This window comes from Panicum hallii, chromosome 8 (assembly GCF_002211085.1).
Source record: "Panicum hallii strain FIL2 chromosome 8, PHallii_v3.1, whole genome shotgun sequence".
NCBI classification, from domain to species: Eukaryota; Viridiplantae; Streptophyta; class Magnoliopsida; order Poales; family Poaceae; genus Panicum; species Panicum hallii.
The window spans coordinates 42,418,475-42,489,662 of NC_038049.1; the positions used below are offsets into that span (position 1 = coordinate 42,418,475).

Below are 71,188 nucleotides of genomic sequence, written 5' to 3' on the forward strand. Positions count from 1 at the left end.
ATGATCCTCTTTCCGTAGTTAATGTAGCAGTGTGGGTTCTAGTTGTAATCCTCGCGATAGTGGCGCTTCACTGCCCACTACCGCGTAGAGTTGTACGGTGATGTACCATCTGATGTAATAAAAGTGTTATCAGCCTCCTGGGACTGATAAAGCAACACTTTTAAGTCTTCCCTGATGGGAGGACGCTTCAGCTAGTCACCAAGTAGTTTAAGGCTCGTCCACGACCAGTTTCTAGTCGAGACAAGTAGTTGAAGTAATCGTTGGTGATGCAGATTTGTCGAAGTAGTCGTAGCCGGTGGTAGCAGCGCGTCTGCGCTGCGGTGCTAGCTGAAGTCGAGCCGCATCATTAGGATCGGCGGCGATGGCACGTCGCCGTTGTGGCACGAGCTGAATTCAACTCGACCACGAGTAGGAGCCGGGTTGGATCCAGACCCGTCCTTATGGTTTCCGATTAGATCGAAAAATCAAATTCCGCCGAGATCTTCGGTGAGGTCGTCAATATCGCGGCAGGATGCTGGAGCAGATGTTGTCGGCTCCCTGGTTTCAGCGAGGTGGTAGTTGAAGCCACCACCTCGTCGGGGATGCAGACCCAGAAGCCGAAGATGAACGCCGGCAAGGTGGCCGACTCTTCGTTGGAATCCGAGTCGTAGTCGAGAACGGGGAGCCCCCAACGCGCGGTGGCTCACTCGTCTCGAATCTTGAAGAGGCAATCCAAGTTCTCCTCCAAGTCGGGGAGGGACTTGGATCACGAAGCCTCCTCAGATCGGTTTGAATCCGATCCGAATAGTCCTGGTGCAGCACGAGTTGAAGTTGCGTCGAAAACGGATGTCCTTTCGATCTGCCTAGGTAGATCGGAGAGCAGCAACTCGTCGAGATCATCGACGAAGGAGTCGAGGTTGCTGCATCGAGTTGCTGCAGAGGCCTCCAGGTTCTTGGAATTGACTAGGTGGCTGATGAAGCCGCCCAAGCCGTTGGCAACGCTGATCCAGAAGCTGAAGATGAAGGTTGTGCCCTCGGCGAGCACGTTGCTAGTGAAGCTGAGAGATGTCATCCAATTCTCCAGTGGATGCTCAATGAACACCCCTACCTGGCGCGCCAGCTTCCAGTATTTTACCGCCACGCCCACAGAGGAATACCCCGAGGTGGTGAGTTTGTAGGTAGGGTATCGCCGAGATCAGGAACTCGAAGGTGTAAGCAACACAAGGTTTAGATAGGTTCGGACCACCCAGAGCGTAATACCCTACGTCCTGTGTTGTTTGTATTGTCTTTGATGGTGATTATCCTTGAGAGAGTCCCTATCCGCTCTTATATAGTCTGGAGGGATATAGTCTAGAGGATAGGTTTACATAGAAGTCCTAGTTGGGTACAAGTCCAGAACTCCTAACCGAGTACTTCTCGGGTAGTTTCCTACCATGTTCGACTAGTTTCACTACTGTATGAGAAGTCCTACTATACTACGAGTAGTTAAAACAGATGTAGGGCGTGAACCATGTACCATCCCGCATCCCGTATCCTAAAAGAAGTACACCATGCCGACAGTCCCATGTGTCCGGATCTGACCCTGCCCTCGGATGTCCAGCAATTAAGAGACCCAGCGTAGTCTGCAGCGACCCCGCTTAATGGTCACTCTGAGCAATAGCTCATGCGGGATCCATGGGTCACGCCAAATACGGATTTGTGAACCATTGCCCACTCTCCAAATGATGCCTTGTTTCAGCAGCTCAAGACCATGCATAACAGCTTGCCATGTCCCTGAAGCATTGGAACAAAAAGCAGTGTCCACCAAACATCCTCTTGCGTAGTACTTCGCTTTCAATAATCTGGCATATAGGCTCTCAGGGAATTGGATTAGGCGCAAGCCTGTCTAGCCAGCATAGCTTGGTTGAACAGATGAAGATCTTTGAATCCCATCCCGCCACATCATTTCTTCAGTAACATTTCCTCCCAGGCGAACCATGCCATCTTTCTCTTGCCATTTTCAACCCCCCGCCAGAATTCGCGAATGACACTGGTGAGATCATCGCAAAATCCAAGGGGGAGTTCGAAAACGCTCATAATATAAGTCGGCAGAGCCTGGGCCACAGCCTTGATGAGGACTTCTTTTGCAGCAATCGACATGTTCTTTTCAGTGTAGTCCTTCAAGCGTTTGCTCAATCGTTCCTTCAGATATTGAAATCGAGCCCCCTTCATCCTACCGAGAGGTGTTGGTAGGCCCAAATATCGTGCCTCTCCACTCGCAAGATGAGTTTGACCTGATCCTACAGCTCTGCTTGACACTTGTCATTGAACATGATCGAGCATTTTGATGGATTTATCTGCTGCCCTGTACACCGGCCATATGTATCCAGCACATCCTTCACCTCTGCAGCTTGTTCAGCTGTGGCTCTGAAAAATAGCAGTGTATCGTCTGCAAAGAGGAGATGTGATATTCCTGGGGCATTCCTACAAATCTTGAGCTCCTGTAGAGCACCTGAATTTATTTTTCTGCTAATCAAAGTTGACAACCCATTAGCAACAAAAAGGAATAGATATGGCGAAAGAGGATCACCTTGTCGCAGACCACGAGTAGGGGTGAACGGCGTCGACATGACGCCATTGAAACGTACAGCATTGCGAACCGAGGTGACGTATGTCATAATTCGGTCCACCCATGAAGTCTGAAAGCCCAGTTTCAATAACACACGTTGTTCGAAAAACACCACTCTACCCTGTCATACGCCTTGGAAAGATCCAATTTGTACGCGCAGAAGCTACTCCTCTCATCTGCATTAGAGTTGATAACATGGAGACATTCAAAAGCAACGAGAACATTATCAGTTATCATTCTACCAGGAATAAAAGCACTCTGACTTGGAGATATCAGGTCTTGTAAAAGTGGCCTTAGTCTGTTAACAATGCACTTGGACACCACTTTGTAAATAACATTACAGAGACTGATTGGTCTGAAGTCCTTGAGAGTTTCAGGATGAGGCACCTTCGGTATCAAAACAATGCACGTATCATTCACTCCAGGAGGCATGACACCCGTTGAAAAGAACTCTTTTACTGCAGGAATAACATCTTCTTTCAGCAGAGCCCAATTGCGCTGAAAGAATCGACCCAGCAGGCCATCGGGGCCGGGAGCTTTCAGTGGACCTATCTGAAAAAGGGCAGTGCCAATTTCCTCATCACTATAATCTTTGCACAAATTAGAGTTAGTCTGGGCTGAAATAATGGGCTCGATCAACCCAACTATTTCCTGTGGATCTATACCAGTATCTCTTGTGAACAGATGCTCAAAATAATTTGTGACCATTCTTTGCATTTCCTTCTGGTCAGAACACCAGCTGCCATCCTCCCTCTGCAATTTTTTAATATGGTTCTTTCTAGCACGCCATCGAGCCTTGCGGTGAAAATACTTGGTATTTCAATCTCCTTCCTTGAGCCAAGTAATTCTAGATCGCTGCAGCCACATCATTTTAACTAATCTTCATAACTGAAAATTATTGATCCCTCCAAATCAATGTTTTATTATGATATAAATAAAGAAACGGGTTGTTTCACCATCATCATCCACAGGAGTACAACTTTATGAGTGTGGTTGGTCTGTCGCGAATAAACACGTGCTCTCGCGCCCGCATGAATCCACCCGAGACGAGATCAGGTCGCCACGCAAGAGGCGCCAATGCGACGCGACGACAAGGGCATGAAAAACACAGCTCCTCCATGATTGCAAAACCCCAAGCGTACGTACCTTGCAGGGGATCGGAGAAGACAAGATCTCCCAAGGACGACAATGACGGGCACCGCCATTGCTGCTGCCTATTAGTCGAGCTCCTGAGTGTCGAAGTCGCGATGGCGAAGCAAGGACGGGAGGGGGCGGAGGACCACGAGAGCATCATGTACGTGTACGTCCTGGCCAAAATGGTGACAGCATTTCATTTCTTGGACCGTTTCTCCATGGCATGTCGTAGTACGAGAGAGCATATATATAGAGGACGATCATGTCGACGTCGAGCTAGTTGCTCCTATTATGGCTCCATGGCATGTAGTACGAGAGAGCATATAGAGGACGATCATGTCGACGTCGAGCTAGTTGCTCCTATTATGCTACCTGGTAGCCTATGATTAGGAAATGACGAGCATCTTACCGAATTGTTGTTTTCTGCCTTTTTTTCTTTTTGATAAATAAACAAAATTAAAACGCCAACATCATATACGTGCCTAAATTCATCAATCACTCAATCAGTCTTGCATTTCTCGCCTACATATAAGTGAAGCCATCTTCCTCTTTTCCTTGCTGTCTATGTAGCCGATCAATGCAAGGGGAGCAAATGCACATGGCTAGAAGCTCCGGCCACCGCTCTCCATGGAGCGCTGCCGCGACGGCGCTCCTCCTCCTGCTGCCACTGGCACGCGGCTCCCACGAGCACGAGCGGCAGCAGCATGAGCAGGACCGCATCCTGGGGCTGCCGGGGCAGCCCAACGGCGTGGCCTTCGACATGTACGGCGGCTACGTCACCGTCGACGAGCAGGCCGGCCGCGCGCTCTACTACTGGTTCCAGGAGGCCGACCGCGGCACGGCCGACCCGGACGCGGCGCCGCTCCTCCTGTGGCTGAACGGCGGGCCCGGCTGCTCCTCTGTCGGCTCCGGCGCGCTGGAGGAGCTCGGCGCGTTCCGCGTCCACACCGACGGCCAGACGCTCCTGCTCAACGAGTACGCGTGGAACAAAGGTTGGTATACAACAATAATGGCTACGTTAAGACTTAAGACTGAAACACAAGCACATGCATTAAACACAAGCAAATCAAAAGACTATAACTTGAGTCCAAGATTAATCAACATTAAGAACAACTCACAAGTAAATGATGATGTGACGTGGTTGCAGCTGCGAACGTGCTCTTCTTAGAGTCGCCGGCCGGCGTGGGGTTCTCTTACACCAACACCACCTCCGACCTCGTCGTCGGCGACGACAGAACGGGTCGGTGACATAATGTGACCAGCTTACCTATATGATGATATCCTTTTGTCATGGTTTATTATTAACTGTTCTTATTTGATTTGCAGCTCATGACTCGTACACTTTCCTAGTGAAATGGTTCGAGAGATTCCCGCAGTACAAGTACCGCGATTTCTACATCGCAGGAGAGAGCTATGGAGGTCAGCAGCATCTCTTACTCCCTCGGTCCCAAATTATAAGACATGCACGTAATTCAAGATTCAGAATTTGTAGGAGGGAGATTTATTTGTTTATGATTTTTTTGGCGCATTCAATCCCAAATCCCCACATAAATCCTACTTCAAAAGGACATGCAAAATGTTGATTCAATTTCCACTTATCATCGGTCGATGTCTGCAGTTTCATCTAATATCATAGTAATTTGTGAAGTCTTCTAATTTGCATGCAGGTCATTATGTTCCTCAGCTCTCTCAGCTTGTGTACAGGAACAATATCGGCGTAGAGAAGCCTTCTATCAACTTCAAAGGATTCATGGTAGATCCACACACTCATGATCAAAATCATAATAATTCAAACAATGGGGTTTTGTCAGAATTTGAACCGAACGAACGAACACAAGTACACAATAACGCATAAATAAATAAAAATGCACATCTAATTTAATTAATTTAAGGTCGGAAACGGCGTGACCGATGACCGCATCGACACGATCGGCATGTTCGAGTACTGGTGGCACCACGGCCTCATCTCCGACGAGACCCTAGAGAGCGGGCTGAAGGTTTGCCTGGACGGCAGCACCTTGATCAAGCCCTCGCCGGAGTGCCAGAAGATCATGGACAAGGCCACCGAGGAGCAAGGCAACATCGACGTCTACAGCATCTACACGCCGCCGTGCAAGAATGGGACCCCGTACGCGCGCAGCAGGAGCCGCCGCCGCGTAAGTTATTGGCCATTCATCTCCGGCCATACTCCTTGAATTTCACGAGAGAAACAAATTAAACCTGACGACGATGATCTTGATGGTTGGGTCGTTCATATCGATCAGACATTGATGCTGCCTCCATATGACCCGTGCACCGCCTTCTACTCGACCAACTACCTGAACATCCCCGAGGTGCAGAGGGCCATGCATGCCAACGTCACCGGCAGCATCGAGTACCCATGGGCTCTATGCAGGTAAGTTGAGTTTTACTTGACCATCTGTTCATATAGTATTTTTGTTAGAATATATTTAGTAGTTTATATATATACATATGTATATATACACGCACACACCCACATGCTATTCTACACTCTGGGTGTAGCTACACCCAACTAATTACTGAACAAATTTTCAATAATAACCGCTACGCGCAATTACTGTCACCTTTTCACTGAACGTGGTTTAGTAATATGGCAACTCGGTTCAGTAATTTCTGATCAGTTTGTTCAGTAATTTTACTGTTGGGTGTAGAATAAACCCATGCAATCTGTCCTTCATACAATGTTGCTTCATTTTTCACGGTTTTCTTTTTTTACATACCATGGTTTACGCACTGAATTCACTGTCGTGGGGGAACCCATATTGTTTGTCCTGCAGCAATCCCTTATATAATAACTGGACCACAGTAACACCCATTTCCATGCTACCCATCTACAAGGAGCTCATTGGAGCTGGCCTCAAGATCTGGGTCTTCAGGTAATACACACCTGGTGGTGTTCCTTTCTTCAGTGAGTTTCTTGTCGATTTGGCTGCAAATAAAATTCTTTTGCGTTTGCAGTGGCGACACAGACACTGCAGTGCCGCTGAGCTCGACCAGGCGCTCCCTTGCTGCCCTGGGCCTTCCTGTTAAGACCAGCTGGTACCCCTGGTACATGGTTCCAACCGAGGTCAGTGTTCAGGAATCAGGACAGGAGAAAATATCCAGCATCTTATCTCTGAATCCAGCTGAGTTTCTTACAGATACACTTTACTTCCTCCATGGCTATGCATGCTGTGATGATGTCTAGGTTGGTGGCTGGAGCATGGAGTATGAAGGCCTGACCTTCGTCACCGTCCGCGGCGCCGGGCACGAGGTTCCCCTGCACCGTCCGGAGCAGGCGCTCGTCCTGTTCCAGCACTTCCTGCAGGGCGAACCCATGCCGGCCGAGGTGAGTTTCACTTCCCGGATCAACTTGCTCATGGAAATTAACAAACAACTGATCATGCCATCAGCTGCATATACTGGTCTCTGAACAATGTTGATTCTAATTTGCAGGCAAAAAGTGCCGGTGTCATCCTCCTTCCTAGTGAGAAGGCTCAGGGATGATGACGACAGTACCACGACGATCGTTGAATGGTAGAGGACGTCTGCTGTTGTAATATGTATGCGGAGAATAAAAGCAGAAGTGCCTAGTTTCTTGCGAAAGGCTATGAATAATGTATAAACCCTTGGCTTGGCGATGGATAGATTGTTTCTCCTGAAAGCCATTTATGAATAAAGCATGCATATGCTTGGACAGTGTTGAAATCCGTTTCAATCAAATTTGGATGTCAAGGCCAACAAATGGGAGGTTTTCCATTAATTCTCACGAGATGTGCTTAAAAAAATATACATAACATATATTTTCATAAAAATCAGAAACATCCGACCATCAATTACAATAGCCTCTAATCATCATTGGCAATACCACCCATTAGATCTACTCTATTATTTTTTAAAAAAGTTACTCACCTCTACCATTATAAATATATTGTAATGTAACCCCTAAATCTATATCTAAATTACCCGCCATTGCCATTACTAATTGAATATTATTTTAAAGCTTAAAGATGAATCCTGACTATAAGATGTGTAAATAAAGAAGAATCCTAGAAATTAAAGAAATATGGCCCTTAACCTTCTCCTCACATGATCGTGAAAGACATATGGGGCTTAATCTCACGGACAAAGTAGGAGAAGGATCAATCGATCTGATCATGTGAGTCCTTGCTCGATCTTTCTCTCACACACACACTCTCTCCTCTTCTATGAACATACGTGGACGATGCCCGAGAGATTTGAACATTCTCCCCGCCGGCTTAGCAGATCAAACTCTCGCGCCGAAACCCCATGTACTTAGCAGGCACACACGCCTTAACCACTCGGGCAAACCCCATGTACTTAGGAGGGCATTCTCCGCGCCAGCTGCCGGGATGCGGGCACCCAAACCTGACGACGACGCCATGGAGACCCAGGGCTGCGGCTCGTTGAGGACGCCATCAAGTGGTTCTGTCTTCTGTTCCTCGTCTTCCTTTTGAATGTGGTATAGCTGACTAGCTGTATATGGTAAGAAACGGCCGGTCTGTCGTTCAGAGATTCAACAGAGCTCGGCACAATAATACAATAGTACCAATAGTAAGGGGCGTACATTGAGATTACTTCCTCGTAATTACCAAAGCTTTGATCTGTTATTTAACACGTGAAAGGTTATGGTACGACACATCAGCAGTGAACCCAAAACCCAACCATGATCCCATAACACATGGAACGTCGTCTTCAGAGGTTCAGGTTCAGGTTCCATGAGAGTACTCCACATAGGATTCTGTTTTTAGAACAAAACTACAGCTCCGAAGTTTGCTTCAGGTTCTTACACTTTGGAAGGCAGAGACAGATTGGTGTAGTACGATCAGTGATTCCGTTGCATATGGAAGAACTAGTGAGATTTTTCCTTCCATTGCCACCCGGCCGGATTCAGACTTCAGTGCATGCATACCACTTCCTCCTAGTAGTCCTCATCGGCCTCTGCATTGCCGCCGCGTTCTCATCCTGTCCAGTTTTCTCTGGCCGGATTCAGATTTAAGTGAGGGTATTTGTAAAGGGAAAGGTTGATGATCAGCGCAAGAAGATGCCATCTTCCACCCAGGCCTTTACTTCACTTTGGTCTAAGGAAAAGAAAGATTCATCTTGTTAGTGCATATGCTTTAAGCAAATCAGATATGATCTACAGACTATAAATACATAAACACTGCTAAAGTCCATCTCACGGTGAAGAAAATAGCTTCAAAATGGACTTTATTTCTTTTATCCCTGCAGCGACGCCGTCGTGTTTTGCTACAGTGGTAAGGCGGAACCAGGACGACAACGACCCATGCGTGCTCGATCAAATTCTTCTTAGCAGGTCCCACTTTTGTAATTAACCTAGTTGCCATCTGTATTGCTTTGAGAAAAAAAAGATTCCTTTTTAGTTGGTGCAAGGATGAAAGCAAAAGGCATTACGCATAAATAAATCAACAAAGGAAATGGCAGTGCTAGCAGGAAAAGATGAAACTGAAAACCATATGATGCCTACCAAACGAATTTTATTCTCTTGTCCCTAAAGTACTTAAATTTGGAAGCACAATTCCAATGCACCCGGGCAAACTTTTTAGTTGGTTGGCGGCAGCAACTTCCAGTCAAGGGGCCCGTGGAAGTTGCATAGCGTTGCAGAAGCATGATCTGGTGACGGCCCGTGGTGACTCGATCCGTCCAAGGATCTGCTGGCTGCAGCAGCTCTCAATTCCCATCAAGAAGAACCTAGTGAGTCCTATATCTTGTGCCCTCTAGTCCTTTATTATTCATAATGAGCCTTGTGCAACACAGGGAAAACAGTAACTTACTAGCTCCTTACCCTCGCCCCCTGCTCGTCGCACTGTAGCAGGACCTCTGCTTCTGCAAGACCATGTCCGAGCTGCAGGAGGCCATTCTCCCCGCCGGCTGCCGGAGCCGCACGACGGCGAGGTTCATCTGTGTTCATTGATTCCACACGTCGAGGTACGGGCACCCAAACCTGACGACGACGCCATGGAGACCCAGGTCAGCGGCTCGCTGAGGACGCCATCAAGTGGTTCTGTCTTCTGTTCCTTGTCTGCCTTTTGAATGTGGTAATGTTGTACATGGTAAGAAACGGCCGGCCTTCAGGTTTCAGAACAGAGCTCGGCACAATACTAAGGGGTGTACATTGGAAGGCAGAGACAGATTGGTGCAGTACAATCGCTGATTCCGTTGCATATGGAAGCACTAGTGAGGTTTTTCCTGCCATTGCCACCCGGCCGTATTCAGACTTCAGACTTCAGTGCATGCATACCACTACCTCCTAGAATGCCCACACTTGCATGCTCCGCTGGTCTATGTCCTATAGTGTACTGCACCCCACTAAAATGATAAGTGAGGATATTTGTAAAGGGAAAGGTTGATCATAAGGGCAAGAAGATGCCATCTTCCACCATGGCCTGTCTACTTCACTTTGGTCTAAGGAAAAGGAAGAAGATTCGTCTTGTTAGTGCAAATGCTTTAAGCAAATGAGATATGTTCCCTCCTATCCAGTTTCCCTTTATTTGATCCGATCTCATTCCATCTCTCATCTATTATTGCCGTTCATTCCCCTGGCATAGCGTTGTATTATATGGCAGCTGCGAGCACCTGAGTTGGTTGGTGGCAGCAAGTTCGAGTCAAGGCGGCCGTGGAAGTTGCATAGCGTCGCAGAAGCACGATCTGGGGACGACCAGCAGCGACTCCATCTAAGTTCCTGCCTGGCTGTGGCAGCTCTTGATTCCCATCAAGAAGAACCTAGTGAGTCCTATATCTTGTACCCTCTCATCCTTTATTATTCAGACGCGCCTTGTGCAAGTGCAACACGAGGGAAAACAGAAACAATAACCTACTAGCTCCTTGTATTCGCCCAGCGACAAATCCTTGCATGGAGGTGGTGACAGGTGCACTGCCAAGCGTTATCACCAAGCTGGGTGAACTTCTCAATGGCGAGTACAATCTGCAGAAGGGGCTGAAGGGGGAGATCAGGTTTCTCCAATCGGAGCTCGAGAGTATGAAGGGTGCCCTTGAGAAGGTCTCTAGCACACCGGCCGACCGGCTTGACATTCAAGACAAGATCTGGGCTAGGGATTTGAGGGAGCTGTCCTATGATATAGAGGATGGTATTGACACATTCATGGTCCGTGGGCAGGGTAAAGAGCAGGGCAATCTGCATGGCATCAAGAAGTTCATTGATAGAAGTGTTGGTTTGTTTAGAAAGGCCAAGATTCGCCATGGGATGGCCACTGAGATCAGAGACATCAAGACCCGTGTCGAAGAGGTAGCCAAGCGGCATGGAAGGTACAAGATCAGCAGTGATGTTGCTATGCCTGTCATGATCGATCCACGTTTGTTCAGTCAGTACACGGAGGCGAAAGAGCTTGTTGGAATTGATGAGGCAAGAGATGAGCTAATTAAGATTCTAGAAGAAGAGAATGAAGTGTCCATGCAGCAGCATGGAAAGATAGTTTCCATTGTTGGATTTGGGGGACTAGGAAAGACAACTCTTGCAAAAGCAGTTTATGAAAAGATTAGAGCACGATTCGATTGTTGTGCTTTTGTTTCAGTGTCTCAAACTCCTAACTTGAAGAAATTATTCAAGGGCTTGCTCTGTGATCTTGGCAAAAAAAATAATGAAGAAACATTGGATGAGAGTCGGCTCATAAAAGTACTCAGAGAATTCCTTCAAGAGAAAAGGTATGAGATCATTCCTTATGTACACTTGTACATTTGGTATTTTTTTTTTGCCAATGATAATTTATGCCTTCCATTCATAATACTAAAGGCAATGTTTGGGTCTTGTCAGATTGTAAGAAAGAATCTAGATTATACATTATAACTGGGTTGTCCGGGTTCCTAGATTTTAAGATGGTTGGAGGGTTGGTTGTGTCTATTACCTCAAAATTAGGGTGAAGGTAGATAGTGGGATTACAATAATCTGGGTGTTTATTTCTCATAATAATTTTTATCCGATTTCTTTTATCAAAATTAGATCCAGACATGGCCTAAGTCTACATAAGGTTAACTAAATGCTCATGCATGGCCCTCGTTAAATAGCAAAATAGAAACCACTTAATATTTTTCGCATATTTTCAAGTGTAAATAAGCAAAATCTACAATCATTGTTTCTGATTCGAGTTCCTTTTTGTTTTGTCAATGATCCTAAGTGGACTTATTTTGTCTACATACATGCTAATCTAGCTGCTCCCTAGCTATTTTACTCTAGTCACTAAAACGTTAGTTGTTGTCCAGTTAGCTCAATTTGCATACCGTGGTATATGTACATTATGATAACTTTTTCCATCTTAAAACCATTTGTTCTTGCTACTAACTTGGCATATGTATAGGTATTTCATTGTTATTGACGACATATGGGATATCTCAGTCTGGAAAATGATCAGATGTGCTTTGCCTGATAATGATGTTGGATACGCTATCATCACAACTACCCGTATTTTTGATGTTGCTGAACAAGCCGGTGGTGCTTACAAGCTGAAACCCCTTTCTTTGAATAACTCCCGGAAATTACTGTATAGAAGAATATTTGGTAGTAAGAACAAAGATAATAATGAAGACAGAGAAAAATGTCCAGATGAGGAGCTGGCCGAAGTATCTGACAGAATACTAAAGAAATGTGCTGGTGTACCCTTAGCAATCCTTACGGTGGCAAGTCTGCTAGCTTGTAAAACAAGAAATAAAATAGATTGGTATGAGGTGTACAATTCCGTTGGTACTGGTCTGGAAAACAATCTAGATGTGAAGAATATGAGAAAGATTTTATCATTTAGCTATTATGAGCTGCCATGCCATCTAAGGACTTGCTTATTATATTTAAGCATGTTTCCAGAAGATTTTGAAATTGACAAGGATCGTTTGATAAGGATGTGGATAGCTGAAGGTTTTATCAAAAGTGAAAAACAGGGGAAGAGTCTATTTGAAATCGGAGATAGTTATTTCAACGTGCTCATAAATAGAAGTATGGTCCAGGCAATATATGGCACAGACACTGGCATGCCACGTAGTTGTCGCGTACATGATATGGTGCTGGATCTTATCCGTTCCTTGTCAACTGAAGAAAACTTTGTTACTGTACTAAGTGATATGGATAGCACATCTCCATCAGATACGATTCGGAGGTTGTCCCTTCAAAATGTCAAGAACAGTCACATAATGGCTCATGCTAGTAGGAGCTCGCTGCAACATGCAAGGTCAGTTGTTATCTTCCCATCTGAATTTGCTCAAGCGCCGGCTCTTGGGAGTTTTCAGGTTTTACGTGTACTGGATTTATGTGAATGTGATCTTTCACAAGCTAAGAGTCTTAAGTACCTTGAGAATCTATATCAGTTGAGGTACTTGGGACTATGTTGGACAAGTATTTCTCAGCTCCCGGAAGAAATAGGGAACCTGCAGTTTCTACAAACATTGGACGTAAGGGGCAATAATAGAATTTCATGGTTGCCTTCGGGTGTTGTTCAGCTAACTAATTTGATGTTCCTATACATCGACGGGTCTACAAAAGTGCCGAATGGAATTGGAAACCTAACATGCCTTGAACAGCTGTCGAGGTTATGCATTGATGGCTCCACCATAAATATTGTAGAAGAGTTGGGCCAGCTAGCTGCACTAAGGCAGCTGGAGATTGAATTGGACGAGTGGAACGACAAGGTGTTGGAGTGCCTACGCATGCTACAAAAGATCCAGAAACTAGATATCTCGGTCCACCCTGGTCAACGCAGCATCGGTGGATTGGATGCCTGGGTCGCCCCTCGACATATTCGTGATTTGCGTACAGTAAACAGCTATTGGTTTTCTATACTGCCGGCTTGGATGAATCCATCACTTGTTCCGGATCTCACCATCCTATGTATCGCTGTGAGGGAGCTGCATCAGGGCGACCTCGAAATCCTCGGGAGGTTGCCAGCTCTCCGCACACTAAGTTTGGTGGTGGACAACGAGAACCTGGGAATCCTTCATGGATTCGTTGTTGGTGCTGGTTTGTTCCCGTGCCTTGTATTCTGTTCCTTCTCGCGATTTGTATGGCCAGTGGTATTTCAACAAGGAGCTATGCCAAAGCTCAGAGATGCCAGTGGTATTCTTGCCGTTGTTTTACGTGCGGGAGGGAGGAGGAATTGCCAGCAGCGATGTTGGCCTCGACTTGGGCCTGGGAAACCTGCCATCGCTGCAGTGGGTCACGGCTGGCCTCCTGTACTGTGAGGGCGCTAACAAGGAGAAGGCGGAGCAAGCCAAGGCTGCACTGACGCATGCAGCTGAAATGCATCCCAATCATCCCGAGCATGGGATACTCCTTTCCCGGTATTTATTCCTTGCGTTGGTTTTTTCCCACCCTGTGCCATGTTTTCCTACTTTGTTTTTTCTTACAATCTTAATTGAAGACGACGGAACGCTAGCTGCTGTTGTTATCCCTTGCTACCCCCCTTCTCTGTTTCTCCTAAACTTAATTTGCGTTAATTTTTTGCTGGTTTATTTCCTCAGATTCGGATGATGGATCCTGGACTGATATTGACGGTGCTGCTCTTGTTGTTCTTCCCCCGTTCTCCTAAACCATTTTCCCCTCCTTATTTTCCTCTAATCCTAATTTTGTTTCGATTTCTATCTCAGATTCAGATGTTGAATAACGAACCGGATGTCACACCCGGCCCTCCAAAACCGCACACTGCCTAGCCCTTCCGAGGAACGAGCTCGCATACACATAGCATCCTGCTTACACTTTCGTCCTCGCTTCATATAAAAGGTCAACCCGAAGATGCTATGGCTGGAGGATAAATGTTTATAAGTTGGCTCCACCTTTGCTCAACTTGCAAGGTGGTACTAAACATGTGCACGCAGCACTTATGGGCTACATTCAAATTGGGCCAGGTGTCACACCGGAGAAATGATTTGAGTTAACGCCAATGATTAGTTGCTCGCAGATGATAAGTTCCTCTGCTTCGCCACATCTGCAGAAGTTAAATTGCTCGCTCATGGACAATACCAGACAACTCGAACCTGTAAGTAGCGATGTTATCTACTCAGTTTCACATTGAAATGTCACATGTGTGGGTTAGATTTGGTTGGTTAAGCACTACATATTATGATGTCTGCCTTGTGCACTCTTGGAACCTGGAGGTCTTCCTAGCTGGCTAAATCTTACTCCCTTTACTGCAGTAGTAAAGTCATGTTGGTCGCTGACGACATCAACAATGCGGTGCGCAGGCCTCAGGAGCCATGGAGGTCTGGACAGAACAAAACGCAAGGGCATCCTATTGTAGGGTGTGTTCCTGTTGCGTGCAAATTAAAAGCACGATCATTTGCATAGTTTTTACGTTGTGGGTAGCCTGCTGTTTGTTAGTCTAGCAAGGAACAAGAAGTATTTTGTGTAATTTGCAGCTTGTGACCTTGATCGTCATGTGCTGGTGAGACGTCAGAGCAAAGATGCCAGTGTGCATGGTCGCCGTTCTCTTTCCTTGTAATAAATATGGGCCCACTGATGTAGCATTTCATGGCAACTCCGATGCATGCTCTGCTTCGGTGTGCAACGAGAGTGTGAGACCACTATATAGTAGTGATCCCCCATCCTCTGTTTCAGCGTGCTCTGTTCTGTGCGTAACTCTGCTCCGCGAACACGAGTAGCTTCACCTACCGCCTGATGGCAACGCTCATCAGACGCGAGGTGCCTGCATTATCCTTGCCGTCTCGTCACCGCCACGGCCCGTGACTTTTTTTAAAAAAGGTTAAAAAATAAAATTCGAAAAAAGTGCCGGTTGGGAACATTTAAAAAAATGGGTACCTCCCGTCCATCCACCGGGTGGGAGGCTCGAAAACTATTTCCAGGCCCCTCCCGAGGGTCTCTTCGCGAATAGGAAAAGTTTCTTATTCGCGAAGAGGCTCCTGAGGCAGGCATCCCGCCCGGCCACTGGGCGGGAGGTCCCCTGCTTATTTTTTTGTTATTTTTTATTGAAATTTATGTTTTACAAAGTATTTAAAATTCAAACTTTTTTCAATTACAAGGTTTATTCGCCATACTCTTTTGTATACATAAAAAATTTAGTTCAATTTTACGAAAAAGATTACGGTATCTAAAATGCGTATGAAGATCGTTAAGCGATAACGTTTTGCAACATAGAATCCAAATATTACGATAGTACGATACATCAAGCCATTAAAAATAAAATAGTACGATAACAAACAAGTTTAAATATACAAATAAAATTACAACTAAATGATGCCTGATGATGTAGTAGCACTCGATCGGCGACGTCTCCCACGCCTTGATGCAACCGGAGGTCTTCCATCTCTAGCATCACCTGTAGGGCCAGCTTCAGCAGAACTGGGGCCAGCATCATTATTTGGACAACATTTATACGTGTGTCCACTCTGATTACATGCACTGCAGCGCTGTATCCTCGGACGGAGCTCTAAATCATGCATATCATTACGAATACGCCGTGTATGACGGCGCCCTCTCTTAACTCCTGGGTTATCTTTTCAATCCCATGGATTAGCTGCCTCAGTTGCGCCGCCTGTTCGCGGTAGAGTGCATCCAAGCCAGTAAGGTAGATGGATAGGTGGGAAACTGTATCCTCCAGGTCTTCTTCTTCTCGTCCAAGCCCCCTCATCCGGGCAATCCAAGTGCGTCCTCTACCTTCAGTGGGTGGGAAAAATCCCATAGGAGTCCGCTGAAGGTGGTGCCTGTAGAGCACACGCAGCCGTCGCAGGGCTTTACGGGCGGCCTTTCGGTAGGTGTCAGGGAAGCGGAAGCCAGTTGTGGAGATGAACCAAGGGTCCACATCAGGGTAGCGGGTGCTTTTCTCCACAAAAACCATTATATCGCACCGAAGGGTGCCTCCGGAGATGTATTCTCGGTAAGCATACTCTGGTGGCTCCATAACCCCAACGCGTTCCAGGCTGAGTAACAATAACTTAGGAAGGCTGGGCTCTGCGTGGAAGATTCCGCTGACCCATCCGTTATCAGCCATCTGGAACAGGGCAAGAACCAGTGGTAAGTGTTTGTGCAGAAAGATATCTAAGTCAGAACAAGTCCTAGGGCCTGAAAAAGGGTCTCGTTCCTAGGGTCACGTCCTACGGCCAGTCTACGGCTCTGATACCACCTGAAGCGCCCCCCCCCGTCAGGGGAGACTTAAAAGTGTTGCTTTATCAGTCCCAGGAGGCTGATAACACTTTTATTACATCAGATGGTACATCACCGTACAACTCTACGCGGTAATGGGCAGTGAAGCGCCACTATCGCGAGGATTACAACTAAAACCCACACCACTACACTGGCTACGAAAAGAGGATCATCAGAGTCTTGTGCCATGCGGAACTCCAACGGTGGCCTTAACCACAGGCAAGACTGGGTGCAGGACGAAACCCTACTCGTTGTCTTCGGGGACGTAGTCTGGATCTTCCACTGTAAAAGTAAGAATGGGGTGAGTACAAACGTACTCAGCAAGTCCAATCACACCCACGGAGGGGGTATAACAGAATTTAATGCACAGGATAATCCAAGGATAAGGTTATGGTTCATTTGCGGAAAACTCGGTTATATGCAGGGGTTTATTTTAAAAGCATTTTTCAAAACAAGTTTTCCAGTATCAAAGAGCACACGGTGTTGATCCACACGGATCCAAGTTTTAAACTGCTACCGGACTCCCCGTCCGCCGTAGCACACGGCACAACTGCCGGACACTTTCCAAACAACTCACACCAGCCCAAACATTCCCAGAGAGAAACACTAGTTATGTGACCACACCATAACTTGCCCAATACCGTGGGCACGGCTATTCGAATAGGTTTTAACTCTGCAGAGGTGTGCAACTTTACCCACAGGTGGGGTACCACAGCACGATCACCTTAGTGTCGGTGCGGATCCCAACAAAGCCATTACCCACCTTAGCTAGACCTGACTAGCCACCACGGGATCCATCAAGGGGTCATTCAACCTGTCACTGGGGTTTAACCGGGGCATAAGTCACACAGAGCTTATCCCTTTTTCCTTGATCACCCGTTGCTCTCAGCTCTCCTGATGGCTATCAGACTAACTAGTGGGGTTATGCTAAGCCGTTGCCCATACAACGGTCAAGTGGTTTGCACAACAGGAAGCTAGGTGAGATGACACATCAACTCGGTCCTTAAGGGTGACAGGATGGATATCTCCCTTCCTTGCCCTACCACACAGGTACGAGCACACCAACGGCAATTCACACAGAAATGCCATCCATCCCGTCTGACTCGTATTTCAAAACCACATATTATCCCTTCCCACACACACACGTTTTCTTTATAAAATCAGGTGGTCAAAGTATGGTCATCTCAAACAGGGGTGGCTATCCTACCATGTTTTCAGCACGCAAAACCATGCAATTTTATAAAACAGGCCACTGGGTTGTGTTTGTAAAAACTAGGACAAAATATGCATCAAAGGGCGGAATTGAACTTGCCATCATCAAACCCTTGCGGAAGGTCCTGGTCGAAGCACTGTCCCTCGGGTTCGGGGTCGCAGAACTGGTCCTCGTTCGCTTGATCACACCCGGGAACTTCCTCGTTCACTCCGTGTCCTACGACGCAAACAAACAGGCATACAATCAAGCGAAAGAACTAAAAGCTTTTATCGTTGAGCTTGAATCGGAAATAATTTAGTTACGGAGGTAGGGGTAATATTTTTGGGTGGTTTCTTAATGGCATGGCTAGAACTATACTAGAAAGGGCGTGGTAAAATTTCGGGTCGATCGGAGATCATTTCGCACATAAAATGACGAGGTAAAGAGGGGTTCAGGGGTGAAACAGGGGCCCAGGGGCTCATTTGCAAGTTTTCTGAAAAGAGGGGCTTGTTTGTGAATCCTAGAAATATTCAGGGTATGCTAAAGGGTGCCGAGTATAATTGGATTTACATAATGGAGGGGCTTGGTTTGTAATATTAAAAAGGGCAGGGTCTCTTTAGCAAAGAGGGGTAACTAAGGAAGGGGGGTTCTTTTTGGGGAATACAGGAAAGGGGGGGGCTATGGGCAAAATGCCCCCTTCTCCCTCCTCTCCCCGCACAGAACAGAGGAGGGGGGGGGGTAGGGCGCCGGCGGCGGCCCAATCCGGCCGGCCAGGGCCAAGGGCAGCTCGGGGTGAGGGGGATGAGAGAGAGGGGGTCACGGGGAACCAGTTCCCGACCTCACCTCGGGCCGGGGTGGCGCGTGGAGGCGTGGCGACGGAGGCCGGCGGCGGCGGGCGCGGGGGCTCGGTGTGGCGGCGTTGAGGGCTGGGAGGGGAGGGGCCAAGCGTGCGGCGGCGATTGTGGGGAGCTGGGGGTGCCCCTCGGCCCTACTTATAGGCGGCCGAGGTGGTGGAGGCCGGGGCGCGGCAGAGGCCGGGGCGGAGCGCCGTTAATGGTGCTTCGGCCCTTCGTGCGTGTCGCGTGGTGGCGTGCGGCGAGGACGATGTCAATCACGTGGAGGAGGGAAGGACCGGGCGCTGTGCGGCACAGGGCGGCGCGGGCGGCGAGGCCGGCGCGGCGGCCGTGCGGTAGCGCGTGCGTGCCGTGGCCGTGCGCGTGCGCGTGGATCGCGTGCGCGCGGTCCGGCGGTGCACACGTGGGAGCAGTGGTCGGGCCGGGCGCCAGCGGCGGAGAAGCGACGGCGCGCGCGGCGGGGCGACGGGTGGCGCAGCGAGCGGCGCGGCCACGCACAGGGAAACGCGCGCGCGTGCGCGCGCGGCGCGGCAAGGCGCGGGCCAGGGGCGGGTCGCGAGCGGCGGTCAGCATGGCGCGGCGCGCGGTCACGCGGGGCACGCGGGGGCGAGCGCGCGCGCGCGGCGCGGCAGCGCGCGGCCGTGTGGTCGTTCGGGAGCAGAGGGAGGAGGGAGGAACAGGGAAAAGAGGGGAAAGAAAGGAAAAGAAAAAGGGGAAAAAGAAGAGAAAAGGGAAGAAAGGAAAAGAGAAGGAGAAATGGAAAGGAAAAGAAAAAGAAAAGAAAATGGGGAGAAGAGAAGGAATGACGCGTGCCGGCGGGATTCGCGCGCGCGACGCATGCACGCGGCGCGGGGAGAACAGCGAGGGGGAAGGAAAACGCGCCGGCGCCAATCGCGGCGGCGTCCGCGGCCGGTCGGCCACGCGTGCGACGCCCGCACGGGATTCGCGGCGGTGACCGTGGCCGGTCGGCCACGCACGCGACGCTCGCACGTTGCACGAGGAGCGGGGTCGCGGCGGAATCCGGTGTTGGCTCAGGGGTTAGGGTTTCGACGAAAATGCTTTAGCGTGTGATTTCTTTAGCAGATTTTTGGGCTGTCACAAACCTACCCCACTTAAATGAATCTCGTCCTCGAGATTCGGCTGGCTCCTAAACAGATGGGGAAATTCCTTCTTTAAAGCCTCTTCGCGTTCCCATGTCGCTTCTTCTATTCCGTGTCTGCTCCATTGAACCCTGCATATCCGTACTTCGGAGTTTCTTGTCCTTCTAGTGACAGTGTCCAAAATTTTGACCGGTACTTCCTGGTATCGCAGGTCCGGCTGCAGATCTATTGTTTCCACCGGCACATGTTCTCCCTCAGGTACTCTCAAACACCTTCTTAATTGCGAAACATGAAACACTGGGTGTATATCCGATATTTCTTCTGGTAACTCCAGTCGGTATGCCACTGCTCCGACTTTCTTCAGAACCCGATACGGTCCAATGTATCGAGGGGCCAATTTACCTTGTACCTGAAATCTCCGTGTTCCTCGAATGGGGGAGACTTTGAGATAGACAAAATCTCCTGGGTTGAAACTTATTTCCCGCCTCTTCTTGTCTGCGTAGCTCTTTTGTCGGGACTGAGCTGCTTTCAATTTTTCTCGGATCTCCGCTACTTTTTCTTCCGCTTCTTTTATAAGCGCGGGTCCTACTAGTGCACGTTCTCCAACTTCCGACCACATCAGGGGAGTTTTGCACTTTCTTCCATAGAGGGCTTCGAATGGTGACATGCCTAAGCTGGCTTGGTAACTATTGTTGTACGAAAATTCTGTGTAAGGCAGACTCTGCTCCCAGTCCTTTCCGTAGTCAGGACACATGCTCTTAGCATATCCTCCATAATTTGATTTACCCTCTCGGTTTGACCATCCGTCTGTGGGTGGTATGCGGAGCTGAAATCTAATTTGGTGCCCATGGCTTGATGTAAGCTTTTCCAAAACCTAGAGGTGAATTGAGTTCCTCTATCTGATACAATTTTGCTAGGCACTCCATGCAACTTTACTATATTTTCTACATAAAGCTTTGCCAGCTTTTCTCCACCATAAGTGGTTCGTACGGGTATAAAATGAGCTGATTTAGTGAGTCGGTCCACTATTACCCATATGGAATCATGTCCCTTCTGCGTCCTAGGTAGACCCACTACAAAGTCCATTCCTATCTCATCCCATTTCCACACCGGGATAGGCAAGGGTTGCAATAATCCTGCCGACTTTTGATGTTCGGCCTTGATCCTTTGGCAGGTATCACAATGAGCCACAAATCGTGCAATATCCGCCTTCATTCCATTCCACCAATATTTTTTCTTTATGTCCATATACATTTTGGTGGATCCTGGGTGGATGGAGTAGGCTGAGTTATGGGCTTCGTCCATGATTATCTGCCTGAAGTCTCCATTCTGGGGTACACAAATCCTATCCTCGTACCATAACGTTCCCTTATCGTCTACTCTGAAGCCCGGTGCTTTGTTTTCTCCAGTTTGTTTGCAGATCTTTATTAACTCCTGATCCGAGCTTTGGGCTTCTCTAGTCCTATCCTCTAGTGTCGATTGAACGTTTAGCACTTGGCTGGAACCTCGAGGAACCATGTGCACATTTAATCGTGCCATTTCCTCGCGCAGATGGTCATTTTTAGGTCCATAGGATTTTCGACTTAAGGCATCGGCTACTACGTTTGCTTTCCCGGGGTGATATTGAATTTCCAAATTGTAGTCCTTGACCAACTCCAACCATCTTCTTTGCCTTAAGTTTAAATCCGGCTGGGTGAAGATATACTTCAGACTCTTGTGGTCGGTGTAAACCTCACACTTATTTCCAATCAGGTAATGTCTCCAAATCTTAAGGGCATGCACTACGGCTGCAAGTTCCAAATCATGGGTCGGATAGTTCTGCTCATGGGTCCGGAGTTGGCGGGAAGCATATGCTACGACTTTCCCGTCTTGCATCAGAACACACCCTAATCCTTGTCGGGATGCATCACAATAAATGACAAAATCCCGATGAATGTCTGGTAGAGTTAGCACTGGGGCGGTTGTCAACCTCTGCTTCAATTCTTGAAAACTTCTTTCACAAGATTCCATCCAGGCGAACTTCTTTTCCTTCTTAAGAAGTTCCGTCATGGGTCGGGCTATCTTAGAGAATCCCTCAATAAATCTTCGGTAGTACCCGGCTAATCCAAGAAAACTTCTGATTTCACTAACATTAGTCGGTTGCTGCCAGTTGGAAACTGCTTCAACCTTCTCGGGGTCCACTGCTACGCCTTCCGCGGTCAGAATGTGACCAAGGAAAGCTACTCTCTCCAGCCAGAACTCACACTTGCTAAACTTGGCATATAGTCTATGTGTCCTCAGCTTTTCCAATACTACCCGCAGATGTTGCTCATGTTCCTGAATACTCTTGGAGTAGATAAGTATGTCGTCGATAAAGACTACGACAAACTTATCCAGCTCATCCATAAATACTTTATTCATGAGATTCATAAAATAGGCAGGGGCATTGGTTAGTCCGAAGGACATTACGGTGAACTCAAACTGCCCGTAGCGGGTGACAAAAGCCGTCTTAGGGATGTCACTTTCCCTAATCTTGAGCTGGAAATACCCTGACCTTAGGTCGATCTTGGAAAAGTACTTGGCTCCTTTTAGCTGATCGAAATGGTCATCAATCCTGGGGAGGGGGTACTTATTCTTAATAGTAACCTCGTTCAGTGCTCGGTAATCTACGCACAACCTCATACTCCCATCTTTCTTCTTGACAAACAGAACTGGGGCTCCCCATGGCGACGAGCTTGGTCTGATGAAGCCAATTCATTGCAGTTCTTCTAGTTGCTTCTTTAATTCCGTCAACTCCGAGGCCGCCATCCTATAGGGTCTCTTGGCTATAGCGGAGGTTCCGGGGATAAGGTCGATGACGAATTCTATATCCCTGTCTCGTGGCATACCGGGAAGTTCTTCGGGAAAAACATCTGGGTATTCGTTTACTACCGGGACTTCTTCTAAGGACTTGGCTTCCATGTTAAACACCATTGGGCTAGACCCACTTTCCTGAGTATGGCAGGTTACTCGTACTCCTTCGGGGTTTGTTAAGTGTACCACTTTGTCAGCACAGCCTATGAGGCCATTGTGTCGGCTTAACCAGTCCATTTCAAGGATCACGTCTATCCCCTTAGACTTAAGTACTACCAAGTCCGCTAGAAATTCTACCCCACTTAAAATGATCCTTACCCGTAGACAACCTAGTTGGCATTTGATGTCGCCTCCGGGCGTCTGGGTTAATAGGGGCGTTTTCAGTAGTACTGTAGGTATTCGGTGTTGTCCCACAAAATTTGAGGATATGAACGAGTGTGATGCTCCAGAATCAAATAATACTGTTGCCAAAGCTGAGTTGACTAGGTACTCACCGAGTACTACGCCCTGAGCTCCTTGAGCTTCCTGCGCGTCGATGTGATTGACGCGGGCTCGTCCAAATGATTGCTAAGACTGCTTCGTCTGCTGACTGTTGTCATTGTTGCGGATAGGCACTCGGTTGGCGCCGGTCAGGGCTGGTCTGGGTCCATTCACCGAGTTGGAGAAAGCTGACGTGGCCGGCTTATTCTTGGCGTAAGGGCAATTGGCGATGAAATGCCCTGTCTCACGGCAGTTGAAACAGGCCCTAACATTGGTGTTGTCGGAGGCGACTATGCTGGCATTACTCTGTGGGGCCATCATGGTGCTCTGGCTTCTAGGCTGTGTCTCAGGGGCCCGTGGTCCTGTCCCTTGGGACTGAGTTCTATACTGCATCGGGGCCTGTGATCTTGGTGCGGTGTAGCTGAAGTTTTTCGGCTTCTGGAAACGATCCTGCTGGCGGGCCTTACTTTCCAGGAACTTGCGTTTGTTGTCCTTTCTTTCTTCAGCCTTGGCCCTTTCCGTAAGGATGGCCTTGTTCATCAGAGTGTTGAAGTCAGGGTAGATCTGAGGGGTAAGCAGGGTCCAGAGTTCTGGGCTTAGCCCCTTCTTGAACATGTCTTGCTTCTTGTCATCGTCGTTCACTTCCTCCGGTGCATATCGGGCCAACTCAATGAACCGGTGGGTGTACTCTTCCACCGTCATGCTTCCTTGCTGCAGTGCGCGGAATTCATCCGCCTTGCGCTTCATGGTGGCCGAAGGGATGTGATAACGGCGGAATTCTTTCACGAATTCCTCCCAAGTGATGGTAGAGGCGTCTTCGGCTGCGGCACAATAATTTTCCCACCAGGATAATGCTGTTCCGGTGAGTTGGTGGGCTGCCAAAAGGACTTTGTCTCGATCCTGACATTCGAACGGTTCGAGTTTCCTCTGAATTACTCGTAACCAGTCGTCTGCATCCAAAGGGTTGCAGGATCCAGCAAAGGTGGGTGGCTTGGTCCTCAGAAAGGCTGTTAGCTTGTCGTTCATGTTCTGCCCTCGTGGTTGCCGGTTCACAAGGGCGTTGGCCAGTGTTTCCAGTATGAGGGTCTGGTTGTGGATTATTTGTGCCAGGTCTCCGAGGGGTGGGGGTGGTGGTAGTTGCTCTCCTCCTTGATCTTCTCCTCGGTTCTGGCTTACTTCCTGTTCTCCCTGAAGATTTTGTTCGACAGGCTGCGGTTCGGCACCAGTGGTTGCAGGGTTCCGGCTACGGGAGGCCCTTGCGATGCTTCGGGGAGCCATCTGTTGATTGGGTAGAGTGGGGTTACTATTATGTGATGTTTAAGTTGTTTAATTCGTATATAAGGCAGAATCTACCTTCTGCCAGTAGTTATATAAGCAGCACATAACAAACCGGCACACAACATCACAAACAGCAAGCACAACAATTTTATTAGTGCAAGGGGGAGGTACAGCTTGGGGCAAGGCTAGGTCTCGTACTAGTCGTCCGGGATCCGGCACGACTTAAACAAAAGCGGCTGGGGACACATCACTAGGGTGGCGTCGGTTATTTTATTCGCGGGGCAGGCCTTCTTCTGGGGCGGGAAGCGTGAGTGATCCTTGCTCGCCGTCCTCTGGATTTCCATTGGTCAAGGGTTGCGCTGCAGTATCTCCTTCGACGGCGGCCGTGGAACTTTCAGGGTTCTCTGGTGGGGCTTGTGTATTTGCAAAGAGTGGTCCCCATCCTATGATGGGTGTCCCGAGTAAAACATGGTCTTCCCCAATTGCCGGGACTGGTGTTCCACTTCGGGTCCAATCTTGCATGCGCCGGTCTCGGGCTTGCCTGAGGCTCTCTTGGGCGACTGCTTCGCTACTGACTGCGGCTGCGGCTCTTGCCTCGGCGTGGGCAGCTCGGATCTGCTGTAATCTCACTGCGAGCTCCGCTTGCTCGGCTCGATGGGTCTGCTCCCTCAGAAGGTTGGCTTGCTCATCAAAGAGTCGGTCCAGGGCGGTTAGGTAAGTAGCCACTTCGTATAGGGGGCCTTCTTCGTGGCGACGTCGTTCCAGGTTTCTCATACGTGCTTCCCAGACTGGGGTTCTGATGGCCGGCGGAAAGAACTTCGCTGGTGTGGGGGCGAGGTGTTCTTCAAAAATCCGGCACAAATAACGGAGTGCTTTTCTGATGGCCAAGGGGTAGGTGTCCAGGTGTCTGAACCTGGTGGTAGTTACTCGCCATGGCTGGATGTCGGGGTGGCGATTGCTCCTGGCGATGACCAGGATCACCCTGCAGCGGAGGGTACCATGGTGCTCGTACTCTCGGCTGTAGTACCTTGGGCGTTCCGTGACGCCAAGGCCCTCCAGGGTGTCGATCAAAAGGCTGGGGAAGCCAGGTGCAGCTTGGCAATCGCCCTGGGTCCATCCTTCCTCAGCCATCTGAAATAAGGACAGGGTAAACAATCTAACACAGGTACAAAAGGGAGTAGATATCATTTATTATTGCAACTCGGGGATACAGTTTTCATGGGTACGGGGTTATTAGGGTAGGGTTCTAGCTTGGAGTGCTAATCCTATCACGGGGATTCCTCCTCGATCCTGATAGGGCGCTTCTTTATTGGGAGGCTTCGATCTATCTCCTCATCTTCGGTCTGAGTACCCTTATCCCAATGAGTTTCCATGGGTTCTTCTTCTTCTTCTTCCTCTATCCATCCACCTATTCCGTTGCGGTTCTCGTATTCCTGCATCTGGGCTTGGAGGGTGGCCAAGGAATACTCGGCGCTTGCGGCTCTTGTCCGTTATTCCTCCAGCTCCTGGGTTATCTTTTCAATCCCATGGATTAGCTGCCTCAGTTGCGCCGCCTATTCGCGGTAGAGTGCATCCAAGCCAGTAAGGTAGATGGATAGGTGGGAAACTGTATCCTCCAGGTCTTCTTCTTCTCGTCCAAGCCCCCTCATCCGGGCAATCCAAGTGCGTCCTCTACCTTCAGTGGGTGGGAAAAATCCCATAGGAGTCCGCTGAAGGTGGTGCCTGTAGAGCACACGCAGCCGTCGCAGGGCTTTACGGGCGGCCTTTCGGTAGGTGTCAGGGAAGCGGAAGCCAGTTGTGGAGATGAACCAAGGGTCCACATCAGGGTAGCGGGTGCTTTTCTCCACAAAAACCATTATATCGCACCGAAGGGTGCCTCCGGAGATGTATTCTCGGTAAGCATACTCTGGTGGCTCCATAACCCCAACGCGTTCCAGGCTGAGTAACAATAACTTAGGAAGGCTGGGCTCTGCGTGGAAGATTCCGCTGACCCATCCGTTATCAGCCATCTGGAACAGGGCAAGAACCAGTGGTAAGTGTTTGTGCAGAAAGATATCTAAGTCAGAACAAGTCCTAGGGCCTGAAAAAGGGTCTCGTTCCTAGGGTCACGTCCTACGGCCAGTCTACGGCTCTGATACCACCTGAAGCGCCCCCCCCCCCCGTCAGGGGAGACTTAAAAGTGTTGCTTTATCAGTCCCAGGAGGCTGATAACACTTTTATTACATCAGATGGTACATCACCGTACAACTCTACGCGGTAATGGGCAGTGAAGCGCCACTATCGCGAGGATTACAACTAAAACCCACACCACTACACTGGCTACGAAAAGAGGATCATCAGAGTCTTGTGCCATGCGGAACTCCAACGGTGGCCTTAACCACAGGCAAGACTGGGTGCAGGACGAAACCCTACTCGTTGTCTTCGGGGACGTAGTCTGGATCTTCCACTGTAAAAGTAAGAATGGGGTGAGTACAAACGTACTCAGCAAGTCCAATCACACCCACGGAGGGGGTATAACAGAATTTAATGCACAGGATAATCCAAGGATAAGGTTATGGTTCATTTGCGGAAAACTCGGTTATATGCAGGGGTTTATTTTAAAAGCATTTTTCAAAACAAGTTTTCCAGTATCAAAGAGCACACGGTGTTGATCCACACGGATCCAAGTTTTAAACTGCTACCGGACTCCCCGTCCGCCGTAGCACACGGCACAACTGCCGGACACTTTCCAAACAACTCACACCAGCCCAAACATTCCCAGAGAGAAACACTAGTTATGTGACCACACCATAACTTGCCCAATACCGTGGGCACGGCTATTCGAATAGGTTTTAACTCTGCAGAGGTGTGCAACTTTACCCACAGGTGGGGTACCACAGCACGATCACCTTAGTGTCGGTGCGGATCCCAACAAAGCCATTACCCACCTTAGCTAGACCTGACTAGCCACCACGGGATCCATCAAGGGGTCATTCAACCTGTCACTGGGGTTTAACCGGGGCATAAGTCACACAGAGCTTATCCCTTTTTCCTTGATCACCCGTTGCTCTCAGCTCTCCTGATGGCTATCAGACTAACTAGTGGGGTTATGCTAAGCCGTTGCCCATACAACGGTCAAGTGGTTTGCACAACAGGAAGCTAGGTGAGATGACACATCAACTCGGTCCTTAAGGGTGACAGGATGGATATCTCCCTTCCTTGCCCTACCACACAGGTACGAGCACACCAACGGCAATTCACACAGAAATGCCATCCATCCCGTCTGACTCGTATTTCAAAACCACATATTATCCCTTCCCACACACACACGTTTTCTTTATAAAATCAGGTGGTCAAAGTATGGTCATCTCAAACAGGGGTGGCTATCCTACCATGTTTTCAGCACGCAAAACCATGCAATTTTATAAAACAGGCCACTGGGTTGTGTTTGTAAAAACTAGGACAAAATATGCATCAAAGGGCGGAATTGAACTTGCCATCATCAAACCCTTGCGGAAGGTCCTGGTCGAAGCACTGTCCCTCGGGTTCGGGGTCGCAGAACTGGTCCTCGTTCGCTTGATCACACCCGGGAACTTCCTCGTTCACTCCGTGTCCTACGACGCAAACAAACAGGCATACAATCAAGCGAAAGAACTAAAAGCTTTTATCGTTGAGCTTGAATCGGAAATAATTTAGTTACGGAGGTAGGGGTAATATTTTTGGGTGGTTTCTTAATGGCATGGCTAGAACTATACTAGAAAGGGCGTGGTAAAATTTCGGGTCGATCGGAGATCATTTCGCACATAAAATGACGAGGTAAAGAGGGGTTCAGGGGTGAAACAGGGGCCCAGGGGCTCATTTGCAAGTTTTCTGAAAAGAGGGGCTTGTTTGTGAATCCTAGAAATATTCAGGGTATGCTAAAGGGTGCCGAGTATAATTGGATTTACATAATGGAGGGGCTTGGTTTGTAATATTAAAAAGGGCAGGGTCTCTTTAGCAAAGAGGGGTAACTAAGGAAGGGGGGTTCTTTTTGGGGAATACAGGAAAGGGGGGGCTATGGGCAAAATGCCCCCTTCTCCCTCCTCTCCCCGCACAGAACAGAGGAGGGGGGGGGGGTAGGGCGCCGGCGGCGGCCCAATCCGGCCGGCCAGGGCCAAGGGCAGCTCGGGGTGAGGGGGATGAGAGAGAGGGGGTCACGGGGAACCAGTTCCCGACCTCACCTCGGGCCGGGGTGGCGCGTGGAGGCGTGGCGACGGAGGCCGGTGGCGGCGGGCGCGGGGCTCGGTGTGGCGGCGTTGAGGGCTGGGAGGGGAGGGGCCAAGCGTGCGGCGGCGATTGTGGGGAGCTGGGGGTGCCCCTCGGCCCTACTTATAGGCGGCCGAGGTGGTGGAGGCCGGGGCGCGGCAGAGGCCGGGGCGGAGCGCCGTTAATGGTGCTTCGGCCCTTCGTGCGTGTCGCGTGGTGGCGTGCGGCGAGGACGATGTCAATCACGTGGAGGAGGGAAGGACCGGGCGCTGTGCGGCACAGGGCGGCGCGGGCGGCGAGGCCGGCGCGGCGGCCGTGCGGTAGCGCGTGCGTGCCGTGGCCGTGCGCGTGCGCGTGCGCGTGGATCGCGTGCGCGCGGTCCGGCGGTGCACACGTGGGAGCAGTGGTCGGGCCGGGCGCCAGCGGCGGAGAAGCGACGGCGCGCGCGGCGGGGCGACGGGTGGCGCGGCGAGCGGCGCGGCCACGCACGGGGAAACGTGCGCGCGTGCGCGCGCGGCGCGGCAAGGCGCGGGCCAGGGCCGGGTCGCGAGCGGCGGTCAGCACGGCGTGGCGCGCGGTCACGCGGGGCACGCGGGGGCGAGCGCGCGCGCGCGGCGCGGCAGCGCGCGGTCGTGTGGTCGTTCGGGAGCAGAGGGAGGAGGGAGGAACAGGGAAAAGAGGGGAAAGAAAGGAAAAGAAAAAGGGGAAAAAGAAGAGAAAAGGGAAGAAAGGAAAAGAGAAGGAGAAATGGAAAGGAAAAGAAAAAGAAAAGAAAATGGGGAGAAGAGAAGGAATGACGCGTGCCGGCGGGATTCGCGCGCGCGACGCATGCACGCGGCGCGGGGAGAACAGCGAGGGGGAAGGAAAACGCGCCGGCGCCGATCGCGTCGGCGTCCGCGGCCGGTCGGCCACGCGTGCGACGCCCGCACGGGATTCGCGGCGGTGACCGTGGCCGGTCGGCCACGCACGCGACGCTCGCACGTTGCACGAGGAGCGGGATCGCGGCGGAATCCGGTGTTGGCTCAGGGGTTAGGGTTTCGACGAAAATGCTTTAGCGTGTGATTTCTTTAGCAGATTTTTGGGCTGACACATATATCGACAGGATGTCGAATATCCGCACAAGCAGCTATTACATGAGAACAAGGTACGTGCAGCAACTTTGGCCTCATGCATGAGCAACAACAAGTTCCATCAAGTTTGACAATGCACTCTTTTACTAAAGTTTGACGTCTCATGCCACGTCGTGCTCTGTCTTCGGGAGCTATCTCAAACTTGAGCTCCTGTGTACCACATTGCCGTACGTGGTGTAGCTGGGCGCTAGCTGTCTTCTTAGTCATATATTCTGTCATCATTTTCCCAAAATATCAGTCAGGATCTTGCATGAATGCCTAATTTTTAGTAAGCCGATCCCTTAAGTAATCGGTACACCCGCGGACGATGAATTCCACAATTGCAACCAGTGGAAGCCCACGAACACCTCGCAGCATCCAATTGTAAACCTCGGCGGAGTTGGTGGTCATTATGCCGTACCTTGCACCATCGGTATCGTAAAGTAACGCCCACTTCTCCTTCGCTTCATTCTCAATCCATTCAGAAAAGGTTTTCACCGCTGACCCAGACCTTCTGCGAGTACGTGCAGTATCTGTTGGCAAAGGACACAAAACCTCTGCTTCATCCTGTGCAGTTGTGGTTTTTGCTGCGTCCTCGCTTCTTTTCTTCCCGGTCAGTTCATCAAGTTTCTATCACTGCTTGTTAAATTTTTGCTGATTTGTTTCATTGCATAGCCTCTTGAACATATCCATAAGGTGATTGTTCTTGAATTGCCTGAAAAAGTTTGCACCAATGTGTCTCATGCACCACCTACTGCGAACATCACATCACTTGGGCGGCTCTCCGGTCTCCACACACCCCTGCTGCAAATCTAGTATTGCCCTCAGTATGCCGGCGTGACGATCATGAATCAGGCAGACATCTTCCATATCCCGAACAGCTGCAAGCTTGACCCGTTCCAGGAACCAGTACCAACTGTCTGTGTTCTCGCTCTCAACAAAAGCAAAAGCAACAGGAAGCAATTGATTGTTTCCATCCACTCCAATAGCTGTCAGCATTTGCAATCTATACTTTCCTATAAGAAAGGTCCCATCGATGCACAGGAGAGGTCGGCAGTGTTGGAATGCATTAATGCATGGACCCAAGCTGAAAAAGACCCGCTGCAATATGTAGGGCGGACCTTCTCCTGTGTCTAGACTTTTCAGGTCATAATAACTTCCAGGATTTCTGTGACATAGGACGGCCAGCAATCGAGGAATATTATCATATGCAGCTTCGAATGTACCAAACCTCATCTCCAACACATTCTGTTTTGCACTCCACGTCTTGCTGTACGAGATGGTATACTTGTACTTTTTCTAAATATGCCTGATAATAGACTTTGGTTCATATGACATGTTCTCTACTATCATCCCGTACATCTCATTTGCGATGTATTGTGATATAAGGTTGCGATGGGTCTTCTGCACCCCCGGCAAATGACAAGTGTGCTGAGTGATAATTGAGCATTCCCAATAATCTTTCTATTTACCCTCATAGGCATGCACCCTCCACGGACAGCCCTCCTTCACACATACCACATCATACTTACGAGATTTGCACTCGACTGCTTTAAACCCTCGCATAAGAGAGAGAGACCAACACTTTACAGCTTCCTTCACCTCTTCAATTGACTGAAGTCGCTGCTTACCCATTCTTCAGGCACATCATCGTCATCACCAGACGAATCGGTATTCATTGCTTCATCCAATTCACGTTCTTCGTCTTGCAGCTGTTCAACAATAAAGGGTATGTTCTCCCCCTCATCAGCCACGCATTGAGGTGCTGCGGTGCCACCTGCCTCAATGTTTGCTTCCTCAAATTCTTCATCAATATTTTCATCCTCCGGAGCAACTTCAATGTTTATCAAAGGGTTCTGGTGCACACTGACAAGGAGTACCAGTGCCATTGCCAATGACTTGCATTTTGCAGATAAGTTAATCAGTCCTCGTTGCTTGCAAGTGGCATCAGCTCCCAGATCAAAGCGTGAGTGGTACGATTTATGACGCAGTGAACACTTACAGTGTGCGTCTCCTGATTAATCCTTAATCCCCTCATTAACCAGTTGCATAGGGATTCAAATATCCTCTCGTGCGGTCTGGTAATTCCTCTGACCGCACAGTTGAATTCACTTAAATCTACCCCATTCGGTCCATAAATCACATTTCCTTCTCCGTAATATATACTGAAAATACCATTCTCGGAAGACATATCATCCCAAGCGGCACGGACGGTACAAGATCAATAGTGATGTTGCTATGCCTGTCATGATCGACACTCGTTTGTTCACTCTGTACACGGAGGCGAAAGAGCTTGTTGGAGTTGATGAGGCAAGAGATGAGCTAATCAAGGCTCTAGAAGAAGAGAATGAAGTGTCCATGCAGCAGCATGGAAAGATAGTTTCCATTGTTGGATTTGGGGGATTGGGAAAGACAACTCTTGCAAATGCAGTTTATGAAAAGATTAGAGCACAATTCGACTGTTGTGCTTTTGTTTCAGTGTCTCAAACTCCTAACTTGAACAAATTATTCAAGGGCTTGCTCTATGATTTTGGCAAGAACATCAATGAAGAAACATTAGAGGAGAGTTGCCTCATCAAAGTACTCAGAGAATTCGTTCAAGCGAAAAGGTATGAGATCATTATTCTTTCTGTCAATTTGAACATATGAGATTTTTTGGCCAATGATTATTTATGTCGTTCATAATACTATGGCCATGTCTGGATATCCTACAAATTATAAGAATTTGGATAGTGCTCATATATAGATTAAAAGAATCTGGATTATACATTATAATAGCAGGGCTGTTTGGATCTCTAGATTATAAAATGCATGGTTGGAGGGTTAGCTGTGTTTATATTCTCAAAACCTAGGATGGAGGGAGATAGTGGGATTACAGTAATCTGGGTGCTAATGTTTTTATAATCTATCTAATTACCTGGGGTATTTAGCTCTCATAAAGACTTGTTAGCTGATTTGTATAATCACAATTAGATCTAGACATGAGATAAGTGTACATATGACCAACTAAATGTTCATGCATATGGCCCTTATTAAATAATAAAACACAATCGCTTTGTGTCTTTTTCACATAATTATGGAGTGCAAAAATAATATAGCAAAATCTATGATCTTTGTTTCCGATTGGACTTCTTTTATGTCTTGGCAAAGATTCTGACTGGATTTATTTTGTCTACGTACATGACTACATGCTAATCTAGCTGCTCCCTAGCTATTTTAGCTTAATCACTAAAACATTAGCAGTGGTCAAGTGAGCTTAATTTTCATATCGTGGTATATGGACATTATTAAAACATTCTATCAATTTGCACATATATGTGATGTTTTTGCCAGTGATAATTTACGCCTTCCATTCATAATACTAAGGCCATGGTTGGATCTCGTACAAATTATAAGAATCTGGATAGTGGCTATAGAGTAAAATGATCTGGATTATACATTATGAATAGTAGTTGGGCTGTTTGGATCTATAGATCATAAGATAGTTGGAGAGTTAGCTGTGTCTATAACCTCAAAAGTAGGATGGAGAGATATAGTGTGATTACGATACTAAGGGTGTTTGGAATTTCTTATCTGTCCAATTACCTAGGTGTTTAGATCTCATTGTGATTTCTGTCTGATTTCTAAATTCACAATTAGATCATGTATATACATGGCCTAAGTCAACATACTTTCAGCTAAATGTACATGCCCGGCCCTTGTTAAATGACAAAATACAATGACTTTGTCTTTTTCACATCATTGTTAAGTGAAAATGATATGGCAAATATCTACAATCTTTGTTTCTGACTGGACTTATTTTGTCTATATACATGCTAATCTTGCTGCTCCCTAGCTATTTTAGTTTAATCACAAAAATATTTAATGGCCCAGTTAGCTTAATTTGCATATTGTGGTATATGAATATTATTAGAAGTTCTTCCAACCTAAAATTAACCATTGCTAATAACTTGCCATATGTATAGGTATTTTGTTGTTATTGATGACATTTGGGATATCTCAGTATGGAAAATGATCAGATGTGCTTTGCCTGATAATGATGTTGGATACACTATTATTACAACTACCCGTAATTATGACGTTGCTGAGCAAGCTGGTGGTGCTTACAAGCTGAAACCCCTTTCTTTGAATAACTCCCGAAAGTTACTGTATAGAAGAATATTTGGTACTGAAAACAAATACGATAATGAAGGCAGAGAAAAATATCCTGATGAGGAGCTGGCCGAAGTATCTGACAAAATATTAAAAAAATGTGCTGGTGTACCCTTAGCAGTTATTACGATGGCAAGTCTGCTAGCTTGTAAAGCAAGAAATAAAATGGATTGGTAGGAGTTGTACAATTCCGTTGGTACTGGCCTAGAAAACAATCCAAAGTGAAAAACATGGGAAGAGTCTATTTTAAATCGGAGATAGTTATTTCAACGTGCTCATAAATAGAAGTATGGTCCAACCGATACATGACTCAATAACTGGCATGGTAGATGGTTGTCGCGTACATGATATGGTGCTCGATCTCATCCGTTCCTTGTCAAGTGAAGAAAACTTTGTTGCTGTACTAAGTGATATGGATAGCACATCTCCATCAAGTACGGTTCGGAGGTTGTCCCTTCAAAATGGCAAGAACAGTCATGGAGTGGCTCATGCTACTACTAGGAGCTCGTTGCAACATGCAAGGTCAGTTGTTATCTTCCCATCTGCTGCTGCTCAAGCGCCGGCTCTTGGGAGCTGCCGAGTTCTACGTGTACTGGATTTAGAGCATTGCAATCTCTCACAAGCTAATAGTCTCAAGTACCTTGGGAATTTATATCAGTTGAGGTACTTGGGACTACGTCGGACAAATATTTCTCAGCTCCCGGAAGAAATAGGAAACCTGCAATTTCTACAAACATTGGACGTAAGGGGCAATAATAGAATTTCATGGTTGCCTTCGGGTGTTGTTCAGCTAACTAATTTGATGTTCCTAGACATCCTCCTGCACTATTTATTATGTAAAAAGGCACTCTTATTCCCGTTCCAAGTGTCACAACTTTTTATGAAGAACTTTTATCTATCTATTATTTTAATACAATAGTGTTAGAAGAAGCCACCATGTTCGTCGAGAGAGTTTAGAAATTACCACATTAATCGAAAAAAGAGAAGAATATATACCGTCCAATTTTGTAAAGATATAACGGTCTAAACTACCACAAAGAGTCCATATCAAATACAACAGTAAATATATAAATTGATTTGGTGAATGGAAGATATGAGTCCGTGTCACATACAAATCCATGCATTTACACGTATCTAACACACGTTGTAATTCCATATTCATTCACATATGTTTGGCAAGTTAACAAAGGCATCACTAAGGTTGAAAATATACCATCCCGCCGGCGCTAGAGTATCACCGTAACATAAAAAGTTCAGGCAAAATATGATTAATAAATATACTTCAATATAAAAATTTAAAATTCAAAAAGAATCAGTCCATATCCAATACAACAACCAGCAAGAGACTAGCAATTATATAAATTTTATTTCCTAATCTTATTATTTTATACGTTGATGAGGAGATAAGAGGCCTGCAATTATGTAAATATTATTTTCTAATTAGATAACTTTGGATGTTGAGGAGAGATAGGCCTAGATATGACTGGCTCTTAAATCTTTTATCCTTCTCACCCGCTATTACCTTGGTAGGCTTCAATAATACCACCCGAATTGCAAGCAAAGATACAGAAAACAATTAAAAATGGAGGATCGAAGCAACTAGCAAACCCCAAAGCAATGGTGTATCAGTACAAAGCCAAGATCAATAGTTGTGGACAAGGTAGTGGCAGGTTCCTCCGTAACATCGAAATCTAGCCATGGCTGATGCGATTCATATACAGCATGAATTGTTTGCGCAATAGAGCAAGTCAATGATCTACCAAGCGAGCTTGCCACGTACATAATTAGGGTAGAAACAATGGATTGATGATTGGTATAAGAGAGCAAGCTTCAAGTTAAGGTGGAGCACAAATTTGAGAGTGACCAAGAAAAAGAATATTACAACTACCATGTAGACAACTTAACAACAACGTATGGGCTGAACAACAACTACGATGAAAAGAAAAGAGAGAAAAACGACAGCAATAGTGTGGCTATGGTAGAGTCATTTTGAAGCCAAGACGTGATTCTAACGGTATCAGGTGGCCAAGTATCATCCAGACACATTCTGGCACCATTATTGTAGCCGAGGCATGGCAATCACCACTAACGATGACAAAAAGCAGCGAGATGGTGATGTCTCGCTGTTAATAAGCATTGTAATCAGTGGACGCCTGACAGGCCGAGGGTTGAAAAAGTTTAGGAGAGAAGAACAACAATGTAGTCATGGCATCTTGACGATGTAATCTAAATGGTCAATTCAAAATCAATGTTTGGCATTCATGTCCATCCATAGCAAGATGCATGTCATGTTCGACAAGAGGGGAGGACGCAAATTCTTAATGATAGTCCAGCCACCGCCAGCACCCAATTATGTCCAGCCACCGACACCACGAAGAGGTTTGTGGAGCATAATTACAGGTAGCGCCATCGCTGCATTTGTCAGCGAGATCGTAAAGGATTTCATGCATGGTGACGACCACTAGACCTGGGGATCATTTTGTTGCATGTCTTCTTCTCGATCGATTGCATGTCTCTTGGACGCCCTGCTAGTAGCAGGGATGGCAACGGGTACGAAATATCCGCGTACCCGCACATACCAAACCCGGTGGGCGCGGATACGGGTCTGAGTCTGTGCCTGCGGGTACGGGCACGGGTACAACTCTAAACCCAACGGATATTTTCTAACGGGTTTAAAAAATTAATACCCGAATCCACAAAACCCGCCAGACCTGCTGACATGTGGGCCCGAATAACCCCTATATATACGATTTTTAGGGTTTTCTGGTTCCCCATTGCTCCCACTCCCAGACCCAGCCCCAGCCGCCGCCCCCTCCCGCTCCGCGCTCCCCCCACCCCCACGGGATCCGGCCCGAGCCGTCCCCGTCCCCTCCGCCCCCCACCCCGTCCGTCCCCCGCCGCCCACCGGAGGCCCCCGCTCCGTCCCCCGCCGCCGGAGCCCCCTTCCCCTCCGCCCCGCGGGATCCGGCCCCGCGCTCCGCCCCCACCCCCCACCCTCCCCGCCCTGGCCCCGGCTCCGTCCCCCGCCGCCGGAGCGCCCCCCCCCAAAGCCGCGTCGGCCCCCAGCGGAGGCCCCCGCCGCTGCCGCCCGCGCAAGCTCCGCCCCTCCGGCGGCGGATCCGGCCCCACCCCACCTCCGCCCCCCGCGCGGGAACCCCAGCTGCCCCCCCCCCCCCGGCCGCCAAGCTCCGTCCCCCCGCCGAAGCCCCACGCCCCGCCCGCCGCGCCGGCCCCCAGAGGAGGCCCCCGCCGCCGCCGCCCGTGCAAGATCCGCCCCTCCGGCGGCGGATCCGGCCCCGCCCCAGCTCCGCCCCCCGCGCGGGAACTCCCCAGCGAAAAATGCCATCGTCTTCCTCACTAGTGGAGTAATTTGCTGCAAAGGTGAAGTAATTTTTTTCAAAACACAGTACAAACAAACGCAGACGCTTACAGATACGCACGTATGCTCATTCCTATGAATACAAGCATGTAATCCTATCCTTATAAGCACATCCGAGAAGCTCAGTCGTCTGATTTTCGAAATTGACGAAGTACCTTGCTTCTTCCAAGAAGCTATGGAAACGTATAAACCATTGGCTTGATGATGGAGGATAGATTGTTTCTCCTGAAAGCCATACATGAATAACCCATGCTTGGGCTGTGCAGAAACCACTCATATGAAATTCTTTTTAAAATTTGAATCAAAAGTGGTTGAGGCTTTTCCTTATAGCAACGCTAGCCAATGGGCCCCATGCAAATTTAGGAATCAGGAAAGAAAATGCTCCATCCCCGATATTGCAAGCAAGGATGCGATATCTCTATGGATGAATATTTGAACATTAAAAAAGAATATTGCTGTTGCCACCAAAATTTGATAATTTTATTGCCAACGGAGTATATGGAAAGAAGCCAATAAGAACACTTTGTAAGCAAGAACTAAAAAAAGAAATTGGAGTCCGTGTATCTTAACATTTTCTTTTAGTTTAGATTTTCTTTTAGTTTAGATTTTCTTGTTAGGTAAGTTTAGTTCAGTTTATAAATATGTACCCCGACCATTGCAAAAGATATCTCTCGATCAATACAACTTTCGGCGCATCGCCACCCTCTTTTTTGAGATCTCATCACCGGTGGAACTTGGCACCATTGTTTTCGATCTCCGGTGAAGGGGTAAGCCCTAATTTCTGCCGGCCCTGGCAATTATATCATTCGATCTCTTTCTGGATCTGATAGAATCACAGTTATCTTAGTCTTGCTTAGATCTATCAGCTTATATCTATTGAATTTGTTGCTTAGATGCTAGCAAAAGATTTATTTTATTAACAAAAGCATCAGATTAGTTTTTATTAGCCGATAGTTTTTTATTCTTAGCCTTTGATGAGTTTCTATCGAACTTTTATCTCGTCACATTTAGATTCATCGGCTAGTGACTTTTAAGTCTACCATCCGGCTGCCAGCGCTGTCTCAGTTAAGTCCGATCCTATTGGTGGTGACGCTAGATTAATTGTCATCAGCTTGCTAGTTTCGGCGATAGTTCAATTTGTTAATTCTATTTGCCAGCTGATGGTCGCTAAATGTTTAATTATTGCATCAGCCATTGATCATCGGCTCTGTGTACTTTAATTCTATCATATAGTCCATAGATCTTCATATATTTTATTCGTCCAAGTGTTGTATCGGCTCCGGATTGTGATTATATTAAATGGCCGATACGATGTGTTGAATGGTCAAATTGACCGGAACGCCTCGAACCTCAAGAAGCTATGGACATGCACTGGAGTTAAGCAGATCTCTCAGTCTGGTATGTTGCATGCGGGGGGTCATCTTCCGGTCGATTTTTTTCCGGCAACAGTGGCCATTGCCTAAAGCTCCTAAACAAGGTGGTGTTTAGGGAAGGGGATTCATATACAGTCTTACCCTTGCAAAAAAATTCCTTTGAAACTATATAAAGAGGCTGGTTCAAAGTTTCAAACCCAGAACCTACAGGCCACAAGTACAATATCTGAACATAACATCGAAAAAGGGGTGCTGATTTGGAAAAATTTTAAAAAATGGGTACCTCCCGCCCGATCAATGGATGGATTTGCTCCAAGGGGTTAAAAGAGACCGCCTTTATGATTTTGTAGGTCTTTAAGACTTCAGCCATTTTTAATGGTTGTAGTTTGACCTAATATTTTAATTTGTTTTTTGAATTAAACGAATATATTAATTTGTAGCATAAGGATGCATGAGCACAAGACGTTTTTTTTCTTCAGTACTGAAGGTTTGATTTGTTGACTAACTTTTGCTAAAATGAATACTGATATCTTTATGCTTATTACACGATTGGAAAAGGATCAGTCGAGTCTCTCTCTGTATTCTACTATGAATAAAAAGGAAAACATTGCGACGCCTGAGAGACTCGAACTCTCGCGGCGAAACCCCATGTACTTAGCAGGCACATGTTTGAGCGCGCGCACTCCACTCTTCACTGCCGACCCCTGCTCGTCGCACTGTAGCAGGACCTCTGCTTCTGCAAGACCATGTCCGAGCTGCAGGAGGCCACTCTCCCCGCCGGCTGCCGGAGCCGCACGACGGCGAGGTTCATCTGTGTTCATTGATTCCACACGTCGAGGTACGGGTACCCAAACCTGACGACGACGCCATGGAGACCCAGGTCAGCGGCTCGCTGAGGACGCCATCAAGTGGTTCTGTCTTCTGTTCCTTGTCTGACTTTTGAATGTGGTAATGTTGTACATGGTAAGAAACGGCCGGCCTTCAGGTTTCAGAACAGAGCTCGGCACAATACTAAGGGGTGTACATTGGAAGGCAGAGACAGATTGGTGCAGTACAATCGCTGATTCCGTTGCATATGGAAGAACTAGTGAGGTTTTTCCTGCCATTGCCACCCGGCCGGATTCAGACTTCAGACTTCAGTGCATGCATACCACCATGGCCTGTCTACTTCACTTTGGTCTAAGGAAAAGGAAGAAGGCTCGTCTTGTTAGTGCAAATGCTTTAAGCAAATGAGATATGTTCTATAAATACATAGGCATTGCTAAAGTCTATCTCACGGTGAAGAAATTCGCTGCAAATTGCACTTTATTACATTTAATTTCTTTTATCCCTGCAGCGACATCATGTTTTGCTACAGTGGCAAGACGGAAAGCACAGATGACCCATGCGTTGCGTGCTTGATCAAATTCTTCTTAGCAGGTCCCACTCTTGTAGTTAAACAAGCAGCCACCTGTATTGCTTTGAGAAAAGAAGATTCCTTTAGTTGGTGCAAGGACGAAAGCAAAAGGCATTATGCGTAATTAAAACAACAAAGGAAAAGGCAGTGCCAGCAGAAAAAAAAAGATGATAATCAATTATGGGCCAACAAAGGAAAAGGCAGTGCCAACAAAGGAAAAGGCAGTGCCAACAAAGGAAGATGCGTAATTTTGATTTGAGCCCCAATATTTCTTGGGTCTTTTACACACTTCCCTCCTATCCAGTTTCCCTTTATTTGATCCGATCTCATTCCATCTCTCATCTATTATTGCCGTTCATTCCACTGGCATAGCGTTGTATTATATGGCAGCTGCGAGCACCTGAGTTGGTTGGTGGCAGCAAGTTCGAGTCAAGGCGGCCGTGGAAGTTGCATAACGTCGCAGAAGCACGATCTGGGGACGACCAGCAGCGACTCCATCCAAGTTCCTGCCTGGCTGTGGCAGCTCTTGATTCCCATCAAGAAGAACCTAGTGAGTCCTATATCTTGTACCCTCTCATCCTTTATTATTCAGACGCGCCTTGTGCAAGTGCAACACGAGGGAAAACAGAAACAATAACCTACTAGCTCCTTATACTCGCCCAGGGACAAATCCTTGCATGGAGGTGGTGACAGGTGCACTGCCAAGCGTTATCACCAAGCTGGGTGAACTTCTCATTGGCGAGTACAATCTGCAGAAGGGGCTGAAGGGGGAGATCAGGTTTCTCCAATCGGAGCTCGAGAGTATGAAGGGTGCCCTTGAGAAGGTCTCTAGCACACCGGGCGACCGGCTTGACATTCAAGACAAGATCTGGGCTAGGGATTTGAGGGAGCTGTCCTATGATATAGAGGACGGTATTGACACATTCATGGTCCGTGGGCAGGGTAAAGAGCAGGGCAATCTGCATGGCATCAAGAAGTTCATTGATAGAAGTGTTGGTTTGTTTAGAAAGGCCAAGATTCGCCATGGGATGGCCACTGAGATCAGAGACATCAAGACCCGTGTCGAAGAGGTAGCCAAGCGGCATGGAAGGTACAAGATCAACAGTGATGTTGCTATGCCTGTCATGATCGATCCACGTTTATTCAGTCAGTACACGGAGGCGAAAGAGCTTGTTGGAGTTGATGAGGCAAGAGATGAGCTAATCAAGGCTCTAGAAGAAGAGAATGAAGTGTCCATGCAGCAGCATGGAAAGATAGTTTCCATTGTTGGATTTGGAGGACTGGGAAAGACAACTCTTGCAAATGCAGTTTATGAAAAGATTAGAGCACGATTCGATTGGCATTGTTTTACATGCGGGAGGGAGGAGGAATTGCCAGCAGCGATGGTGGCCTCGACTTGGGCCTGGGGAACCTGCCATCGCTGCAGTGGGTCGCGGCTGACCTCCAGTGTGCGGGCGCTAACAAGGCGGAGCAAGCCAAGGCTGCACTGACGCTGGCAGCTAGAATGCATCCCAATCATCCCAACCATGATATAAATATTCAAATATGAAGGTGCGTAGATCCTCTAGGTGGAGCTGCTCCATGATGGAGACGGTGGAGCGGAGTTAAATTTCGTGGAGTGGAGCACTCGTAAATGGACCCTTATTCCTTCTAAATAGGCCTTTGCTTCTGTCCTTTCCCATTTCTTCTAAACTTAATTGCTTCTGTCCACCTTAGCTCCAGTTGTTCTTTCTCCGTTATTCTAACACATCCTCCCCACTTTATTTCCTTCTAATCATCTTTTTTTTAGTTGTGTTTATATCCTCAAAAGTAGGATGGAGAGAGATAGTGGGATTACAATAATCTGGGTGCTAAGGTTTTTATAATCTATCCAATTACCTGGTGTGTTTAGCTCTCATAAAGACTTTTTAGCCAATAATAAAATACAATCGCTTTGTCTTTTTTTACATCATTATGGAGTGCAAAAATAATATAGCAAAATATATGGTCTTTGTTTCTGATTGGACTTCTATTATGTTTTGGCAAAGATTCTGATTGGACTTCTATTATATTTTGCCTATTTGAACTCGGAGAGTTTTACTTCAACGAGCTCATAATCAGAAGTATGATCCAACCGATACATAACTCATCAACTGGCATGGTAAATGGTTGTCGCATACATAATATGGTGCTGGATCTTATCCGTTCCTTGTCAAGTGAAGAAAACTTAACATGCCTTGAGCTGCTGTCACAGTTATACATTGATGACTCCGCCATAAACATTATAGAAGAGTTGGGCGAGCTAACTGGAACTGAGGCGGCTGTGGATTAAATTGGAGGAGTGGAATGACAAGCTGTTAGAGTGCCTGCACAAGCTACAAAAGATTCAGGAACTGTGTATCAATCATGCTCCATCATCCTCACCGCAGCATAGGTGGATTGGATATCTGGGTTGCCCCTCGACGTCTCCGTGACTTGGTTACACAATACAGTTGTTGGTTTTCAACACTGCCAGCTTGGGTGAATCCATCGCTTGTTCCGGATCTCACCTGTCTAACCATCGCCGTGAGGGAGCTGCATCAGGGCGACCTCGAAATCCTCTGGAGGTTGCCAGCTCTCCGCTATGTAAATCTGGAGGTGGACAATAAGAACCTGGGCATCCTTCAGGGATTCGTTATTGGTGCTGGTTCCTTCCCGTGCCTCGTAAGCTGTTGGTTCTCGCGATTTGTATGGCCAGTGGTGTTTTAACAAGAAGCTATGCCAAGGCTCAGAGAGCTTCGGCTCTGGCCGTTGTTTTATGTGCGGGAGGCAAGAGGAATGGCCAGCAGCGATGGTGGTCTCGATTTTGGCCTAGGGAACCTGCTATCACTGCAGGAAGTCAAGATTGAAATCCTACGTGCAGGCGCTATCAAGGAGGCGGCGGAGCAAGCCATGGTCCCGCTGACGCATGTAGCTTCTGCAGTTGATCCTTGCTTCTCTCCTTTCCCATTTCTTCTAAACTTCATTGGCATTGTTTTTTCCGGCCCAGTATTTTCTTCTAATCTCAATTTTGTTTCGATTTCTATCTCAGATTCAGATGAGGAATAGCGAACCGGAGAAAAGATTTGAGTTAATGCAAATGATAAGTTTCTCGTAGATAACAAGTTCCTCTGCTTCGCCACATCTGCAGAGATTAAATTGGTCAACCATGGACAGTACCAAACAACTCGAAAGTAGGATGGAGAGAGATAGTGGGATTACAATAATCTGGGTGCTAAGGTTTTTATAATCTATCCAATTACCTAGTGTGTTAAGCTCTCATAAAGACTTTTTAGCCATTAATAAAATACAATTGCTTTGTCTTTTTTACATCATTATGGAGTGCAAAAATAATATAGCAAAATCTATGATCTTTGTTTCTGATTGGACTTCTATTATGTTTTGGCCAAGATTCTAAGTGGACTTATTTTGTCTACGTACGGGCTAATCTAGCTGCTCCATGGCTATTTTAGCTTTATCTCTAAAACATTAGTAGTGGTCCAGTTAGCTTAATTTTCATATCGTGGTATATGGACATTATTAGAACATTCTATCAATTTGTACATATGAGATTTTTTTTGCCAAGGATAATTTACGTCTTCCTTTCATAATACTAAGGCCATGTTTGGATCTCATACAAATTACAAGAATCTGGATAGTGGCTATAGAGTAAAATAATCTGGATTATACATTATAAATACTTGGGCTGCGTGGATCTATAGATTATAGATTATAAGATAGTTGGAGTGTTAGTTGCGTCTATAACCTCAAAAGTAGGATGGAGAGATATATTGAGGGTGCTCGGAATTTATTATCTATCAATAATAAAGTATGCTCCGCTGGTCTATGTCCTATAGTGTACTGCACCCCACTAAAATGATAAGTGAGGATATTTGTAAAGGGAAAGGTTGATCATAAGGGCAAGAAGATGCCATCTTCCACCATGGCCTGTCTACTTCACTTTGGTCTAAGGAAAAGGAAGAAGATTCGTCTTGTTAATTTCTTTTATCCCTGCAGCGACGTCATGTTTTGCTACAGTGGCAAGACGGAAAGCACAGATGACCCATGCGTTGCGTGCTTGATCAAATTCTTCTTAGCAGGTCCCACTCTTGTAGTTAAGCAAGCAGCCACCTGTATTGCTTTGAGAAAAAGAAGATTCCTTTAGTTGGTGCAAGGACGAAAGCAAAAGGCATTATGCGTAATTAAAACAACAAAGGAAAAGGCAGTGCCAGCAGGAAAAGGCAGTGCCAGCAGAAAACGCACTGAAGTGCTTGACTTTGCAAGCAAAATGTTCATTCCATCTCTCTTCTATTATTGCCGTTCATTCCACTGGTATAGCGTTGTATATGGCAGCTGCGAGCACCTGAGTTGGTGGGTGGCAGCAAGTTCGAGTCAAGGCGGCCGTGGAAGTTGTCCTATATCTTGTACCCTCTCATCCTTTATTATTCACACGCGCCTTGTGTGTGTGTCTCTGTCTGTCTGTCTCTGTCTCTGTCTCTCTCTCTCTCTGGGGACAAGCAGATGAGGCAGAATTCAATGCCCATGTTAGGTTAGGTGTAACGTGCCATCGCGTTACAGTCGCCGTGGACCACGAACACGACGGGGTTCCAGTGTTCCACGGTCCACTGCTGCAGTGCCAGCGAGCAGTGATAAGAGCAAGCAATCCAAAGAATAATTAGACGGGAAAGCAGGTTTGAAGCAAGCCGTATCCAACACACCTTGATCCTGACCTCCTAGTCCTGGACAAGCAGCGGGGCTCTTCCTCCTTGAAAGAGGATGGCTGGGAAAAATAGTAGATTGATTATAGAAGGAGCCCAAGGCTCAGTACATATAGGCAAGGATGTCTCAGGAATAGGAAAGATCTAATCTAGAGAATCCTTGCCAAACATAACCAACACTACCAAAACCAGGGAGGGAGGAAACCGAACTCCTCCTGAGCCCATGGGCCTGTACATCACGCTAACACGCCCCCGCAGTTTGAACGTCGGTGCTTAGCCACGGACATTCAGACTGGACCGAAACTCAGTGAACACCGAAGAAGGCAGCCCCTTCGTGAAGACGTCGGCGAACTGGGATGTCGTGGGAACATGAAGAACCCGCACGACACCCATGGCGACCTTCTCACGGACGAAGTGAAGATCGATCTCGATGTGCTTCGTCCGTTGATGTTGGACCGGGTTGGAGGACATGTAGACTGCGCTGACATTGTCACAGTAGACAATTGTGGCGCGGTGAAGCGGAATGTGGAGCTCGTGGAGGAGCTGGCGTAGCCAAGAAGCCTCAGCAACACCATTGGCGACAGCGCGGTACTCAGCTTCTGCACTGGAGCGAGAGACAGTATTCTGACGCTTGGAGGACCAGGAGACCAAGTTGTCGCCGAGGAATACAGCATAGCCCGAGGTGGACTTGCGCGTGTCGGGACAACCAGCCCAGTCAGCATCAGAGTAAACCACCAAGTCATCCTGAGTCGACGGTCGGAGATGAAGACCCAGGTGAAGAGTACCCCGAATGTACCGAAGAATGCGCTTGAGAGCTGCCAGGTGAGGCTCTCGCGGATCGTGCATGTGGAGACAGACCTGCTGCACGGCGTATGCAATGTCGGGCCGTGTGAAGGTCAGGTACTGCAGGGCACCAGCAAGACTGCGGTAATCTGACGGGTCGGCGACTGGAGCTCCAGAATCGGCTGAGGTCTTGGGACTGGTGTCGACGGGCGTAGTACAAGGTTTGCATTCCGCCATGCCAGCACGATCCAAGATGTCCAACATATATTGCCGCTGAGAGAGAACCATACCAGTAGCAGTGCGCTGAACCTGCATCCCCAAGAAGTGATGAAGTTCTCCCAAATCCTTCATAGCGAATTCCCGCTGGAGAGCCAGGATGACCTTCCGCAGAAGATGTGTCGAAGAGGCAGTGAGAACAATATCGTCGACATAGAGGAGCAGATAGGCCATATCAGAACCACGGTGGTAGACGAACAACGAAGTGTCTGACTTGGCCTCCACAAAGCCGAGGGAGACCAGGTACGTGGCGAAGCGGCTGTACCAAGCACGAGGAGCCTGCTTCAGCCCATAAAGTGACTTGTTCAGGCGACAAACAAAGTCAGGGTGAGCAGGATCCTCGAATCCGGAGGGCTGAGAAGCGAACACCGTCTCTGTCAGGGTGCCGTGGAGAAAGGCATTCTTAACGTCAAGCTGGTGAACTGGCCATTGGCGGGAGAGAGCCAGAGAGAGCACCGTGCGGACTGTGGCAGGCTTGACGACGGGACTGAAGGTTTCGGCAAAGTCAACTCCAGGACGCTGGGTGAAACCACGAAGAACCCAACGAGCCTTGTAGCGTTCCAGGGAACCATCAGCGTGGAACTTGTGCTTGAAGATCCACTTGCCCGTGACAATGTTGGCATGTCGGGGGCGAGGAACCAAGTCCCAAGTCTGGTTCAGGAGAAGCGCTGTATGCTCTTCCTCCATAGCAGCCCGCCAATTGGGATCGGCAAGGGCACTACGGAAGGTCTTCGGAACCGGAGACAGGGGCGCAGCATGATGCGCAGCATGATGCAGGACCGGCACACGGAAGCCGTCCTTGGCCCGAGTCACCATGTGATGCTGGTTGACCGTGGGTGGGACGGCGACAGCACCCCGGGGAAGAGGGCCAGGTGCTGAAGGAGCAGCCGGTGCTGCAGGGGTTGGCGCAGGAGCCGGTCCAGCCGGGGCTGGGGCGGCCGGCTTGGGGCGCCTGGAGTAGACACGCAGAACTGGGGGCTGCGCGCCTGGTGGAGACGGTGCTGCGCGTGGCAGCGCGTGTCCCGCACGTGGGCGTGCGGAGGAGGCCGGCGTGGCCGTGCGTGGCGGGGACAGCAGCGCCCCGGTCAGCGCGGAGGGAGTCGAGGCCATGCGTGGCGCAGCACCCGCACGTGGGAGTGCGGGGAACCCCGGGGGAACTGGGGGCGCAGGAAGAACAGCACCACGAGAGCCTGGAGGTCCTGCAGAAGACATGGTCGGCAGTCCTATAGGAGGGACTGTCGGGTTAGTGAATTCATCTAAAAAGGTGAAGTCCGCAGCCGTGGGCGGCGAGGGCTGCTCGGCGAAAGGGAAGGTGGACTCGTCGAAGACAACGTGACGAGAGATGATGATTCTATTGGTGGTAGGATCAAGACATCGGTATCCCTTATGGTGAGCAGAGTAGCCAAGGAAGATGCAAAGGGTAGAACGAGGTGCAAGTTTGTGTGGAGCGGTGGCCGAGAGATTGGGATAACACTTACAACCAAAGACGCGGAGATGATCGTAGGACGGCGCACGACCAAGCAGGGTAGAGTGCGGGGTCGAGAAATCGAGCGTCTTGGTTGGTAAGATGTTAAGGAGGAGGGTCGCAGTGTGCAACGCCTCGGCCCAATATGGAGGGGGCATGCTCGCCTGAAACAGAAGAGAGCGGATGATATCGTTAGTGGTACGAATAATCCGCTCCGCTTTACCATTCTGTGGGGACGTGTAGGGACATGACATGCGAAACAAGACGCCATGAGTGAGGAAGAAGGTGCGGGCGCTGGAGTTGTCGAACTCCTTGCCGTTGTCACTCTGGACGGCCTTAATGCGGGTGCCGAACTGGGTAGACACATAGGCAAAGAAGTTAGACAGAGTGGTAAAAGTGTCAGATTTCAGGCGTAAAGGGAATGTCCACAAGTAATGTGAGCAATCATCAAGAACAACAAGATAATATTTGTAGCCAGAGACACTAGCAACAGGTGATGTCCATAGGTCACAATGAATAAGATCAAAATTGTTTGACGCCCGAGACGCTGAAGTACCAAAAGGAAGACGAACATGTCGTCCCAGCTGACACGCATGACATATAGAATCCAAACTTTTATTACAAGCCGGAATAGCTGAAGCGAGTTTGGAGAGGGCCTCGCGACCGGGATGGCCGAGGCGACGATGCCACAGGTAAGGTGGCGCAGAGCTGGCGACAAGGGAGTGAGCGACAGGCAGCTGCAAGGGGTAGAGCGGACCGGAGCTATTGCACCTGATGATCACGTTCCGTGAGAGAAGATCCTTCACAGAACAGCCATACGGGTCAAATTCCACAGAGCAATTGTTATCGATAGTAAATTGGCGAACAGAAATAAGATTCTTGATAAGCTGAGGCGAAACAAGAACGTTATTTAAAACAAGGGGGCCAAGGTGCGCCTTGCCGGTGGCAGTGACGGGCAAGAGCGAACCATTACCGACAACAATGGATGTGGGAGAGGGAAACCGAGGGGTGGAGGAGTGAGAAAGAGTACCATCATGAGAGGTCATGTGTGAGGAAGCACCGGTGTCAAGGTACCAGTCGTTGTTCACCGGCGGAGTGAGCGTCATGGTACTGAAAGTAGAGGCCAGCAAGTTCTGGTCCCAAACCGGAGAGCCCACCATGGGCTGGTAGTGGGACGGCGCCAGCTGCTGCGGTTGGAAAGCCTACTGGACGGAGACGCCGGGGGCCGGCAGAGCCTGCTGCATCTGCTGGGCCAGCAGAGCTTGCTGCAACGCCTGCTGGGGGAGCTGCATCTGCTGGGCCAGCAGAGCCTGCTGCAGCGCCTGCTGCTGAGGGCCGGCGCGGCCCTGAGGAAGCTGGGCCAGCGGAGGAGTCCGGGGACCGGGCCACATTTGAATGGACCCGGTCCACGGATTGTAGACGGAGGGCCAGGTCGCGCCGGACCCAGCAGGCGCCCCAGGAGCGGAGGAGGGAGCGCTGGAGCCTGGAGCAGAGTCGCTGCCAGCCCGGCGGTCCTTCTTCTTCTTATTCTTTGGCTTGGGGGCGCCGCCACCGGTTCGAGGAGGGCCACCGCCGGTCGCTGCAGGCTGGCGAGAGGAGCCAGTGGCGACAAGAGCAGTGGAGGGGGCAACAGGGTGCTGCACCATGTTGATCTCCTCGAGAAGGAGCTCGTTGCGGACGGCGGCGAAGGAGGGGAACGGGCGCCCGCGCCGGAGATGGACGCCGATGTCCTTGTAGCGCTTATTGAGCCCACGAAGCACGTTGAGGACCAAGGTGCGGTCAGTGACGTGCTCGTCGAGGTCAGCGAGGTCGTCGGCCATCTTCTTGAAGCGCTTGCAATACTCGGTGATGGAGAGATCACCTTGGGCAAACGCGCGAAATTTGGCGTCGAGGTGGAGAGCGCGGGTCTCCTGGTTGCCGAGGAAGTGATCCTCGATGGCGAGCCAGGCCTCACGGGCGGAGGCGCGGTGGTCGATCACGGCGTCGGCGAGGTCAGCGGAGACCGTGCTGTAGAGCCATGACTTGACGACGGCATCCATCCGAGTCCAGTCAGCAAGGGCCGAGACGGAGTCGCTGTGGACGTGGTCCAGCAGCGAGTATTTGGTGACGGCGAGGAGGAACTGCTCGCGCCAACGGGGGTAGTTGCCGGCGGTGTCGAGGACGGTCGGCACCAGGCTGCGTGCGTTCTGCACAGAGACCGCCTGGGCGTGGAGGTTGAGGACGGCAGCGGCCTCGTGGAGCACCATGGCGTGGGTGACGCTCATGTCGCCGCCCGCGTGAGGCTGTTCGACGGGATCAACCGCGGCGGCGGCGTCGGCCCGGGCCTTGGCCGCCCGAGCAAGGGCAGCGCGGACGCGCTCCGCGGCGGCGTCGCGCTCGTTGGAGGCGTCGGCGGCTTCCTGCTCAGCGGCCTGGGCGACGGCCAGAGCAGTCTCGCGGAGGGCGCGGCGAGCCTCGGCGTCGGTCTGCAAAGGAGCATTGCCGTCTGGGCGAGGCTGATCGGCAGGATCGACGAGGGAGGGGGGAGGAGTCCCAACCATACCGATGCACAGCTAGTGTGCGCAGGGGCAGCGGAAGGGCGAGAGGGAAGTCTCGTGATACCATGAAAGAGGATGGCTGGGAAAAATAGTAGATTGATTATAGAAGGAGCCCAAGGCTCAGTACATATAGGCAAGGATGTCTCAGGAATAGGAAAGATCTAATCTAGAGAATCCTTGCCAAACATAACCAACACTACCAAAACCAGGGAGGGAGGAAACCGAACTCCTCCTGAGCCCATGGGCCTGTACATCACGCTAACACTCCTCTTCCAAGTGAGTCGCCGATCTGCAGGCAGCCTGATCCGGCGAGGAGGCTCTATTGCCGACCAGCATCGACCGGTGAGTCAGTCTCAGCTCGCTAGCTCTTGCTCTTTACAGCTCTGCATGGCACTGCTTATTGCTACCGGCGAGGCTGTGGGCACATGAACACCCAAAAATCTCAATCCTTGCACTCGCTTAGTTAGGGACAAAAAAACCCATGGAAATCGTGACGGGGGCACTGCCAAGCGTCATCGAGAAGCTCGCTGGTCTGGCCGCCGGCGAGTACAATCTGCAGAAGGGGCTGAAGGGGGAGATCAGGTTTCTCCAATCGGAGCTCGAGAGTATGAAGGGTGCCCTTGAGAAGGTCTCTAGCACACCGGGCGACCGGCTTGACATTCAAGACAAGATCTGGGCTAGGGATTTGAGGGAGCTGTCCTATGATATAGAGGACGGTATTGACACATTCATGGTCCGTGGGCAGGGTAAAGAGCAGGCAATCTGCATGGCATCAAGAAGTTCATTGATAGAAGTGTTGGTTTGTATAGAAAGGCCAAGATTCGCCATGGGATGGCCACTGAGATCAGAGACATCAAGACCCGTGTCGAAGAGGTAGCCAAGCGGCATGGAAGGTACAAAATCAACAGTGATGTTGCTATGCCTGTCATGATCGATCCACGTTTATTCAGTCAGTACACGGAGGCGAAAGAGCTTGTTGGAATTGATGAGGCAAGAGATGAGCTAATTAAGATTCTAGAAGAAGAGAATGAAGTGTCCATGCAGCAGCATGGAAAGATAGTTTCCATTGTTGGATTTGGGGGACTGGGAAAGACAACTCTTGCAAAAGCAGTTTATGAAAAGATTAGAGCACGATTCGATTGCTGTGCTTTTGTTTCAGTGTCTCAAACTCCTAACTTGAAGAAATTATTCAAGGGCTTGCTGTGTGATCTTGGCAAAAAAAATAATGAAGAAACATTGGACGAGAGTCGGCTCATAAAAGTACTCAGAGAATTCCTTCAAGAGAAAAGGTATGAGATCATTCCTTATGTAAACTTGTACATTTGGGATTTTTTTTACCAATAATAATTTATGCCTTCCATTCATAATACTAAAGGCCATGTTTGGGTCTTGTCAGATTGTAAGAAACAATCTAGATTATACATTATAACTGGGTTGTCTGGGTCCCTAGATTTTTAAGATGGTTGGAGGGTTGGTTGTGTCTATTACCTCAAAATTAGGGTGAAAGTAGATAGTGAGATTACAATAATCTGGGTGTTTATTTCTCATAATGATTTTTATCCGATTTCTTTTATCAAAATTAGATTCAGACATGGCCTAAGTCTACATAAGGTTAACTAGCAAAATAGAAACCACTTAATATTTTTTGCACATTTTCAAGTGTAAATAAACAAAATCTACGATCATTGCTTCTGATTCGAGTTCCTTTTTGTTTTGTCAATGATCCTGAGTGGACTTATTTTGTCTAGATACATGCTAATCTAGCTGCTCCCTAGCTATTTTACTCTAGTCACTAAAACGTTAGTTGTTGTCCAGTTAGCTCAATTTGCATACTGTGGTATGATGTACATTATGATAACTTTTTCCATCTTAAAACCATTTGTTCTTGCTACTAACTTGGCATATGTATAGGTATTTCATTGTTATTGACGACATATGGGATATCTCAGTCTGGAAAATGATCAGATGTGCTTTGCCTGATAATGATGTTGGATACACTATTATTACAACAACTCGTAATTATGACGTTGCTGAACGAGCTGGTGGTGCTTACAAGCTGAAACCCCTTTCTTTGAATAACTCCCGGAAATTACTGTATAGAAGAATATTTGGTAGTAAGAACAAAGATAATAATGAAGACAGAGAAAAATGTCCTGAAGAGGAGCTGGCCGAAGTATCTGACAGAATACTAAAGAAATGTTCTGGTGTACCCTTAGCAATCATTACGATGGCAAGTCTGCTAGCTTGTAAAGCAAGAAATAAGATAGATTGGTATGAGGTGTACAATTCCGTTGGTACTGGTCTGGAAAACAATCTAGATGTGAAGAATATGAGAAAGATTTTATCATTTAGCTATTATGAGCTGCCATGCCATCTAAGGACTTGCTTATTATATTTAAGCATATTTCCAGAAGATTTTGAAATCGACAAGGATCATTTGATAAGGATGTGGATAGCTGAAGGTTTTATCCAAAGTGAAAAACAGGGGAAGAGTGTATTTGAACTCGGAGAGAGTTATTTCAACGTGCTCATAAATAGAAGTATGATCCAACCAATACATAACTCATCAACTGGCATGGTAAATAGTTGTCGCGTACATGATATGGTGCTGGATCTTATCCGTTCCTTGTCAAGTGAAGAAAACTTTATTGCTGTACTAAGTGATATGGATAGCACATCTCCATCAAGTACGATTCGGAGGTTGTCCCTTCAAAATGGCAACAGTCATGTAGTGGCTCATGCTACTACTAGGAGCTTGTTGCAACATGCAAGGTCAGTTGTTATCTTCCCATCTGCCGTTGCTCAAGTGCCGGCTCTTGGGAGCTGCCGAGTTCTACGTGTACTGGATTTATGTGAATGTGATCTTTCACAAGCTAATAGCCTTAAGTATCTTGGAAATTTATATCAGTTGAGGTACTTGGGACTATGTGAGACAAGTATTTCTCAGCTCCCGGGAGAAATAGGGAACCTGCAGTTTCTGCAAACATTGGACGTAAGGGGCAATACTATTTCATGGTTGCCTTCGGGTGTTGTTCAGCTAACTAATTTGATGTTCCTATACATCGACGGGTCTACAAAAGTGCCGAATGGAATTGGAAACCTAACATGCCTTGAACAGCTGTCACAGTTACGCATTGATGGCTCCACCATAAATATTGTAGAAGAGTTGGGCCAGCTAACTGAACTGAGGCAGCTGGATATTATATTGGACGAGTGGAACGACAAGCTGTTGGAGGGCCTACGCATGCTACAAAAGATCCAGAAACTATATATCTTGGTCCACCCTGGTCAACGCAGCATCGGTGGATTGGATGCCTGGGTCGCCCCTCGACATATTCGTGATTTGTGTACAGTATACAGCGGTTGGTTTTCTACACTGCCGGCTTGGGTGAATCCATCACTTGTTCCGGATCTCACCCGCCTAAAGATTGCCGTGAGGGAGCTACATCAGGTCGATCTTGATATCCTCGGGAGGTTGCCAGCTCTCCGCTCTCTGTTGCTGGAGGTGGACAACAAGAACCTCGGAATCCTTCAGGGATTCGTTGTTGGTGCTGGTTCCTTCCCGTGCCTTGTAAGCTGTTGGTTCTCGCGATTTGTATGGCCAGTGGTATTTCAACAAGGAGCTATGCCAAGGCTCAGAGAGCTTCTCCTCTGGTTGTTGTTTTACGTGCGGGAGGGAGGAGGAATTGCCAGCAGCGATGGTGGCCTCGACTTGGGCCTGGGGAACCTGCCATCGCTGCAGAGGGTCAGGGCTAAGCTGATCCGATGTGAAGGTGCTAACAAGGAGGCGGTGGAGCAAGCCAAGGCTGCACTGACGCTGGCAGCTAGAATGCATCCCAATCATCCCAACCATGATATAAATATTCAAATATGAAGGTGCGTAGATCCTCCAGGTGGAGCTGCTCCATGATGGAGACGGTGGAGCGGAGTTGAATTTCGAGGAGTGGAGCACTCCTAAATATGAAGGAGAAGGCGGAGCAAGCCAAGGCTGCGCTGTCATGTGCAGCTAGAATGCATCCCAATCATCCCATGTATGGTGTATTAATTAAATATGAAGGTGCGGTGGCTTCTATTGTTACTCCTTGCTTCTCTCCTTTCCGGTTTCTTCTAAACTTAACTGCGTTCGTTTTTTCCCGTCCTGTGCCATCCTGGCTCTAGTTGTTCTTTCCCCGTTATTCTAACCCATTTTTCCTGCTTTATTTTCTTCTAATCTTAGTTTCGTTTCTATTTCTGACTTAGATTGAGCTGACGAATAACAAACCGGAGAAAGGATTTGAGTTAACACCAATTGTTAGTTGCTCGCAGATGACAAGTTCCTCTGCTTCGCCACATCAGCAGAGATTAAATTGCTCACCCATGGACAGTACCAAACAACTCAGGACCTGTAAGTAGTGATGTTAGCTACTCGGTTTCCCATGGAAATGTGGCATGTTTGGGGTTAGATTTGGTTGGTTAAGCACGACATATTATGATGTGCGCCTTGTGCACGCTTGGAACCTAGAGGTCTTCCTGGCTGGCTAAATTTTACTCCATTTTCTGCAGTACCGTAATGCCGCTCCCTGTCGCTGACATCAATAATGCGGTGCACGGGAAAGAGTCGGGAGCCTGCAATGCAACGGGAGGCCTTGGACGGAACAAAACGCAAGGGCATTCCGGCGACAGAGTCGGGCCTAGATGTCACGCAAGGGTATCCATCCTATTGTAGGGTGTGTCCCTGTTGAGTGCAGTGATCTACTTCCATGAGGCTCTCGAATCTTCAGGAGCCTAGCTTTTATTACGTTTTATTTAGCCTGCTGTTTGCTCGTACGAATCTTCAGGAGCCTAGCTATGTTTGACGAAGAGGGAGAAGAAGTATCTTTGAGTTATTTGCAGCTTGTGACCTTTATCGTCATGTGAGATGTCTGAGCATAGATGCCAGTGTGCATGGTCGCCATTCTCTGTCTTTCTAACACCACGATGCATGTTCTGTTTCAGTGTGTAACCAGAATATGAGATTACTGGATAGTTGTGACCCCATGCTCTGTTTCCGTGTGCTCTGTTCTGTGCATAACTCTGTTCTGCAGAGCATGGTGCCCACGAGTAGCTTCACCTACCGCTGTCGAACCCACGAACCAGTTGTCGGCAACTTGCATTACCGAAGCTTTGATCTGTTGCTTAACACACATGGAAAGACGAGATCTTGAAGAAAAAAAATTAATGAAACATGAGAGAGAATGTGTATGTTGATCTGCATAGTTCAAATCTGGACAATTAGATATAGATAGACATAATATATATATAAAGCCTGACAAATCAGTATAATTAACCTCCACCACAATCCACATTCAATTCTTTTTCTGAAAATGCTTTTACCAGACAAATTAGTATACCAAAATCCAGGTTCATCCAATCCAGGAACAAAACCAGATAAGCTTGAATATGTTCCCACACTAGAACCTGAGGCGCGCCTTGCGCGCCCTATCATTGAAGACAACTTGTAGTACCTATAAATCGAATATAAGCTGTTAGTTTAAATATTTACGTCACTACATGTTTCAATGGCACCCGAGACAACTAAATTGCTCAAACGCAACATAATGTGAGGCACAGAAATACATGTATATAAAAAAGAAGTCTAGCTTACCATTGCCTCAGGGAATAATTTCTGTCTAAACGGCATTCTTGAGGACCGTTTTCATTTCATGAGTTGATATGATTAGAATTCAAGGTGGTCACAAAAAGACCAGAAAAAGCAAATAACAGCACATTATTAGTTCTGTATTTGCACGAGCAATTACAAAAAATTCAGAGCACATATCAGTCAGTTCTGTATTTGCACGAGCAATTAAAAAAAATTCAGAGCACATATCAGTCAGGCAGCAGAATATTACAGCAGTATTACTGGAAGTCGTATGCCTTACAGTGACTACAAAGTCCAATAGGTATGAAGAAAATGGATTAAAGAAACATCAGAAGGCGATCATAAGTTTCTATTTACATATGCATAAGCGGCAACAACAATATTTGGACTACGTTGCAACCTGTAAGGCTGTTCGGAGCACTGACTGAAAAGCAAGCACCAACACAGTAAATTAGTTTTTTGATACTACCAACAAAAGAGGGCCCATATGGGCGCATATAAGACGTTATGTTCTCAAAATACAAGCACTGTTACAGTAGCAAGTGCGCTGGACAGCGTGTTCGTAGCAGCAGATGAACACGTGTTACTTGCTTTCAGATCAAACACAAAAGGATGGCGGCCTTTCGCTCAATCCCACTCCTAGTAGTAGATTAACACACATCCGTTGCAGTCTATCCATATGAACATAAAAGCATGACACAAAAGTAGGACGATCCCTGCTTCGATTAGGCGTCACCTTTGGCTGGGCTGTACAGAAAAAAGAGGCCATCAGGGATAATTCAATCAATGATAGAGGATAGTAAGGGCAAAGCATAAAACATACTGAAACTAATTTTTTATTACGTTGATTTACTTCTAGCATTTTCAAAAGCCTATTCTTGATGAGTATGTAGAAACGCCTTTCAAATAGGGATATCAAAAAAAAAAACATTACAGCAAGGACTTAGCTAAACTCAGTGAGAATCTCTGAGACAATAAAGCAACAGCTAAAAGGTTATGCATGCCACTTGAAGATTATTAACTGGAAACTTTCATCTAGGACTTAGCTAAACCCAAAGAGAATCTCTCAGAAAATATAGGACCACTAAAAGGTTATGCACATCACAAAACATTTCCATTTATTCAATGTACTCCTTTTATTCTTTTCCATAGTAGTTTCAACAAAACTTTCAAGTAATATAGGAAAAGAGGTCATCACATTACTTAGGCATAGGACAGCCTATCCAAGATCCAGATATAGAAGAACAGCCTAAATTCCAAAGCATAAATAGGCACAATGCACTAATCAGCTAGTTATATTATAAGGGTTAAACGTGGTATAGTAAATGAATAGGTAAAATGACTGAAACGTAAACACATTTAGACAAGGATGACCATATAGTCCCCATTTGTATTCACAGCTGGCAGCATCAGCAACGGAACAGCTAAAATGCCACCGAGCGCTGCACGTTTCCACACTGCACCGCCAGAAATAATCAAACTTTGAACGCAAACCGACAAAAATGCAAGGCACAAGAATCCCCACTTTTCTGCAACGTATTTCTGCAGGAAGCACTGCCACCAGACACAGAAACAAACAGGCCTATAACTTGTAGTGGCAGGCGACATACCACCTCATCTTCATGGTCCTTTAAGTAAACAGAGTAACGTACCAGCCTGTCATTTATTTTTCCATTGTTTTTAAGCCTAAAGAGTATTTATTACCATGGCGTGGGCATGGCAGCACATTCTGCATTCAATGAAATAAATCTTGTGCAATGTAACCCAAGCTGGTTCCTTTGCATTGTGATCCACACCACACACATCAAAACAAATTCCTCACGCCACACAATTATAAGTTAATCTTGACTGCAAGCAAAAGACAGACATTTTAAAGATATCTATATCCTGAGAGAGCCACACAAAATTAGAGGTATGTAGCTGTAAGCTGGCAAACAAATACTGGGCCAAGTCGGAACTGCATCCACATTCTAGTGATTAACTTGTTAATGTATTGGATACCAGGCCAGATTGCATACATTGTACATTTTTTAGCCATATTCACAATGCAATATCAATTAAGCAGAGAGTGGGAGATACCTAGGCCCAGTAGGGGAAGCAGCGGAATCATCCCCACTGTCATTCTTGCCACCATCATCCAAAATAATCTTCCTTGCAGTTTTTCTCTCGAGTGATGCACGGTTTCTAGAACCATTATTCTATCCCTTAGTGATGCACAAAATTACGTGGTATGAACTGAAATAACTAAAGGAATCAAACAATGTTGTGCTGACCTTTTCTTAGTTGTGCTTTGCTGCGCTTCAGGCGTTGAATAAGTTGGTACAATTGGTGACACTGTAACAGGGCCCTCACTTGGAAGGCGGCTGTCCTTGTCCTGCACTGCCTGTAATTTTGTACATGAGATTTTGACAAGAGTAAGTCTTGAAGTAAAACATGTGTTTGCACATCAGGCTGCGAGAACTATTCTACCTTATTCTTATCAGATTTTGTGCTGCTCCGTGGTGCAGTTGGTAGCCCAGTGTCAGGCATCACGGTCTTAGAAGGTGTGGTGCTTGATGCATGAGTAGCCTGTGATCTGGCTGATGGTGAAGGTAAAGTGAAGTCAGAGTCCTTTTCTGGTGTGCACTCTACACTGCTGCCTGCATGGTGTGAGAGCACAGCTGACGATGACTGTGACCCAACCGGCGTTAGTGGAACAGGATTCCCATCGTCAATCTCCGCAACAATGGTATTGACCTGGAAAGAGACATTGCCAGAAGAAATTGTATTCTCTGTGAAGCAAACATTGAACGTGAAAACCTTTTCCAATAGCTAGTGATCTCGTCAGGGATAAATCCAGGCGGATTATTGGCAATGAGAGCATCGACTGTCTTTTTTATGAGACGCTGCGCTATGCGTCCAAACATGACAAACTCAGTGTCACCAGTCTCGTCCCCAGCAATGATGACCAGTTTGTACCTGCAGTGAGAGAATCAATTAGTAAAAGTTGTATACGCCTAATCTGCTTGTGAAGAAGATAACCTCTGGATGAAAAAAATGGATGGTAGTGTAGCAAGTATGACCTGTACCTTGGGCTAGGCGCACCAATGGTGCTACATGTTGGATTAGAGCATTTGTAGGTGTTGCCATGAGGCCTAGTTGTCCTGAAACATTTCTTGCACGACTCATACCACCATGACTTATCAATCTTCATTATCTTTACTGTAACCAACCATTCTACTTTCTGTAAAATATACAAGGAAAGTAAGCAGCCTTATATAGCCAGCTAGGTCTATCGTTTCGAATGTGGTGCCAGAGGAATGACCTTGTTCTTGAAGGGGTGAAGATACTTGATATCAGATACTTTTTTGTGTTCTGCAATAGAAGTTCTGGGCTCACTGTATTTTACCTGTGGAGCGAGTGCAACTGGTCGGTGCACGCTTTTCATGCTGGTAAGAAAAGAGGTTAGTTGTTAGTTAGTACATAGACAAATGCTGCTAGTGAGTATCAATAATGCTTTAGATGGGCACATGACCTGGCAATAAGGTTTTTTGCTTCAGGGACATCAGGATTTATATACCACTTGCATGATGAGCCGCCAGACAATGAGATGGTTCCTAAAACAGCAAGGAACGGTTTTAAGCATAGTGGTACAACACTTGCCACTATACAGTTGTTAGATATACATACCAGCACCAGCATAGCCCCTCACAAGAGTGCCAACAAATATTACAATTTGTGGTGAATGCTGTCCATCTTTATGAAGTTGTTCAGCTGGGAATGAAGTGGCTCGCTCACCCCAAAGCGTGACGTCCAGAGAAGCACCACTGCTCATGTGGAATTGCAGTCACACAATATTATACAAACATAGGTGCAGAATCTACTGCCATGCAAAATAGAATAAAGCATGTAAAACTAACCTTTCATCACATACTGTCACGGTTCTTTTCATGGTATCAACTTGCTGGGATCTTGGCCGTAATGGCAAAGTATCCGAGATCTTTGTGACTGCGCCAAGTACATCTAACATGGAGAATAACAATGCATGAGAAGCTTTTTATTTGTTTTTCACCTGCATACATGTAGAATGTATTGGCCTATGGAATATTACCTGTAAAGTACTCTTTGTTATCCAAACTGATGGGAGCTTCTCTATGGGAGTAAGGGAGTAGGTGAATTCTGGGAAAGCTGGTGGAATCTCAACAACCTCCTCCACTGTAGTCCATCTTGTGAAGCTGATCATAATGTCGTTTTGAACTGGTTTATAAAGTCGGTTCGCCTTTTTAACTTGGAAAAAGGAGAGATTGTAAACTCTTCCTTCCTTTAACAAAGGTTTGAATTTTTCAGGGAGAGGCAGGTAGATTTGTGCATGAATGCTATTTCCCTGTATAGATTAATCAGAGTTAGCATATGTTGTAGAACGAGTCAGTAAGATCAATCAGTACAAGAATAAACAAAATCCTAGAGAAGCAGTTGTGCTGTAAACGCGTTGAGGTAATTCTGGTAAAAAAAATAACTGTCACAAATTAATGTGTCAAGTAATATGGTCAAGCTATAGTCAAAGCAATCAACTGAGAACATGCCTAACAAATATATTCATCTGGCTGGACAATCACAAACCAATGCACAGTATATCCCTAGTTTACTTTTTCGGATGATAACACAACAGCTTCTATCCTTGGAAATATCCCTAGTTTACTTTGGTGTTGTTATATTACTCTGTCCAATGGATGTTGTTACTGGATATATAATGCAAATAAAAATACGCAAGCATCTCTTCATGTAGGCAAGAGTAGGCAGACAAAAATAAACTGTACCTCTTCATCGAGCAACACCAGATCAGTATGCAGCAGCTTTGTTCCATCTTGAAGATCGTTGAACTCCCAAATCCTAGAGGCACGTACGCATAAGCAGTCACTGCAGTCCCCAACCATAAGGGCACCAATCAAAACGTCTCCCATCTGTTGGTATGGAAACAGAGCTGTTAGGTGCAGAAACAGTAGGACAGAAAGAAGCAAATGTGGGATTGCGATTAGTTAAACACACTAACATATTAGGATCAAAATACTTTGCATGCAGCACCAAGCTCAGCAGCAGAAACGGAAGAAATGAGAGCCAACAACAGAGATCACCAAACTCTGATAAAATCATATTTACACGCTAAAATATGTACAGTGCTTTTCTTTTTTTTTTCTATGTAAACAGGTCTAAGCTGATGCCGTATTAGCGGCATCCAGGACTTCTCTGTAAACTACATTTCGAGTCTGCGAACCACATGAGCCATTGTCATTTTCAATCAGGATCCTAAGGCCGCTTCTAGATGTTGATCTTGAAACAGCAACATAAAGTTGGCCATGTGTAAAAACTGGTTTTTTCAGGCAAAGGCCAACCGTTGATAAGGTCTGCCCTTGACTTTTATTGATCGTCATTGCATAGCATATTCGCACAGGGAACTGCCTTCGTTGCAGTGTAAATGGCCACTTTACATCTGTAGTGTTTAGAGCGATCCTCGGTATGAAAACTTCTTCACCAACTCTGCAGCCAGTCAGTATTGTGCAGCATAATACACGCTGTCCAAGTTGCGTCACAAGTAGTCTTGTGCCATTGCAAAGGCCCATAGTTTGATTAAGGTTTCGGAGTAACATAACAATGACCCCTTTTTTCAGCACAAGTTTATGGGTAGGGAAATTATTTGTGTTGATGGAATTTAAGAATTCGGTTGGGTACAAGACATCAAAATCAGGTATATGTTCAGTTGATTTAGATATTGTGTCGCAGCTAAGATACTGAACATCGTCTCCAGGGACCAGTTTGACGATATAATCGTTTATGTCGTCAGCATCTTGGTTGTTAGGACAGACAATAGCACGTGCGGCCAAATATTCAGGATTTTTGTAATTCATAATAAAATCTGGAAACACCTCTGCCACAAGGGCAGCAGTCTTATCACCGTCGGTGTGCACTAACAGATCTTCAGGAATCGTAATCCACGAAGCCTCACGTTCTTCTCCCCTTTGCTCGGCAGCAATAGTCCCATCACCAATAGATAAGATCCACTTGCCAAACGATTCAATTTCAGCACGTTGGGTTGCATCTAGAGAGGGGTTATGAAGTCTCATGTTTGTATGTAGTTTTAGAACAGACACGTGCTGCCATAACTTAGAGCTTGTAATGGATGCATTAACAATCGCAGAACGTGATCCTTTGCGAACAACGGGTAAATTTGGCGAAAATCACCACCAAGAACAACAGGTTTGCCACCGAATGGAACAATAGCATTGGCGGGTTTCTCTTCAGAAAGTATATCTCGCAAGGTTCTATCTAGTGCCTCAAAGCAATGTCGATGTGTCATGGGTGCTTCATCCCATATTATTAGTGCAGATACTTTTATGAGCTCAGCTAACATGGTGCCTCATTTTATACTACATGTTCCAGCCTCGTTTAAGTCAAAAGGTATCTTGAATCTAGAATGTGCGGTGCGGCCTTTAGGTAGTAATAGAGAAGCAACTCCTGATGAAGCGACAGCAAGAACAATTTTCTTTTCAGATCTAAGGTGTGTGATGATAGCATTCCATAAAAAGGTTTTTCCAGTACCGCCATGACCACAAACAAAGAAAAACCCAGGAGAGTTGCACGAAACTCGTGCAATGATTGTATCAAACACATGTTTTTGATCAGGATTTAGTTGGGATACTAACGACACAGCTTGCATAGATAACATTAGAGGCCCTGTATCTAGTTCATCATTGATCAATCTATTATCATACACATCAGTACATGTAGTTACTATCCTTGGTAAGTCATAGTCATTTATGTTGCCGCCACTACAAGCAAAGATATCAGTCAGTTTGTTTATGAGCAGTGACATAAGCTGTTCATGAGGCACAATGTAATGTGGGTTTCCGAGGGCATGGCAAACCGAACGGTGTATATCATCACAAAAATAGAGCCAATATTTGTCAAACAAGGCATGCACATTACCAACCGAGCAGTGCAGCACAACCATGACAAACAATTGTCTCAACTGACGTGACGATGCATATACTATTGACTCGTCAGATAAAAGGTTCCATTCATTATCGTCTTCAAGGAGTCCACGTGCCTCACATGCTTGTCGAAACGTATTGTACACCTTGTTGTTAAACGTCCTTATATCAGCATAATTTGTAGCTCCCTTCACTATCATTAGCAACATGCGTAGGTAATATAACTCTCCAGCAGTTGGATGCACATAGTATATCGGCCCAATTTTAGTGTCGGGTGTTTTCTGACGCCAACACCTATGTGAAGCGTCCCAAGACCACTCTTTTGGAAAGTCACAATAGGTCAGGTGCCTTGCCCTGCTGTGCTTTGAATTAGCATCAAACCATGCTGTTAACATAGTGCTTTTTGCTGCAGGGCTCTCGAGTATTTCTGTCAAGGTAGCGTTAGGCTCATATCGTACATAGTTCATACCAGGAAGATGCACAGTCAATCGCTCTACGGAGGGGGTCCTATAATGAATGTCAAATTCAAGAATACGCCATACGGCCTCACATGTGGATAGGTATCTCGCATCAATGTATTCCTGAATTTCATTAGGAGCCAGGTGGGGCCCTGGAGATGCATTGGGTGTTTTCGCGGTAATCTCAAAATACACCTTCGCTCGGTCGCTCCCCTTGTTAATATATTTGAAGAGGTATTTAATCATGTTCGTTTTGTTGCACCATTCAACATTAATATGCGCATTATACTTCTTCAGTAGCGACATGTTGTGTGGAACGACGCTCCTGTTATCCAATCTAATGCTGTTTTTTAAAACAGACCTACCATCATCACGTCTTCTATATATCGTAAACCCAAAGTTATCTATGATGGTCTCGTCTTGAAATGTTTTAGGAAAATTTTTGGAGCACTTGTCATTTTTCATACATGGGCATCTTTTATTGTAAGTACCACAGGGACCATGTATCATGAATTCATCGACCAAAGCATATCCCAATGGATCTGCGTTCACATCGGGGATTTCAGCACAAATTATATTGTCAATAGCAGAGGCATTAAACTCGGAATTGCTGGTCGCTAGCCACACAAGGCAGTGTATATGTGGGAGGCCACGCTTTTGAAATTCAACGGTATATAGAACTACATAAAGTAGGCAAAAGTAAGGATCAGTCAAAATAGAATAGGAGGTAGACTAAAGGGATGAGGCATGACATTAGAATATCATACCAGCACGGACCGGACCAAATGTCTTCCCCTCTCGAATGTCTATTATGAATTCTTCAACTTTCATATGGAAAACCCGAACAACCAGTTCAGAACGGTCACATGGTTGTTGTCCAGGTTCAAAATGCAATGCATCTGATATTTCTTTCCACTTGGGGTTGCAAGTGAAAGTAACAAAGAGGTCGGGAGGACCATATACTCTACAGATGGCCATTGCATCCTGGTAGTTCATGACATAGTACCTCCTACCGCCGGTAAAAGAGGGGGGCACAATCATCCTACTACCAACAGAATCAACGCTAGTCATACCCTTATCAATAGCATCGGCTATTCCTTGCACTGATTCACACCGTAGCTCCTTTTGGTGGTTTGCAATGAATTGCAATCTCGATCCTTCTATTGTCGAGTACGCATCAACATCTATCTGATCACTTAGCCGTCCATAGTAAGTGTATGGATTGGGGACGTTCAACCTATAATGCACATGGTATCTAACAAACTCAAGCATTGTGACATATCTACGTTTCTTTCCGTCACTCTCATCTTCATTATATTTAATGCCCAAATGAAAGCCATGTTCACCGTAAGGAAATAATAATGGGTACTGCAAGGCCATATAACATGGATGTAGGTATGAAACACGTTTGAGTCCAGATTTTTTATCATGCACAAGAACATCGTAGGTGTATTCAGCAGCAGAATAATCGCCTATAATTACAGCTGCAATCTCGCCACTCGACGGCAAATTGTATCGAACATCATCTCGTGTGTTGCACCCTAACAAACGAAGTGTAACCTCTTTACCAGCTTCTTCTTCTATACGTTCTCTAGCATATCGAAACGCTTTGACAAGTTGGTTATTTTCATTTAGCATATTCATCAAAGAAAGGGCAGTATCAGGATCTGGCTGAACACGAGTGTTGTCATCACTCTCAAATAAATTAAGTCTGTTTTGTATCTCGTTTTCAGTATCATAAATATAGAGCTGCGCAAATCTAGGTCGTGTTCCTTGGCGGGGCAACAGTGTACTGATACGATGATGAACTACTCCATTAATTTTGAACACATAAGGTGCATTACCATTGTTTATCGTCCTATCGACAGCCGCACCTAGTGAAGTGAATGCAAAAAGGGAGTTGTATGATCGAATCTGGCGCAAGAACCTCTTTGATCGTGCATCACCATCGAATTGCAAAAGGGTACACAAAGGCTCTGGCGGTTTTTTGTAAGTTTCCAACCTGATCTTCCCTCCTTTACAGCAAAGGTTGTAAATAATTTTCCGTTGTGTCATAGCGGAGGTACGCTTAACACGCTCTTGGAACCAAAAAACAGCTCCACAGTACGCGCACTCATGCGTAGGGCCACCATAATATGACCGGTCGGGGTAGTTCTCTACAACATAGAATTGGAAAATGTTTGTGTGCAACTCACAAAAGAAATGTTAAATCTCGTATGACATAGAGAAAGTGTTTAGGCACCTTTAAGAGTCTCAATATATTCTGTACTAAGAGGAAGCAGGGCAGCTGGTGTAGCACTGGAGGCTGCCACGGATCCAAATAGTTAAGAATAGACAATGTTATGCCGGCAAAGTAGGAAAGGATAGAAGCTCAAATTCCAAAGCAGGACAGAGGAAACCACCTCCGAGAGAGGTCAAAGAAGGGTTGATGCATATCCTACGATGCACCCTACGTATGTGAAGTCGATGACGTCTATTTGAGCTAGCAACATCCCTAGGGAAGTCCATCAGAGACCTATGTCCTGTGTAGCACGAGGGAGTAGCAAATAGGTATAATTATGGTGTACGGTATTCCAGTACTTTTTTATATTCAAAGGTTAAACGAAGGAGACATGGGGCCTAACCCAAACTAACCTGCTTTCTTTGGACTAAAAAACGGCCAACTGAGCGTCGTCTGCTGATCAGGCACTGCTACTTGAGCAGAGGTGCTGGGCTGACCAGCCTCATAAGAAGGCTTACCACAGGCTGATGGCAGGAAAAATAAAGCATTTGATTACCCCTCAAAGGTCTTTTTTTTCAAGAAAAAGGGAATTCCTAAGAATAAAACCGACCGTGCCCCAAGAGTTTCCTCTTCTTCGCCTTTTCACGGCAACGCGCAACCCTCTCAGATGGAGTTCCAGCCATCAAGAATCAGATCGTATAAAGCTAAGGAAGACCGTAGCGCAACCACAAGTAAGCAGCACATATACCAGAAAGAAACGAAGGCAAAACAAAGGTGACAATCGCATCATCACAAGCACATAGCAAGGGAAAAGAACACATTATGCAACAAGATAAACATCGACACGATAAGGGACAAATGCGTTTGATAGCAGAAGCAAGCTACGAAACTAAGTACATACCTTTTCAGTTGCAACTTGTCTAGCTTGCTTGTATGAGCAGCGTCAAACGAAACAGAAACCGCAAGGGCTGAAGAGAAGAGCTGTATTTAAATTAGATTTCAATGCATATTTCGAAAACAACAACCTACATATATAAGTTCATCAAGAAATGTAACTAACCTCACACCTTTTTAATAATTAACCACCTAGTAGCTTGTAAGCAGGGACAGTTCAGAAGACGATGACACAAACCCTGTAAATAAAACTCACGTATTTAGACATCGCAAATACAATTCGTCAGCCATTCAGGAATCCACAAAATTTACTGGTTTTGTCTATGCATAATAATGTACCATCTTTGAAGAAAACGGCATCTCTGAAGCATCTATATTCTAATTTTAACTGGGTACAGCATTAATCCATACGGGATCAACCGAGTGGATGTAAGAAAATATAAAAACCGGTATATAAGGAAGCACAAGTGGCAGATTCATCGTCTCTAATTGTATAAAGGAAATGCCGTTAGGCACATGCTGGGCCCTGCACTACTTATCAGCCTAAAAACCAAAAAAGGTTCGGACACCTCGCTGGTTTTTGCGACAGCCAGAAATGGAGAGAGGCGTGCCATTCTTTTAAGGAAATAATAGAGAAAGGTTTCCTTCCCCAGAGGATCCCCAGAGGATGACCTTTGAAACGCTGTATCGTGGACTGATACAGGCAGATACGCTAAGGACCTGGAGAAGGCTGAAGCACAGAGTTGACCAAGAAGCAGCAGAATGTGGTGATCAGATCAAACTTTATCACATCAAGCCTTACAAGAGGTGAACATGTGCAAAAGTTGTATGCTGGCCTTGTGACTCCAACATGATTGGAACACAGCCATCAGATACACCTCATCGAAACTGTATTCGTCAAGGGACTGCGGAACCAATTGTCAGTGCTTTGGACTTGTACTTGTAAACTTTTCAGTAAACTAAATCTATTAATGTCTTGGTGTCTTTACAGTAAAGCAAATTCTTCATAGTATAGATCTACAAGAAAGTTCTTCAGATCTATTGTTCAGTTTTTTTTTTAGAATGATCTGATCTATTTTTATAGACAAATAGCAGCATTCCTCTTTTTTTTCTCTCTGTGGAGGTGCAGCAGGACCTTTAGTTTCTTTTTCTATATCCACCATACAGCTAGCGTACGATGCCCAGTAGAAACTGCAGCTAATATTGCACATTGATATCAGCCCTTTCAAGGATATTTTAGAGGTCATATTCTCACATTCTTGTGCAGTAACAAAGTAGTTCAACAATATTCAAATGTTATTTAAGTAGTACTGAGCTAGCAATTTAATAATATTCAGTAGACAATTTTCAAAATGTTCAGCTAGCCCATGCATTTAAACAATGCTTAGCTAAAATGTTTGCTATTATTCCAAAGAGAAGCACAAGCCACAATAAATAAACACACATATTTTTTCCTACTCAACTGAACAACTGTGGTTCCTGACTCAAATGAAGCACCTGTATTGTTTATAATCTGATCTGTGCATGTGCGCACAATGCTATGGTAGATGTGCTTCTATTATTTCCTCTTAGTGAATAAGGTTGTCAAATGATTCGTGAATTTCATAAAGACTAACCATGGCTAACATTACTCTTTAAAAAGCTGCAGTAGGACTTCATTTACTCCTAGATTAAAAAGGCAGTATTTCTTTGCTTGTCTGTGCTCAAGCCTCAAGAAAAAAATTATTTTTGCATGTGGGTCGTGCTACCTTTTCTATGACCCCACAACAAGTCTAGTTTCGAAGTTTGAATGGTCAAAGGTAATCTTTTCTTTCACTCGATCACTTGTAAATATAGATTAAGAATTGTCAACAGATTTTTGTTGCTTAAATCTGTCAAATTCTTCACAAATCAGATGTTAACATCTAAGCAAACAAAAAAATGGCACTAACAATAAAAGGCTGGAGCTGACCACCATTGAGCTCAACACATATGCACCGGACCAAAGCAAGGAAAATTAGTTGACCCCAAGTGCTGCCCTACGACTAATGTAAACAGAAAACAAAAATGCAATCAACCTACTAAGCACTAACAGGACAAGCTAGATTAAGTGCTCACAGCAATGGATTAAGCTTGTCACCACACGAATCCACTATAATGCAAGCAAACAAATAGCACACCAAAAAAAATCCAAGCAAGACCTAATCCAATGCTTGCTAGCAACAGGAGTACAGGGTCAGAATTCTGTTCATTATTCCGCAAGACATCCTCTTACATGCTTATGTACAGGGTGTTTCAAACATTATATTCATGGATACGAATGGATCCAGATAGACCCTCCCTCTCTTGACCACATTCTAGAGACTCAGGACTTTATTTTTCAGGGTGTATCACACAATGACCAGTCCTTTAGAAAGAACATAAAAAAAACAACGAGTCATACATTACATGTCACAAGGTAAATACTCTGCATATCCAAATGCCAGGCATACAATTCTAAAGAAAGGACTAAATGGGGAAGCATTTGCAAAGAGGAAGCATTTGGTTATCTTACCAACACAGCTGATTCGTCTAACCTGCTTGTACATGCAGATCACGTTGTTCTCTACAGCTTCACGTGACCGATGCCACTGCCATTGTACCAGGCCTACCAAAAAAAATAACAATGCGCAACAGAGAAGCCGCAAGCTCAGAAGAAAAGATCTGTACTTAAATTAGATTTCATTGCATCTTTCGAAGACAACAAATTACACGTGTGAGTTCATCAAGAAATATAACTAACCTCACACATTTGGATAACAGCCCACCTAGTATATTGTAAGCAGTCACAGATCAAAAGACAACCTGTAAATAGAACCAATGCATTCAGTCATCACAAATATATTTTACTAATCATTCAAGAGTCCCTTTATTATACATAAATCAGCAAGCAGATACAACATAACATGTTTGAACATAAATAGAATATCATCTGCGTTACAATCCATCAAGAAGGCAACACTTGAGAGACTCAAGATAACCAATACAACTAATACACCCCATTTGGTGCTCATACGTACAAACTTTTAGTTTGTATATTAACCAGTATAAAAAATTCTGATAAGAATATTTGTTAATGTACTTCTATAACTACTCTATTCAATGATAAAATTTCATGTTAAAATTCATCACCAACCGGGAGTTACATATATGCTAAGTTTCTGACAAATAAGAAAACAAAACGAGGATAAGGTTTGTGACCATTAGGCTAAAATAGTGATGATGTGGTAGGTGCATGGCCATAAAGCCTGCTTTGTCTTATACTTCTTTACATATACCTGCTAACAACAGAGCTGTCCTGCAAAAAATATGGGCTATGTAAATCAATTTTGACGTGCAGATCACGTTGTTCTCGTCGAGCAACAGTTGTTCCTTGAATCAAAATGCGTCAAAATTGATAGCAGGTTATGGTTCAACAGAGTCAAAATAAATCAATTTTGACTCGGCGTGTCCCCTAAATTCCACTATGTAATATATATAAAACATACTGCTTATTAGCAGGTTATGGTTCATATTGACCTTCTCTATACCAAAATCTTAGTTTAGTAAAATAATTTCAATACAACTTTACAAACTGTCCCCTGAGTTGTAACTATTTTTTTTCCTGGAAGCTGTTAAAATCAGCTGTAACAGGTGTCAAATTTTTTGTGCGCCACTATGGCTTGGTTTAACACCAATTTGGTAGGGTATTGGCTGATTTAACAATCAGGATTTAACAATTATAGAACTGTAACAGATTGCAAAATATTTGCCGGGAGAATCTTGGTTAGGAAGTTCAGATACTTAATATGATAAGCTGCTGGTATTCTATACATGATTGTTAAGATATTCTCTAAGGATTTCCTGACTTAATTTGTTGGAGTCTTAAGTATATTACTTTACAAGCATCAACGGGCCATCATGTTGTACTTTCAAAGCTAATGGAAATATAATTTAATCTACACGTGTTGTAAAAAGTCCTCAATCTTACTATGAATATCAAGTGAGGACTTTGTGATAGTGCAAAATGCGGTGGTTCATGTGATTATGATAGTGCTGTATGTGATGCTGCTTAAGAAATTTGACCAAATGTCTGCAATTGAGCTACTTGTTGGCTATTAGTAAAGTTACCTTATTCATCCATATGGTGGTTCAGCTACTGCCTTGTCTTTCTTTTTCAGCTAGAGCACTGGGATCTCACAGGGGAAATTATGGGGATCATGAAGTCCATAGTGTTTATTGGCAGTGCATATCAATGTTGTACTTCAGATCCTTTCCACAGGGTTGCTATAAAACCTATGAGCCTCATTTGGTTGGACTAATCACGGATGGAAGTACTGGTGATTTTTTTCCTTTAGAGCATGCAGAAATATTATGCAGTATGAGCTTCTTTTTGCTAAAAGGCTCCCTTTCTGAACAGTCAAGGTTGTTTCACCAAGTGGCTATTATGCGACATTTCCATATATGACAATCTGGTTGTAGCAGTTCAGGATGCTTGCTAAATTGTCTTGGTTTTATCACTTTCTGCAGGGATGTCTGTTGCTGCCTCTCTAGTGTACAAATGTCTGATGTGGTTACCTGGTTGCTCAAAGCTTTTGTTCTATCCAGGGAGAGTCCCTCACTTTGTCAGGAGGTTTGTGGTGCCATTCTTGTGTTCTTGTAATGACTTATAATGCTTAGTGGATATTCTATCTTTTTTTTGAACAGCTGGTGTAGTGAGGTTATCATTTTCTTTGATCATTAGTTATATTGCCTGCTTTACTGCTTATGGCTTGTGTATTGAAATGCAAATTGGTTGCAGATTTGCAAGTTACTTGCATGCACATTTTTGCTATCGACGACAGGTTCCTCCATCCACTTGCCTTTGTATTCTCAAGAATCTCTTTCCTTGAGTCATTGGGCTGCATACTTCCATCAAATGTCTGTGGGAACTTATCACAATTATCATTACCTTGCTACTTTTCAAGCGTTGCCCAGGAAAAAGTTTTTGAAGGTCTGTACTGGCAAGTTAATAGCTGGATTAGAATAGTGC

The 71,188-nt window shown here is 46.4% G+C and overlaps 3 protein-coding genes and 3 pseudogenes across 6 annotated transcripts in view; 5 read left to right on the plus strand and 1 right to left on the minus strand.

Annotated features, from left to right (window-relative positions):
- Positions 1–4,252: 4,252 nt before the first annotated feature.
- Positions 4,253–7,431, plus strand: LOC112902845 (P-(S)-hydroxymandelonitrile lyase-like). 3 transcript variants are annotated; one of them, XR_003230679.1, is made up of 10 exons: positions 4,254–4,713; positions 4,869–4,961; positions 5,048–5,140; positions 5,389–5,474; positions 5,614–5,877; positions 5,986–6,116; positions 6,520–6,618; positions 6,701–6,809; positions 6,883–7,070; positions 7,178–7,431. XR_003230679.1 is itself a non-coding variant. In XM_025972031.1 (10 exons), exons 1-10 carry the CDS (start codon positions 4,299–4,301, stop codon positions 7,226–7,228), a joined length of 1,482 nt encoding a protein of 493 aa, XP_025827816.1. In that variant the 5' UTR covers positions 4,255–4,298; the 3' UTR covers positions 7,229–7,431. The 3 variants fall into 3 exon arrangements, 2 of the variants coding, with proteins under 2 accessions (XP_025827817.1, XP_025827816.1); XM_025972031.1 differs by having other exon boundaries at positions 4,255–4,713; positions 6,930–7,070; XM_025972032.1 differs by lacking the exon at positions 7,178–7,431 and having other exon boundaries at positions 4,253–4,713; positions 6,883–7,071.
- A 2,865-nt stretch (positions 7,432–10,296) lies between these two features.
- Positions 10,297–15,292, plus strand: LOC112902644 (annotated as a pseudogene).
- Positions 15,293–40,298: 25,006 nt separating this feature from the next.
- Positions 40,299–43,552, plus strand: LOC112902178 (putative disease resistance protein At1g50180). 2 transcript variants are annotated; one of them, XR_003230504.1, is made up of 4 exons: positions 40,299–40,775; positions 40,889–42,365; positions 42,459–43,153; positions 43,275–43,552. XR_003230504.1 is itself a non-coding variant. In XM_025971108.1 (2 exons), exon 2 carries the CDS (start codon positions 40,903–40,905, stop codon positions 41,713–41,715), a length of 813 nt encoding a protein of 270 aa, XP_025826893.1. In that variant the 5' UTR covers positions 40,330–40,775; positions 40,889–40,902; the 3' UTR covers positions 41,716–42,222. The 2 variants fall into 2 exon arrangements, 1 of the variants encoding a protein (XP_025826893.1); XM_025971108.1 differs by lacking the exons at positions 42,459–43,153; positions 43,275–43,552 and having other exon boundaries at positions 40,330–40,775; positions 40,889–42,222.
- Positions 43,553–50,271: 6,719 nt separating this feature from the next.
- LOC112902172 lies at positions 50,272–54,778 on the plus strand (annotated as a pseudogene).
- A 652-nt stretch (positions 54,779–55,430) lies between these two features.
- On the minus strand, positions 55,431–60,432 carry LOC112872363 (annotated as a pseudogene).
- A 10,019-nt stretch (positions 60,433–70,451) lies between these two features.
- Positions 70,452–71,188, plus strand: part of LOC112872364 (separase-like) — an 875-nt gene continuing 138 nt past the window's right edge. Inside the window, exons 1-3 of the mRNA XM_025935449.1 lie at positions 70,452–70,581; positions 70,687–70,789; positions 70,958–71,149. Coding sequence (XP_025791234.1) covers positions 70,538–70,581; positions 70,687–70,789; positions 70,958–71,149 — 339 coding nt within the window. The 5' untranslated portion in view covers positions 70,452–70,537. The remainder of the gene's footprint in view (positions 70,582–70,686; positions 70,790–70,957; positions 71,150–71,188) is intronic.

Coding starts and splice junctions, on each gene's coding strand:
- LOC112902845 (XM_025972031.1), top strand. CDS start 4,299: ATGCAAGGGGAGCAAATGCACATGGCTAGAAGCTCCGGCCACCGCTCT. Junction 6,117..6,519: donor TACCCATGGGCTCTATGCAG/GTAAGTTGAGTT, acceptor TTTGTCCTGCAG/CAATCCCTTATATAATAACT. Junction 6,619..6,700: donor CTCAAGATCTGGGTCTTCAG/GTAATACACACC, acceptor TTGCGTTTGCAG/TGGCGACACAGACACTGCAG.
- LOC112902178 (XM_025971108.1), top strand. CDS start 40,903: ATGGAGGTGGTGACAGGTGCACTGCCAAGCGTTATCACCAAGCTGGGT.